The 72,089-nt window shown below is 36.1% G+C and overlaps 1 long non-coding RNA gene across 1 annotated transcript; it reads right to left on the reverse strand.

Moving 5' to 3' along the window:
- Positions 1–3,148: 3,148 nt before the first annotated feature.
- LOC116471027 (uncharacterized) lies at positions 3,149–44,878 on the reverse strand. Its single transcript, XR_004248726.2, has 3 exons — positions 44,799–44,878; positions 20,487–20,518; positions 3,149–3,166 (listed from the first exon to the last, which is right to left on the reverse strand). It is a non-coding gene; the product is annotated as an uncharacterized LOC116471027 (long non-coding RNA).
- Positions 44,879–72,089: the final 27,211 nt, after the last annotated feature.

The raw sequence follows: 72,089 nt of genomic DNA on the forward strand, positions 1-72,089 counted from the left end.
ACTGAGGTTATATCAGCTCCCAGTATATTCTTAACGCAGGGCAATGTAGAGATGGAAGTTGCTGACATGATAAAAGTGTGTTCATTGTGGTAAACAGTACTTTTAGGAGTCTGGAAAAGGAACATATAACAACTGATGTATACTTGCATCTATAACATAAGTCAATTAAAGATACATGATACAGTTGCATAAGTGGAGAAAATTAAACTTGACAGAATTAAGTTTGAAGTACAGGAAATCAAAGAACTGAACAATAAAACAAGAGGCCTGCAAAACTGTTGAAATAAATAAACTTAAGGACCTATTTTTTTTTAAGTGAGATGATGAAATTTTAATTCACAAGTCACAAATCAAGGAAATCATTAGACTCACTTAAATTCCAAAGTGGATATAAGGTAGGTTTCCCTTATAGTTATGTGTCTATATATATGCTGTAACCTAACTTTAGCTACATATCCTTAGAAAATATGCTTTTTGGGTTTTTATATTTAGGGTGTATTTTTTTCCTTAAAATAGAATAACTCTTCTCTTTTTTCTCTGAAAGCCCTCCCTGAATTTCCTTCTACTTAATTCATATTTTTTATTCTTCCATAGTAGCATATTCTGACATCTATTAGAATATTTCTCAGAGTATACCCAATGGTGTGGGTCTTTCTCCCTTATTTGGCTATAAACTCCTCAAGAGCCAGTCCATGTCCCATTTAAATTGACTTCCAATCTCTCCTCTACCACCTAGTGCAAGCTCTGGCATAAAACATTCCTCCAATAATTTATTTCCTTTAACTCCATAAGGAGGGACCATTGTGAACCTTTACCTTCCAGAGAGAAGGCCTATAAAAATGTATGTTATAATTAGCTGTCATGTATAAACACGAAGAGTGACAAATGAGTAGTTAGAGTCTGAAGTTCGTGGCACTATATCTTTTACTTCTTGTCCTTGGCCTCCACAAAAATCCCACGTGTTATGTAATATACAGTGGAACCATTTAAAAAACATCCATGGTATAATTTCCAACCACAATCTTCAACTTGAGGCAACGTGCCCAGGGCCTGATTTGAATTAACAGTGAGTCAACTCAGTACTTACAACTAAAGAACACATTTTAAGGTTCTTAGCAGAAAGAGTTCTTAGAAATTTTAATTCCTTACTAAGGGGAAAAGGGAAAAAATAATTTAAATAGTCTTAGAAGTTGAGATGAATAAAGTATTCATTATCCTTCTCATTCTCTAAACAAGGTATCAGTGAGTGCCATATCCTGTTTTGGAAAAGCTAAATTCCTCTAGTGACTTAGCATAAGGGAATGAAGACAGTTTAAATAACATGTCTTGTTTAAAAAACAGTGTTGTTAATTTGATACTTTTTAAAACTAGTATTCACTAATATGTCAGGTGGGACTTCTTGTAAGAAAGTTCAAGTAGATGCTGGTAAATAAGTTACAGGAATCCATGTAAAAATCACTATAGAAAGTTTCCAACCTTTCTCCTTGCAACTTCCAAAGGAGATTTAGATAATCTTCCAAAGGAGATTCAGATAATCTGATCAATCAATCAGTTATGGACATGCCCCAAGTTTTACCGGAAATAAATATTTTGCAAACATGTTCTATATTTTTCTTTTTTCTCAAAGCTCATATTATCTGAAGTGCTGTATACTAAATACAGATGATAACCTAAAACAATGCTTTTGATCACTGAACTATTTTTTGTTTGGCATTATACCCTGTGTATTCTCTAGAACATAATCAGACATATTAACAATGAAATACTTACTTATCTTTTTCTATATATCATCTGAGTTAAAATATATCAATTCTTAGAGCTTCGTTAATGAATTCGGGTCTTACAAATGGCTTCTAATTCCTGCAAAGCAGTTAATGAGAGAAATGACAACAATCCCTTGGACCAATAGTTAGACGAGATGAAAATATTTACAACTACAGTTTGTCTACTTAAGAAACTGCATATCTATCAGAAGAATCAAGTGCTGACTGACATTTTCTGTGTGCAAACTGACTCCAGAGAAGGGCTAAAACAATCACTCTCCTCCCAGCCTCCCAGGTATGTTAAAAGGACGAGTAAAAAAGGAGGAAGAGAAGAAAGGTACAAAACAATTAAGATGCTTTGCCACCTAAACCACAGCTTCTTTTGCGATTGAGACTTTTGTTTTTATTTTATTAGTATATCTTTTGGAGGGCAGCAGGAATACCTGATGCTTACTGGAATCATATGACTATCCAAACATGACATAAAACAGAAGAAAGAACTGTAGGCTGATTCATTAGAGCAATATCAAATGACTGCCCTAGTCATCTATTATTGGGCAACAAACTATCCCCAAATTCAGTGGCTTAAAACAATGGTAACCACTTATTTTATTTTTCTCATGAAATCTGCAAGTAAATATGTCTCAGTGGGGAAGGCTGGTCTCTGTTGCATTCAGCATTAATTGGCATTGCTTAACTGAAAACTGAAGAATCTACTTTCAAGATGATTCATTAACATGGTTGGCGAGTTTTTCCAAGTTGTGGCTGTGAACCTATCTTGGACTGAGTGATGAAGTTCTTGCTTCTTCTTATGTGAGCCTCTCTATGTGTCCTGGACTTCTTAACAACCTGGTGTCTGAGATCCTAAGAGAGAGTCAGCAGAAGCTCTATCACTTTCTATGTCCCGGACGCAGAAGTCTCAGTAGTCACTTCCATCCTACTTCATTAGTTGAGGCAATACAAAGGGTCTTTCAGTTTCAAGAAGCAAAAAGAGGGGCAATAGAATTTACCTTTTCATGAAGGAATAATAAAGTTCTGGAAGAACACGTGGGGTGGGAAATATTGTTAAAGCCAGTTCTGAAAAATGAAATCTTTCACAGAACCACTAGGAGTGATATAAGAAATTTGTTACAGGGATTAGAATTAAAGTAATTACGAGAGCCAGTGAAGAAGTCAATGTAAAGTCTGAGTCCCTAGTTTACTGGTGGGCCTGAAGTCTGGAAAGGAAGACGGAATATTGGAATTTTGGGAAGGAATTAGAACTCACCTCAGTTTCTCTCCAGAGTTTGCATCAGTCTCTCACTGCCTCCAGTCCTCCACATTTGACGATGCAGGTAAAATGCAGAAGAGGTGGCACACTTGGCCAGAGACCTGTATACAAATTGGCCCAGGACTTGGCAATACTGAAAAAGGAGGCATACTCAGTGCGAATTGCAGGAGTTAATGACCCCGCTGTTACCTTTCTGCAACAAACTGCGCCAGCGAATCCCTTACAACCTGCCCGAACTGCACTGACCTAAGTGTAAACATGGCGGCTGCTTCACTTCAGCATGTCTCTCACAACATTTTTCTTGTGGCAAGCAGAGCACTAACCCAAAACCATCCAGGGAAGACAAGTGTGATTACAGCTTAGGTATATAAACACTATATATATGGCTGATATTGTAGATTAAAATATGGCCAACTTTCATGAATGTGTTATGTGCATTTGAAAGTAGGCTGTATTATCTATTTTTAGGATTAGTTATATATTTTAGGATTAGTTATATGTTTTTAAGATTAATTATATTGTATAAATTATATATATAACATCATTATGTTTTTAGACCTTCTACAAGCTTACTAATGTTTGCTCAGCTTGCTTAATCTTGGATTAAGAAAGTTTATCCTGTCATTAGTGTGTTTCTCTTTCTGTTGCATAGTTTATGTTTCCTGTTTTAAGAAAATTAACGGTTTGTTATTGAGTGTTTAAGTATTAATAAATCAATGTTCATTGTGAGTGTAGCCTTTAGGACTATAACATGTCCTTTTTTGTTTCTTTTCTTTTTTTTTTTTTCTTTTTTGAGACGGAGTCTCGCTCTGTCCCCCAGGCTGGAGTGCAGTGGCGCGATCTCGGCTCACTGCAAGCTCCGCCTCCCGGGTTCACGCCGTTCTCCCGCCTCAGCCTCCTGAGTAGCTGGGACTACAGTCGCCCGCCACCACGCCCGGCTAATTTTTTAGTAGAGACGGGGTTTCACTGTGTTAGCCAGGATGGTCTCCATCTCCTGACCTCGTGATCCGCCTGCCTGGGCCTCCCAAATTGCTAGGATTACAGGCGTGAGCCACTGCGCCCGGCCTTTTGTTTCTTTTAATACTTTTGATACGGACAGGAGTCAGAGAAATACTGGGGAGAAGAGGGCAGTCCCCAATGAGGGTCATATTCTCAAGCTGGAAATACAGCCCAAAATGAGAACATGCATTCCTGTTTTCCAGCCAAAATGCTTCTTTTTTTTTTTTCCCAAAACCACCCTGGCCTGCCCTGCTCCCCATCCTGTACCCATAAAAACCCAAGGCCTCACTGGTGGGGTGGCAGAACAGCAGAGAAGGAGAGAAGAGAAGAAGCAGCCAGACATTGGAGAGAAGCAGCTTGATTTCAGAGGGATGGCTTAATGGTAGGACCTCGAAGAAGAGTTCAGCCAGGATGGCCAAACTGCAGGGGAAGACTACCTTCCCGGAATTCCATCCCATTTCCAGCTCCTCATTCAGCTGAGAGCGACTTCCACTGCTCGGTAAAATCCTCCATATTCACCACCCTTTGATTCATTTGCACGACCTGATTCTTCCTGGAAGCAGACAAGGACCCAGGTGTGGGTGCAAGAGGCTGTCACACTGACACTCCACTGAGTTGTTTAACTCTTTAGCCATCCACGGATGGCAAAGCTGAAAGAGCACACTGTAACAAATGCCCTCTGGGGCTCTGGGGTTCACAGGCCACCCTTAGATGCTACCACAGGACCGCATATAGTTCTGTTCCTGCCGGTTGCCCAGAAGCACTTGTACTGGCCTGTGCACTGGCTCACCTGTGTGCTCCCCTCCTGCAAGGGGTTGAGAGCTGCGAGCTGAATAAACCAGCCAGCTCCTTCTCAAGTCTCACAAAGGGCTCAAAGGAACTATCACATTTCACTTTTTACCTGATTTCTGTTTTAATCAGATATTAATATTGTGACCTCTTCTCCCTTTGCTTGAATTTCTCTTGTATATTTCTTTATCTTTTTAATTTTTAACCGTCTGTATGTATTTAAGTGAGCCTTGTACAAATAGCAGAAAGTTGAATTGTTAGTCAATCATCATTCCACAGATATTTTTATTTTATTGAGTTAATCCAATTTACATCATTATATCTGATCAGTTATGTCGTATTATTTTGTCTCTCTGCTTCAGAGGAATGAATATATTTTGTCTTTTAGGGAGTGTTTTATTTTTTCAAAATTTTAATTTTAGACTAAAAAATTAATATAATAATTTGACACTCTCTCATCCCTATTTTTTTATGGTTTCCTATTGTGAGCTAGTATGTATAAGTGAGCATATAACCTCTTCTTTCCAAAACACTCTGTCACCCCAGGATCTGAGTTGAAGTAAGGCTATTGCCTTTACTATCCCAGTTAATACTCATACACAGTCCTGCTTCTTCCCACACTTTTAACAACTTTAGCATATACACATTGGCAGAGCATAGAGCACTGCATTACTAAGTTATCCATTTAACTCCAGTAAATAGCTAAAAATATATTTAAAGCTTATTTCTTTCCGATGTCAATGTCTTCATTTTATGTTTGCCTTAAGTTTGTAGATTTTTCAGTAAGTGATTATGAGAATATCTTCGCACATTCAAGTCAGTTTATTGGAAGCCTATGTATTTAAAATTCATTTTGACTAGATATAAATTTTATGGCTCATATTTTTTCATTAAATATCTTACATATGTTATTTCAATTTCTTCTAGTATAAAGTGTTTCTGTGAAAAATATAAAGACGATCTGAACTTCTTTTCTTTATAAATGACTTGCTCTTTATGCCTGAATTCCCAAAAGATTTTTTCTTTTTTCTTTACAATTTTGTAGTTTGACAAGTTTGACAGTATAATGTCTTGCCTTTCTCAGTTGATTTTAGCAATGTCCTTTGAGTATGTAGCATGAAGTTATCTTTTATGTTAAGAAATTTTTCTTCATGTATGCTTATTTTTTGTTTTGTTTCATAGGAATTTTTTCTTTTTTGTTCTTCAGGAGGTCTTTCTCTCCATCCTGAAGAAAGAAAAGGAGTTATATATGTGTATATACCTCTTCTGTATGATATTTTATTCTAAATTTTTATCTTTTTTATTTGTAAAATTTTCACACTTTCAATCTTAGATTTTTTCTAATATCACTCATTTTTACCATGACGTTCCTTTCTATTTCATTTCCATTTCTGAAATGACTTTTTATTTTATTTTCTGAGTGTATCTTCTTTCATCAAATCTTCTTTATCTCAAATCATTTTATTTCTGAATTGATTTGTGTTGTTCTTTCATAGCATCGCTCATTTTAAAATTAGTTTTTGATAATTTGGGATACCAGGTGACTGTATTCATCTGTTCTGTGAGCAAGTCACTCTAATGCACTTTATTGCTCATTAGGATGTTACTCTGCTTCTTACGCTTTTTTTAATCATAAATTGAGGATAAAATTTGACTAAAACTTTTTTGTTGTTTTTTATTATGTGAAATTATTTTTTCTATGCTTTTAGGGTGTTTGAGTGGCCCAGGAAACTTTAGTTTTTTTGGAAGTAATGTGTTGTGTTTTTTTTTTTAAATCTCTGTAGATCACTCTTCTGTTGTTTTGGCAAATTGATCAAAAATGTTTATATAATTTCCTTAGTCTGATTTTCTACTTTTGTCTGAATCTTCTCTTTCCCTATTTCCTTTTGTTATGCATTTTAAATTCAACTCCCAGCAGTTTCTCCTTAGCATGGGGCTTTGTCTTGTTAATTTCACTAAGCCACAGGATTCCACTGCTCCATCCCTGTTAAACTTTGTCACATCACTGCCCTTTGCATTTCCTGTGAATTGCTGGGAATTAATTCACTTGTTCTTCTGCTCAGATCTGCCCCCAAATCTTTTCAGGGTGTATCTGTGGAACATTCCTCCAATCTATCAGAATTTCTGTTTCTTTCTTCAACTTCCTCCCATTGAGAGGCCAATAATTTATAGGTCATGTAAACGTTGGCATTTTTGCCAACTTGCTGGTATATGAAATCCACAGGGATGCCTTATTACCTATTTTTTCTGTGAATATTGTTCATGTCATTGGCTTAGACTTACTACTTGTTTTGCCTGCCTTTATACAGAGATTAGATAGATTCGATTATGTTCCTGTCACCATCATCTTTCAAAAATCCACACCTTTAAAATGGATGTTTCAACAGATGAATAGATAAAGAAAATGTGGTATATATACACACAAAAGGAATACTATTCAGCCATGAAAACAAAGGAAATTCTGTAATATGTGATAACATGGATGAATCTAAAGGACACACTGTTAAGTGAAATAAGATAGGCACAGAAAAACAAATACTGTATGTTCTCAATCAAATGTGGAGTCTAAGAAAGTTGATCTCATAGAAATAGAGAGTAGAATGGTGGTTACCAGAGACTAGGGTGATAGAAGCGTGGAGCATTAGGGAGACGTCGATCAAAGGATATATATTTATAATCAGATAGGATGCATAAGTGCAAGAGATCTATTGTACAGCATAGTGACTATAGCTTATGACAACATGTTCTATTCTTCAAAAAATGCTAAGAGAGTGGATAAGCACTTGCACCACAAAAATAATAACAATGTGAAGTAATGCATTTGCTAATTAGCTGAATTTAACCATTTCATGATATGTATATATATATATATCAAAATATCGTGTTGTACACAATAAATACATACTATTTTATATAAGAATCTAAAAATAAATACTTATTAAAAAATGCAAATCTGACCATGTTGCCTTAGATTTAAATTTTTTTCCTTTCCCTTTGGAACAATATTAATGATTATATGCTTCAAATTATTAATGTTAATGTAGTATACATAACTAGTTAAATCATGAAGCTACTAATCATAGTGAAGGTAACAGGAGTTCTTGAAAAAATAATCTTTGAAGTGACTACAGGACCTCGAGATAGATGTTCTGGCAGAAGAACATACTGTTTTGTTTCATGCTCTATTCCAAGTTCTTTTTTTTTCTTTTTTTAAATTTTATTATTATTATACTTTAACTTTTAGGGTACAGGTGCACAAAGTGTAGGTTTGTTACATATGTATACATGTGCCATGTTGGTGTGCTGCACCCATTAACACATCATTTAGCACTAGCTATATCTCCTAATGCTATCCTTCCCCCCTCCCCCCATCCCACAACAGTCCCCAGTGTGTGATGTTCCCCTTCCTCTGTCCATGTGTTCTCATTGTTCAATTCCCACCTATGAGTGACAACATGCTGTGATTGGTTTTTTGTCCTTGCGATAGTTTGCTGAGAATGATGGTTTCCAGCTTCATCCATGTCCCTACAAAGGACATAAACTCATCATTTTTGATGGCTGCATAGTATTCCATGTTGTATATGTGCCAATTTTCTTAATCCAGTCTGTCATTGTTGGACATTTGACTTGGTTCCAAGTCTTCGCTATTGTGAATAGTGCCGCAATAAACATACATGTGCATGTGTCTTTATAGCAGCAGGATTTATAATCCTTTGGGTATATACCCAGTAATGGGATGGCTGGGTCAAATGATATTTCTAGTTCTAGATCCCTGAGGAATTGCCACACTGACTTCCACAATGGTTGAACTAGTTTACAGTCCCACCAACAGTGTAAATGTGTTCCTATTTCTCCCCATCTTCTCCAGCACCTGTTTTTTCCTGACCTTTTTAATGATGGCCATTCTAACTGGTGTGAGATGGTATCTCATTGTGGTTTTGATTTGCATTTCTCTGATGGCCAGTGATGATGAGCATTTTTTCATGTGTTTTTTGGCTGCATAAATGTCTTCTTTTGAGAAATGTCTGTTCATATCCTTTGCCCACTTTTTGATGGGGTTGTTTGTTTTTTTCTTGTAAATTTGTTTGAGTTCATTGTAGATTCTGGATCTTAGCCTTTTGTCAGATGAGTAGGTTGCAAAAATTTTCTCCAATTCTGTAAGTTGCCTGCTCACTCTGATAGTAGTTTCTTTTGCTGTGCAGAAGCTCTTTAGTTTAATTAGATCCCATTTGTCAATTTTGGCTTTTGTTGCCATTGCTTTTGGTGTTTTAGACATGAAGTTCTTGCTCATGCCTATGTCCTGAATGGTATTGCCTAGGTTTTTGTCTAGGGTTTTTATGGTTTTAGGTCTAACATTTAAGTCTTTAATCCATTTTGAATTAATTTTTGTATAAGGTGTAAGGAAGGGATCCAGTTTCAGCTTTCTACATATGGCTAGCCAGTTTTCCCAGCACCATTTATTAAATAGGGAATCCTTTCCCCATTTCTTGTTTTTGTCAGGTTTGTCAAAGATCAGATGGTTGTAGATATGCGGCATTATTTCTGAGGGCTCCGTTCTGTTCCATTGGTCTATATCTCTGTTTTGGTACCAGTACCTTGCTGTTTTGGTTACTGTAGCCTTGTAGTATAGTTTGAAGTCAGGTAGCGTGATGCCTCCAGCTTTGTTCTTTTGACTTAGGATTGACTTGGTGATGCGGGCTCTTTTTTGTTTCCATATGAACTTTAAAGTAGTTTTTTCCAATTCTGTGAAGAAAGTCATTGGTAGCTTGAAGGGGATGGCATTGAATCTATAAATTACCTTGGACAGTAAGGCCATTTTCATGATATTGATTCTTCCAACCCATGAGCATGGAATGTTCTTCCATTTGTTTGTATCCTCTTTTATTTCATTGAGCAGTGGTTTGTAGTTCTCCTTGAAGAGGTCCTTCACATTCCTTGTAAGTTGGATTCCTAGGTATTTTATTCTCTTTGAAGCAATTGTGAATGGGAGTTCACTCATGATTTGGCTCTCTGTTTGTCTGTGATTGGTGTACAAGAATGCTTGTGATTTTTCCACATTGATTTTGTATCCTGAGACTTTGCTGAAGTTGCTTATCAGCTTAATGAGATTTTGGGCTGAGATGATGGGGTTTTCTAGATATACAATCATGTCATCTGCAAACAGGGACATTTGACTTCCTCCTTTCCTAATTGAATGCCCTTTATTTCCTTCTCCTGCCTGATTGCCTTGGCCAGAATTTCCAACACTATATTGAATAGGAGTGGTGAGAGAGGGCATCCCTATCTTGTGCCAGTTTTTGAAGGGAATGCTTCCAGTTTTTGTCCATTCAGTGTGATACTGGCTGTGGGTTTGTCATAGATAGCTCTTATTATTTTGAGATATGTCCCATCAATACCTAATTTATTGAGAGTCTTTGGCATGAAGAGTTGTTGAATTTTGTCAAAGGCCTTTTCTGCATCTATTGAGATAATCATGTGGTTTTTGTCTTTGGTTCTGTTTATATGCTGGATTACATTTATTGATTTTTGTATGTTGAATCAGCCTTGCATCCCAGGGATGAAGCCCACTTGATCATGGTGTATAAGCTTTTTGATGTGCTGCTGGATTCGGTTTGCCAGTATTTTATTGAGGATTTTTGCATCAATGTTCATCAAGGATATTGGTCTAAAATTCTCTTTTTTGGTTGTGTCTCTGCCATGCTTTGGTAGCAGGATGATGCTGGCCTCATAAAATGAGTTAGGGAGAATTCCCTCTTTTTCTATTGATTGGAATAGTTTCAGAAGGAATGGTACCAGCTCCTCCTTGTACCTCTGGTAGAATTTGGCTGTGAATCCATCTGGTCCTGGACTTTTTTTGGTTGGTAAGCTGTTAATTATTACCTCAATTTCAGAGCCTGTTATTGGTCTATTCAGAGATTCAACTTCTTCCTGGTTTAGTCTTGGGAGGGTGTATGTGTCGATGAATTTATCCATTTCTTCTAGATTTTCTAGTTTATTTGCATAGAGGTGTTTATAGTATTCTCTGATGGTAGTTTGTATTTCTGTGAGATCAGCGGTGATATCCCCTTTGTCATTTTTTATTGCATCTATTTGATTCTTCTCTCTTTTCTTCTTTATTAGTCTTGCTAGCCGTCTATCAATTTTGTTGATCTTTTCAAACAACCAGCTCCTGGATTCATTGATTTTTTGAAGGGTTTTTTTGTGTCTCTATTTCCTTCAGTTCTGCTCTGATCTTAGTTATTTCTTGCTTTCTGCTAGCTTTTGAATGTGTTTGCTCTTGCTTTTCTAGTTCTTTTAATTGTGATGTTAGGGTGTCAATTTTGGATCTTTCCTGCTTTCTCTTGTGGGCATTTAGTGCTATAAATTTCCCTCTACACACTGCTTTAAATGTGTCCCACAGATTCTGGTATATTGTGTCTTTGTTCTCGTTGGTTTCAAAGAACATCTTTATTTCTGCCTTCATTTTGTTATGTACCCAGTAGTCATTCAGGAGCAGGTTGTTCAGTTTCCATGTAGTTGAGTGGTTTTGAGTGAGTTTCGTAATCCTGAGTTCTAGTTTGAGAGACAGTTTGTTATAATTTCTGTTCTTTTACATTTGCTGAGGAGTGCTTTACTTCCAACTATGTGGTCAATTTGGGAATAGGTCTGGTGTGGTGCTGAGAAGAATGTATATTCTGTTGATTTGGGGTGGAGAGTTCTGTAGATGCCTATTAGGTCTGCTTGGTGCAGAGCTGAGTTCAATTCCTGGATATCCTTGTTAACTTTCTGTCTGGTTGATCTGTCTAATGTTGACAGTGGGGTGTTAAAATCCCCCATTATTATTGTGTGGGAGTCTAATTCTCTTTGTAGGTCCTAAGGACTTGCTTTATGAATCTAGGTGCTCCTGTATTGGGTTCATATATATTTAGTATAGTTAGGTCTTCTTGTTGAATTGATCCCTTTACCATTATGTAATGGCCTTCTTTGTCTCTTTTGATCTTTGTTGGTTCAAAGTCTGTTTTATCAGAGACTAGGATTGCAACTCCTGCCATTTTTTTGTTTACCATTTGCTTGGTAGATCTTCCTCCATCCTTTTATTTTGAGCCTATGTGTGTCTCTGCACATGAGATGGGTTTCCTGAATACAGCACACTGATGGGTCTTGACTCTTTATCCAATTTGCCATTCTGTGTCTTTTAATTGGAGCATTTATCCCATTTACATTTAAGGTTAATATTGTTATGTGTGAATTTGATCCTGTCATTATGATGTTAGCTGGTTATTTTGCTCCTTAGTTAATGCAGTTTCTTCCTAGCCTCGATGGTCTTTACAATTTGGCATGTTTTTGCAGTGGCTGGTACTGGTTTTTCCTTTCCATGTTTAGTGCTTCCTTCAGGAGCTCTTTTAGGGCAGGCCTGGTGGTGACAAAATCACTCAGCATTTGCTTGTCTGTAAAGTATTTTATTTCTCCTTCACTTATGAAGCTTAGTTTGGCTGGATATGAAATTCTGGGTTGAAAATTCTTTTCTTTAAGAATGTTGAATATTGGCCCTCACTCTCTTCTTGCTTGTAGAGTTTCTGCCGAGAGATCAGTAATTAGTCTGATGGGCTTCCCTTTGTGGGTAACCCGACCTTTCTCTCTGGCTGCTCTTAACATTTTTTCCTTCATTTCAACTTTGGTGAATCTGACAATTATGTGTCTTGGAGTTGCTCTTCTCGAGGAGTATCTTTGTGGCATTCTCTGTATTTCCTGAATTTGAATGTTGGCCTGCCTTGCTAGATTGGGGAAGTTCTCCTGGACAATATCCTGCATAGTGTTTTCCAACTTGGTTCCATTCTCCCTGTCACTTTCAGGTACACCTATCAGACGTAGATTTGGTCATTTCACATAGTCCCATAATTCTTGGAGGCTTTGTTCGTTTCTTTTTATTCTTTTTCCTCTAAACTTCTCTTCTCACTTCATTTCATTCATTTCATCTTCCATCGCTGATACCCTTTCTTCCAGTTGACCTCATCGGCTACTGAGGCTTGTGCATTCATCACGTAGTTCTCGTGACATGGTTTTCAGCTCCATCAGGTCCTTTAAGGTCTTCTCTGCATTGGTTATTCTAGTTAGCCATTTGTCTAATTTTTTTTCAAGGTTTTTAACTTCTTTTCCATTGGTTCGAACTTCCTCCTTTAGGTTGGAGTAGTTTGATCTTCTGAAGGCTTCTTCTCTCAACTTGTCAAAGTCATTCTCCGTCCAGCTTTGTTCCGTTGCTGGTGAGGAGCTGCGTTCCATTGGAGGAGGAGAGGCGCTCTGCTTTTTAGAGTTTCCAGTTTTTCTGCTGTTTTTTTCCCCATCTTTGTGGTTTTATCTACCTTTGTTCTTTGACGATGGTGATGTACAGATGGGTTTTTGGTGTGGATGTCCTTTCTGTTTGTTAGTTTTCCTTCTAACAGGCAGGACCCTCAGCTGCAGGTCTTTTGGAGTTTGCTGGAGGTCCGCTCCAGACCCTGTTTGCCTGGGTATCAGCAGCGGTGGCTGCAGAACAGCGGATATTGGTGAACCTCAAATGCTGCTGCCTGATCCTTCCTCTGGAAGTTTTGTCTTAGAGGAGTATCCGGCCATGTGAGGTGTCAGTCAGCCCCTACTGGGGGGTGCCTCCCAGTTAGGCTACTCGGGGGTCAGGGACCCACTTGAGGAGGCAGTCTGCCCGTTCTCAGATCTCAAACTATTTGCTGGGAGAACCACTACTGTCTTCAAAGCTGTCAGACAGGAACATTTAAGTCTGCAGAGGTTACTGCTGTCTTTTTGTTTGTCTGTGCCCTGCCGCCAGAGGTGGAGCCTACAGAGGCTGGCAGGCAGGTCTCCTTGAGCTGTGGTGGGCTCCACCCAGTTTGAGCTTCCTGGCCACTTTGTTTACCTACTCAAGCCTGGGCAATGGTGGGTGCCCCTCCCCCAGCCTCACTGCTGCCTCGCAGTTTGATCTCAGACTACTGTGCTAGCAATGAGTGAGGCTTCGTGGGCATAGGACCCTCCAGAGCCAGGTGTGAGATATAATCTCCTGGTGTGCCATTTGTTAAGACCATTGGAAGAGCGCAGTATTAGAGTGGGAGTGACCCGATTTTCCAGGTGCCGTCTGTCACCCCTTTTTTTGACTAGGAAAGGGAATTCCCTATCCCCTTGTGCTTTCCAGATGAGGTGATGCCTCACCCTGCTTCGGCTCTCACACAGTGCACTGTACCCACTGTCCGACACTCCCCAGTGAGATGAACCCGGTACGTCAGTTGGAAATGCAGAAATCACCTGTCTTCTGCGTCACTCACACTGGGGGCTGTATACAGGAGCTGTTCCTATTCAGCCATATTGGCTCCACCCCCCAAGTTCTTAAAAAAATGGTTGGAAAGTAGTACATATTCAATAAATCTGGCTGAATAAGTTGAAAACATAAATGATTTAATTAGCCACACAATATGAGTCTGAAACTTCATAAAAAGTTTAAAGAAAGTAATGTTTATTTGGGAAAAATTTGTATGCATATCCTTAAGGTAAATAAATGTTATTTGAAGACACTAGGGAAGATAGAATTTTTTCCCTGGAATATTTGTAAGTTTGTGCGAGTACAGACAAAGGCTGGTACAGAAATCTAAGAAACACTGTCAAGGAGCCTCTTCAGGTGTTAATGGTGGATCACCTGAGATCAGGAGTTCAAGACCAGCCTGACCAGGAGAAATCCCCCCGTCTCTACTAAAAATATGAAATTAGCCAGGTGTGGTGTTGCAAGCCTGTAATCCCAGCTACTTGGGAAGCTGAGGCAGGAGAATCGTTTGAACCCAGGGGGCAGAGGTTGCGGTGAGCCAAGATCGTGCCATTGCACTCCAGCCTGGGCAACAAGAGTGAAACTCCGTAACAAAAAAAAAGAAAAGAAAAAAGTTAATTTTCTGGGTAAAATTTTCAACCACTATCCTTTTGGTTGAAAGTTTCAAGTGTGATTGTAAATTTCTGTTTTCCTTTGGTTTTATGATATAAGAATCTTTTGTTCCAACAAAAACATTTCTAGAAGCTCGACATATAAATCAGATAACAGAGAAAGGGGTTCACGTGAAGAAGAATAGAGAGGAGCTTATTGTCATTGTCCCTGATGAGCCTCTGCTCCCCAGCTCTACCCACTTACACCCTGCACAGTTCCAATCCCAGAGACTAAATCTGGAAGAGTAGGACAATTAGCAAGCACTACTCTTAGTTATTGCAACTATATAGGCCTGCTTAATATAGGCTTTCCACCCCCTCACCTCAGAGGAAAAAAAAAGTAATCTCTTAATAATAGAATGCTGCCTTTTAAATTTAGTGACAATTATTTATTTTTACTTTTCACAAAATATTTAGATGTCAATGGGAGAAAAAAATATAGATTCTAATTAGAAGAAACTAAGAGTCATGATTTATGATAAGTAAAAATTAATTTTTTAATAATTTTAATCATACAATAATAGGAGGTTTGGAAATCAACTTAATTAAATTTTCAAATAAAATTGTATAGCAAGATCAGCTGAGAATATTCTGCAAGTTCTATGAAAGACATTAATACATAAAAAATTAAATAGATATAAAAACACTATTATTAATGAAATTTTACAGAGACTGGTAATAAGGAAATAACTGTTTAAAAGAATTTGTTTTGTAACTCATCTTCAAATATTCTCTTTTTTCTCATTTATAAAGTTTTTTTATAAGAAATATAAGATTATATGCACAAAAAGATAAATAAAGACAGAAAATCCTCTCCTCTGGTTAAAAATTGACATCTGCTGTACTCCGATTTTCTAAGAATTACGTTAAACACGAAAGTGCCATGTTATAAAAATGTGTATCTTTTATACTGAGCCATATAATTTTTAAAAGACAAAAGAATTTCAACATTTATAAAGTTCTGTTGGGAGCAATCTGGAAGAAAATCCAAAGTTCTTTGAGATAATACTACTTTTACCTCAATACTCAGAGTATGATTAGGATTTTTAGCTGATGTTTTTAACATCAGATGTGGTCCTGACATGTCTAAATTAGCCAGGCTTTAAGTTGATTAATGAGTCTATGCCATGCATTCTCAAAACTGCCCCAGTGGGAGCAACAACTGGTTCTTGGTGACAAGGTTCTAGGGGAACAAAAAAACCATAATTATTTTATATAGAGAGCATATATATATATGCATTACAAAAATAGATACAGTCTGTACTATTAAATTTCCTTAGTAGAAATTTTTTTAATGTTTAAAAAGACTGCTTAGGATGCAGCAATGAAAAGGATGAGAAATATTGGAATACAATAAAATCTCATCCTCTTACTAAGCATCCTTCACCAAATGAAATTAGTTCTTCAAAGATGCATACATAGAAAAGAAAACTAGGATAATATAACTATGCAATCAATAGCCTGGCATGATCTTGTGTTCATGCTAGTTTTTAAGATAGTTGCATCCTTTTTAATTTATGAATTAATGAGCAGCTGTAAAACATTTTGGCATGATCGTGAAGATTACATACTAAAAGAAAAGGCTGTGTACAAAGAATTAAAATATAAATACAAAATCACAATTGCATTTGTTAATAAATATATTTTCATGCAGATCTATTTATACTTATCACTAAACTACTATACAAACATCTATAACTTTCTTTTATACAGATAGTTTATTTGCAGATAACATAAAATAAAATAATTTACTGGCCCAATTATTTTGGAATTAAATGATTTAATTCAGCAAAGTATTTTAAAAGTTTTTTTTTTTTAGACTGTTGTTTTGACTAGGTCAAACTGTGCCTTTTTCAAATTAGCCATGTCATGAAGACACAGCCGTGATTTTGCCTGTAAACCTGTATAAGCAAAGAGAGGATTTAACAATCAATAATCTATCAGAAAATTACATTTGTATTGAATGTTTAAGCACCAGAGAAGGTGCATATTTGTGAAAGAGCAAGAAGACAATTTATAATTAAACAAGTTTCTAGTAGTGTTTTCAGTTTCAGAAAACAGAAAGATAAAATACCGTTGGGCAAACGGAAAGGTCTTAAGAGGTCAAAGAAAAGTGAAAATTAAAGGAAATTAAAAATTGAAGAAAAATTTAAAATAACACTTATACAGTACAGCTTAGAATGTTAAATATGAATCCCCAATTTATAAAATAGACTCACCTGGATTAAGTATAATGGTCAGCATCTAATAAGTGGCAGTACTGTTAGTTGCAGCATTTGAAACTAAACCCTTCTAATAACTAAGTTCTTTTGCCCCCATTATTGTCACACCTCTCTAGTATATGGTACTTAACTATATAAAATCTGCAATTATCAGTAAAATATAGAACATCTTGCTAAAAACCAATTTGTAACAGAGAAGAGGAAATTTTTCAGGAGGGAATAGCATGTGTAGAACAGACTAAACATAGTTTGGACGCTAGGGAACATAATACAGAGATCTTTCTACCTGATAAGGTTCATGTTAGGGAATAGTAAGAGTTAAGTTTGATACAAAGGCTTGCTATGTGCTCATTTTTGTTTGTTTGTTTTGTTTCTTTGTTTGTTTGTTATGTGAGACCAAGTTTCGCTCTGCTGTCCAGGCTGGAGTGCAATGGTGCAATCTCGGCTCACTGCAACCTTTGGCTCCTGGGTTCAAGCGATTCTTCTGTCTCAGTCTCCCAAGTAACTGGGATTACAGGTGCCTGCCACCATGCCCGGCTAATTTTTTTTGTATTTTTAGTAGAGATGGGGTTTCACCATGTTGCCCAGACGGGTCTCAAACTCCTGACCTCAGGTAATCCACCTGACTCAGCCTCCCAAAGTGCTGGGATTACAGGTATGAGCCACTTTGCCCAGACTGGTATGTGCTAATTTTTATAAATAATTTGCTTTTTTGATAAATACATCAGTAAAATATTATTTTGTTTTCAGCCCTCCAGCAAGGTTTTATACTAGTTTTGAGCTTCATAGTTTTAAAGTATTCCAGAAGTATCTAAAACTATAAACAATATTGGTATGTAATAAGCAACCTTCCAAATTTTCCTTTCTAAATGATGCAAAATAACTCAAAAATATATTTGGCGATATAAAAATAGTTATTTTCTTGCATGACAAAAAATATACCACAACCAAAATCAAAACACATTGACAAACAAGGAGAAAAATATTTGCAACATATACCGCAATAGCTGAATATCCCTAATTTTTAAAGTACTCCCAAAAACTGAGAGACAAAGTACCAAAGATCCAGTAGGAAAATAGGAAAAATTCATGAGCAAATAACTCACAGATGAGACATGCTTTACTCACCTCTCACTGTAAACCTTTCTAAAACTTTCTACAATCCATAAATTCACCAAAAATCCTTGTAGAGGCACTCTACCCAGCATAAGATGTAACTCTCAAGGATATTTAGTATTATACAGATTTGTGTCCTTCAACCCTAAATTGTACTTTAAAATTGAGCCATAGCAAAGAATACTTCCTGATTTGAAAACATTAATTTAAAAATTAAGCTTGGAAAATTGAATCAGCTGTCATTGAAGTACTTGAATAAAACATTTCTTCCTTGAATCACTTTGTGCTCTTTTTTATATAAGTACTACCTAATCATCCATTAAAAACCAAAAAAATTATCATTATTTACTTTTCCAAATCTAGCAACAACTTGATATTTCTTTAAATGTTCTCATCGTTTTAGACTCTCCTGAGTACTCTAGTCATATGCCTTTTTTAAAAAAAAATTTCTAGAAAAGGCCTGCATTGATCTAATTATCCCAATTGTTTCAGGCAAAAATGCCCATGAGCACAATATAGTCCTCTCAGCAGATCTGAACCAGGTGTGGGGATATTATCCAAGCTGTGGCAAGAAGTCATTTCAGATGAATTTGAACTTAGTACTCAGAAAATCAATTAGTCTCTCTTGGAGGCTCTGAACTGTAGTGTGGAACAATAGCAACAAAGCAGAGCCTCTCAAATCAAAGGACTAAGTTAGAATTCTTTCTTTATCACTTAATAGATATACAATGAAAGGCTAGTTATTAATCTATGTGCCTCAGTTTCCACATGTAAATTGGTTGTAATGGAAGTACTCACCTTATTGGGCTCCTGTGAGGATTATACAGGATAAAATATATATTGAGTACCTGACAGTGAATACTTAATAACTGATGGTGGTGGTTGTTACAATTTTTGTTTTATTGTTACTTAGGAATGCTACAGATCAAAAATTAGAGGACACTGACCTGCATTTAGAGAAAATGAGTCAAGAAATAGACTAATGGCACTGGAGTCCTTGACTTCAATTGTCTTTAATATCTAGTGAATTCCCATGAGCCACTTCGCTCATCTCTTTGTATTTATTTATATATATATTTTTGAGACAGGGTCTTGCTCTGTTGCTCAGGCTGGAATGCAATGGCCCTATCATGGCTCACTGCAGCCTCAACCTCCTGGGCTCGAGCAATCCCTCTAACTCAGCCTCCAGAGTAGCTGGGACTACAGAAGTGCACCACCAAACCCAGCTGTTTTTTTTTTTTTTTTTTTTTTTTTTTTTTTTCAGTAGAGATAGGGGTCTCATTATGTTGTCCAGGCTAGTCTTGTACTCCTGGGCTCAAGCAATCCTCCTGCCCTGGCTTCCCAAAGTGCTGGGATTGTAGGTATGAGCCACTGCATCTGGCCTATCTCATAATAAAATCTCTTAGTGCTTACTTTTATTTGAGATATAACTACATTCACACAGAAAAGCCATACCTAGTATCAGAATCCTCCATATGCCCAGATTGTTTATCTACTTTATTAATTCATCTAAGACTTATTAGAAGACTTTATCATATTTAAATATGATTAAACTAAAACTATTCGGAAGAGTTGGTCACAGCATTCTTTTCTGTCCCTTTTAATAGTAAACAGACATTGTATATGTAGATACCAGAGTCACTTATTATTCTATGCATCCAACTTCAAATTTCATTAACCCCGTCTCAATGAAGCAGCTAATGAACAAACACATGTGATGGTGTGAAATTATTTGGCAACCTACATAATTTTAATAAAAACATCATTTTAAACCTTTACCATCTGTCTTTTGCTCTAATTATAGCTGCAAGAGGAGTAAAATTTTGGACAGTGTCACAGAATAAGGCATAAGCGATTAAATGTTTTGCATTTTTAATCAATGGTTATAATCCAATATAATTTATTCATTTTTTAAGAAGTAGAAAGCAAGAGCCTATGAGTGGGAAATGTCTTGAATTTCTCACCAAATAGAAAATAAGCATTATAAACCATTCAAATAATAGAATACTAGTTTATAAACATTATAAACCATTCAAATAATAGAATACTAGTAAGTGATTAATAATGATGCAACATACATAAATATTTTTTAAAATTAATCAAAATAAGTTTAAAGTAAAAAATTCTTGTGACTAAATGACTCATGTATTAATGTATGCATGTATATGCATATGTACATATATTATAAAGTATGTGTGTGCATATATACATACTTAAATACAGTTTTATGTGTGTGTATATTTATGTAAACACATACACTCCCAACCCTCAAAAACTATGTGAGATAAATGTTTGTTGTTTTAAGCTACTAAGTTATTAGCAGACTTGTTGAGCAAAATGGACAAGTAATACAAACGTATAACACAAATATAACTTCACAGAATCCCACAGGCATACCTCAGAGATGTCGCAGGTACAGTTCAGGACCACTGCAATAAAGTGAAAATGACAATAAAGAGTCACATGAATATTTTGGTTTTCCAGTGCCTATAAAAGCTATATTTATGCTATGTTATAAACTGTTAAGTGTGCAATAGCATTATGTCTTAAAAAGGAATGTTAATAGTTTAATTATAAAATGCTTTATTGCTAAAAAAAATACTAATGATCAGAAACACAAACTGAGCACATACTCTTGGAAGAAATGGCACCAACGGACTTACTCGACACAGGGTCACCACAAATCTTCAATTTGTACAAACCACAATATCTTCAAACCACAATAAAATGAAGCACAAGAAAACAAAAAAAATATTTCCCCACAGTTGATCCTGAGAGAAGGATTTGAGTATGTGTGATGGATTTAATAGTGTATTACTTGTCTATTTTTGCATAACAAGTTTCCTGATAGCTTATAGCTTAAAACAACAAATATTTATCTCACATAGTTTCTGAGGGTTGGGAGTATGGAAATGGCTTGATAGTTCTTCAAAGTCTCTTCTAAAGCTATATTCAAGTTGTCAGCCACCTCATCTGAAGGTTTAACTGGGACAGATGTTCTGATTCTGAAAGGGCTCACTTACATGGCTGTTGGCTGGAGGTCTTAGTTTGTTGCTGGCTATTAGCAGCACATACATAATTTCTGCCACATTCTCTTTATTAGAGCTCTGTGAGTAATTCCAGTTCATACTCAAGAGGAGGGAAATTAGGCTCCACCTCTTGAAAGGAGTATTAAAAACTTTGTAGATTTATTTTAAAACCACCACATTAATTTAATCTCAGGAGGGACTAGTAGAGGAATAGGGATATAAGACGGAATGCAAAGAGTTCAAAACAGGGTATACTAGTGTGCAGGCTAATAATTGTTGTGGGCAACTGGCCTTAGTTTCCCATGGAATCCTCTGGGAGAAGGTTTGGAATATGCTTTTGTTAGTTCGAGTACTCTGTGAAGCAGAATAAACATGCAATACATTTATTAGAGGAAATGTCTATTAAGGATAAATGGAAGGAAGAAAGAGTGGTCAGAGAGATCATTTAGAATGCAGTCCAGGTCTACCACCTGCGGAAGGAGGATTTGACAGGGAGAGTCTCAAACATCAGTACAATTCTAAGAGTTTTAGGCCGATACACATTAGAGGAATCCCAGACCTAGCAAGAATGGGCTGGCATTAGTAATTCACCCTGCTCAGTTTTCCACTTAGAGTAGCTCTGAGGAAGTATGCCTGCTGAGCAAATGTAGTGGGGATCCAGAAAGCTGGCAGCTAGTACTGTCTGTCAACTATGCTCCTTGCAGAGCAAGATCTGGTCATAGTTTCACAGATTGTACATTTCACCCACTGCATTGCACAACTCTGATTCTCAATGCAAGTTTAAGGAGTGGCATCACCATGTTTCCTATGACCCTCCCTTATTTCAGGGAAACTTAGACTGGTAACACCAGCTACACGATCCACCGCTGTAGTTGGTTTTGAGGTCATAAATTATACTCATCATTTCTCTTCTCCTCTCTCCTTTCTAGAAAATCCCCCAACCTTCAGCTATTACTTTGACAGATCTTGGTGCCTAATCATGTGTTGTGATCCAAACCTTCATTCCTGAGGGCCTAAGCCCTTGGAAATCATGGGCTTCTCAGGCTATAATTGTTGTAAATGTCCACTCAGTTACAATGGGGATGAGAGTACTCAAGAGGTCCACATGGGTAACCCATGTTCTATATATTTGTCTACCTTTACCATCGATACAGGTGCAGTCCTTCCACCTCCTGCTTATAACCATCAATTACTCTAGCCAAGATGATGACTCCTTTCTTCACCTGGAGTCCAAAGTATCCTGGTAGCAGCTATAGCTTTTATTTTAATGTTAACCTTGCTATGCCAATTGCAACCATTTTGACCATTAGGTCATTTGTTGACCAGTCCCAAAATTTCATTTTACCTTTGTTTTCTCCTGCTACTCCTGGCACTACTTGTGTTAGTTTGGATTTTTTGAAAAGCAGGCAAAATAGGATTAGATATACAAGAGATTTATTCGGGAAACACATGTGAAGAGTAAAGAGGAGAAAGAGGTTAGAAGGAAGACTCTTCAGATCATGGTACAGGTCTGATCTCTGTGAAAAGAGGGGAAGAAAAGATGATTGGTTAAGAAGACACTCCATAAGCTTTGTCAGGCTAATGGAGAATGCTGCAGCCTTAGTTTCTCTTTAGAAGTGTCCCACATTGAATAGGAATAAACCACCACAATGTCTTAAAGTCATTCCATCTGAGTTTCAAGGAAGCTAAGATTTTTATCTTTTAATTCTCATCATTGGGCCAAAAACTGTTTCCTGGGGCATTGACTCGGCAACACTTCAACTGAAAGAATGTTCTCAAGAACAGCATCATTGATGCTTTCAAGAAGGTATCATAGGCATGCGCCAGTGACGGTCTAGGGGATATTTGTGCAGCACCAACAGAAATTCCTACAAATGTGTTCATATTCACATATATATTTTGAAAAATAAAATCTGAAAACTGTAAATAGAAAGTTAACATTGATGATATTTGAGTGATTATATTTGAAGCTTCTGTTCAGCTTTTGATTTTTTTTGGATTCTGTGATAATTTAATCTTTTATGGCATAATTTAATTAATGAAATTAATTTTATGTATGATTAAAATGCTATATAGCAAAATGAAAATGCTTATATCATTCATGGGAGCCAGAAGAATACAAACGGCATGGATTACATATATGTAATATATGTTTAAGCAAACACACAGGGAAAAAATGTAAAAGTGATAGTTATACTGTATGATTATGGTTACTTTTTCCTTTTTGTTATCACAAACAGAAAATGTATTGACACAGGCAAACAAAGAAAGAATCTCTTACAAGTTCCCACTATTACTTTACCTTTTACCTCAATTAAATTGAAAGTTGGAACTGGATTTGTCCAACAAAAGGTTTAAGAATTGAATTTGCTTTGAATTGTAATACCCAAATATCAACCTCATATTCACATTTGGAAAAAATCGTAACAAAGTATTTGGTGAAAAATAGTAATGTGATGTTACTATAAACATTTTGTATAAACTGCAACTGAATTAGCATTTCAATAATTACAGAAGAAAAACACCAATGCAGAATGCCACAGAGATGGCCCTGCTGCCAAACATCATAAAGCCATCATACATCTCTGCAGGAAGGTCATGTAGTTAAGGTCCTTTCTTCTCTCCTGCAAGGTTGTTCTTTTCTATTGGCAAGAAGGGGCTGTTGATGGGATTCTGCTTCAGGAGGCAAAAGTAAAAAAATAAAATGAAAATCATCTCAAATTTAGATAGATGTCAATTCATATCAAAGGACAAAGACTTGGCTGCCAACCAAAACTAAATACCTAAAGAAGAATGTCGAACACATTTGACATTTTCTTCACACTTTAATTTGTTTTGGATTCTGTTTAAATTGACTAGATTTTGAATACCCTTCTTTGAGTTCTAGTTATTTTGCATTTGGTCCTAACTGTAGCCCACCTTCAATTTGACTCTATCATCCTACCACCACTATCCCTGAAATCAGCACTACTTTTTTTTTTCTTTCTTTTTACAGAGGAAAAAATACGAGGTCCACATTACAACCTGTGTTTTATGGTTTTCATTTTTAGAAATTCAATGTGTTTGGTTACACACAGACATAAACATGGGAACAATAGACACTGAGGACCCCAAAAGGGTATAAGAGGGAAGGAGACAAGGGCTGAAAATTTCCTATTGGGCACTATGCTCACTATATGGGTGACAGGATCAATAGGAACCCAAAACTTAGCATCACACAATGCACCTATGTAACAAACTTGCACATGTACCTCCTGAACCTTAAATACATTCAATTTGCTTGTTGTTTTACATAATTTTTTCAAATTTCTCGTTTTGATATTGCAACCTTATATTTGGAGAATTTTCCCTTTTGTTTTTATGCTATTTGCTTTATTTTTTGGACATTGTTTCCTTTTACTAACATACTTAGTCTGATATGTGATGTTTTTTAAGTAATTTCTTTTGTATTTTGGTCATAGCTGATTTAATACTCCTCCACTGAGTTCTGAGGATCCCTGGGACTTTCCAAAACTATTCCTGAGATCCCTGAACACTCAATTAGAAAACCTTTAAAAATTACTTGAAGCGTTTTGGATCATCTGGCTGCCTAAGACTAAATATTACTATATTTGAGTGGCTATGTTTGTATATTCCATGTTATTGGATTGGCAATAGCAGTACTTTATCACAGGCTAATAAGGAGTTGGGAGGGAAACTGGACACAATAACACAATTCAAACCTACAAAACAGTAAATAGTGTCACTGATACACACATAAAAATCTTGGTACAGCTTGAAATGGAAAATTTTATGACAGTTCGCCTGGAAGAGCCTGTGCCTAAGAAGCTGGTATCCACATCATGAAAGACAATTTTGTTTCAGCAAAACAGCATTATTTGTCAAAGAAAAATTAATGTTGTTAATTTGAATTTTATTGTTTTTATAGTTTATATTTAATTTGTTTGGCTTTATAATTTTGTGAGAGCTATTAGCATAAGGGACTTATATCTGGTTTAATTTTTCCACCATTTTAAATACTATTGCAATTAACATATATTATTATAAGATTGTCGGTTTATGATTTTTTCCTTTAAAAATGACATATATATTTTTCAAGTATAAGAAGCTCTAGACTAAGATATAGCTTATAGTGAAAATTTCTGAAAACCAAAAGTGATAATAAAATAATAAATTCAATAGGGCAGTGGTCCCCAAACTTTTTGATACCAGGGACCGGTTTTGTGGAAGACAATTTTTCCATGGACTTAGGTAGGGAAAATGGTTTCAGAATGACTCGACTATTGCATTTATTGTGCACTTTATTCTTATTAACATTGCGTTGTAATATATAATGAAATAATTATACAACACTCCATAATGTAGAATCAGTGGGAGCCCTGAGCTTGTTTTTTTGCGACTAGATGGTCCCACCTGGGGGTGGTGGGGGACGGTGACAGATCATCAGCCATTCGATTCTCTTAAAGAGCGTGGAACCTACATCCCTCACATGCACAGTTCACAACCAGGCTCCTACTCCTATGAGAATCTAATGCTGCTGCTGATCTGGCAGGAGGTGGAGCTCAGATGGTAATTTGAGTGATGGGGAGTGGCTGTAAATACAGATGAAGCTTCACTCGCCCAGGGCTCACCTCCTGCTCTGGGACCTGGTTCCTAGCAGGCCAGGAACCATACCGGTCCCTGGCCTAGGGGTTGGGGACCCCTGCAATTGTCCACACATGCAGAATTCAGATGTTTCCTTCTACTTCTAGAAAATCTGTGGAAATAGATTTCTTGACCCCCGTACTCTTCTCTGAACTATTTCAGAGATTTTGAAAGGCATGAGTTAGCTAGCTAGTTAATCTCATAATATTGCCAATTATTTTCTTCCAATTAATGACTAGGCATTTACTTTGATCTGTACCTCATTATTTCTAACATGTTTGGAGAGTATTTCTCGACTGCCATTTTCACATTTCACTCATATCTTTTTCATGTGCCTCTGTTCACGTGCCTGTGTTCAGTTGCATCTGTTTCTTTCTATTAATATTGGTCAGAGATGATGACAATCATGCCTTAAAAATAATCATGTTCATTGTATTTATCTTCTATTGTGGCTTTTAAGGTTATCAGTTTATTTCATGACTCTTACAAAATATTTTGGAAGATAATCTACATCCATTTTTCTCTTGAAAATCAAGAAGACATGATAATTGTTCTAAAAAAGTTCTGATACATTAAAGAATTATGTAGCTTTAAAAAATATTATGAAGTAAATGATACGTAAACTCATTGGAGAAAAATGATATAAACAAATGGTAGCATATTTATATTATTTTATAGGAGGATGAGAACGAATTAGAGGGAACAGATTAATGCAAAATACTGTGATCATTGTAAACCCATTAAGTTCAGTCGGGGAACTGAATACTATTATTTCTTTTCTCAAAATATTTTTATGTTGATGGATCCAATCCATTGTACTTTTCTTCATTAAACACAGGGCATGCATCTCTCCTTAAAATCTTCAGCATTGGCCAGGCGCGGTGGCTCACGCTTGTAATCTCAGCACTTTGGGAGGCCAAGGCGGGAGGATCACGAGGTCAGGAGATCGAGACTATCCTGGCTAACACGGTGAAACCCCGTCTCTACTAAAAATACAAAAAATTAGCCGGGCGCAGTGGCTGGCGCCTGTAGTCCCAGCTACTCGGAGAGGCTGAGGCAGGAGAATGGCGTGGACCCAGGAGGCGGAGCTTGCAGTGAGCCGAGATCGCGCCACTGCACTCCAGCCTGGGTGACAGAGTGAGACTCCGTCTCAAAAAAAAAAAAAAAAACAAACTTCAGCATTGTTTGTCTTGTCAATTATATGGTTCAACAATATAAAATTAAAATAGAATCATCACCTAAACCATTGGTATTGACAAATAATGCTTTTATTCTCATAATCAGTGGATCCAAGGGAAAAAAAAATCAAAGATGAAAAGTCAGTAACAAGAATCTTATCCATTAGAAAGCGTGATTAAGAAAATGAAGTGTGGCCGGGCGCGGTGGCTCACGCTTGTAATCCCAGCACTCTGAGGCAGGAGAATGGCGTGAACCCGGGAGGCGGAGCTTGCAGTGAGCCGAGATGGTGCCACTGCACTCCAGCCTGGGCAACAGAGCGAGACTCCGTCTATGAAGTGTATTCTCCAAATTAAAAATCTGTCTCAGTGAGATTCTCAATACATAGACCCATATTGAGTTTGAATTATTATAATCTAGTAGAATTTACAGAAAGTTTGCAATTATTATTCATGGTTCTTTTTGTTTTTGTTTTGTTTTGTTCTAAGGATAGCGTCTTGCTGAGTCGCCCAGGCTGGAGTGCAGTGGCCTGATCTCGGCTCACTGCAACCTCCGCCTCCCTGCAACCTCCGCCTCCTGGGTTCAAGTGATTCTCCTGCCTCAGCCTAAAGAGTAGCTGGAATTATAGGCATCACCACCAGCCCGGCTGATTTTTATACTTTTAGTAGAGGCGGGGTTTCGCCGTGCTGGCCAGACTGGTCTCAAACTCCTGACCTCAGGTGATCCACCCGCCCTCGCCTCCTGAAGTGCCTGCAATTATTAATATTAATTCATGTTTATGTTAAAAGCTTCCATTACTAAACATCTAAAACCAGAAAACAGAAGAAGCAATGACCAAGATTCCAAGTCCATGGTATGCAATATCGCTAGAATGGTTAGCTATTAATTCAATTTGTTAGATTGTGAAGATAGAATCTTCCGTAAGTCAGGATTTAGTATGCAGGCCAGTCTAATGAAAATGCATAACCTTGCCAAAAGGGGGATCTGATGAGAACCATGAACAGTAGGCGTGGCCATCTTTTTTTTTTTTTTTTTTTTTTGAGACAGAGTCTTGCTCTGTCGCCCCAGGCTGGAGTGCAGTGGCGCGATTTCAGCTCACTGTAAGCTCCGCCTCCCGGGTTCACGCCATTCTCCTGCCTCAGCCTCCCGAGTAGCTGGGACTACAGGCGCCAGCCACCGCACCCAGCTAATTTTTTTTTTTTTTGTATTTTTAGTAGAGACAGGGTTTCACCATGGTCTCGATCTCCTGACCTCGTGAGTGATCCGCCCGCCTCGGCCTCCCAAAGTGCTGGGATTACAGGCGTGAGTCACCGCACCTGGCCCACGCGTGGCCATCTTAAGTCACCACTGGCCGTAGAAACCCAGAGCACACGCACTATTACTTACGTATTCAAAATACCTTCATGTAAAATAGACATCACCTGCTCATCACCTTTATGACGAACAAAAACGATTTTCATTTTTTTCACAAAATACACTTTAAACCTAAGAAATTCTAATACATGATGATGAGTAGCACATAAACAAGAAAAATGCCAGATTTCTGTCTTAATTTTTTCTACAATGTGGAAACTATCTGTTCCATTCAGTAAATAAGTTGACACCAGTAGGTTATATATCTTGAAGGTTTCGTTTTTGTATTTTTCTTTTGGTTGGTGAAAGTCACATTATTTCTTTACATATTTACCATCAGAAATGGTAGAAAGTCAAAGCATAAGGATATTTCAATATCATACTTTCTTTAAGGAAATAAAAAAGCAATGGTCAGATTTTGTGACACTACACTATTTCAGAAAACTCAGACACTTGCCATTACTTATGTGCTACTTCTGAAAATGTTCTTGTCTATTTATTAATACTATGAAGGTTACCATGACATCTTTAGCAAAAAGTCACATTTTTCTGTCCCTGGAAAACTGATCTACTTTTTAAAAGAAATACTGGTGCCACCAATATAAATATTCTGCATGTATCCATTTTTTTATTTCACAATTTTTTTAAAGACAGCTACTTGCTGAATTTATGCCTCAAATTGCTCAAATGCCATTTTTTCCCCTCTACATTACCACCATGTTTTAAATCGCATTTGTTCTAAAAAAAAAAAAAAAAACCATGGAAAAAATGACTTTTAATACAAAGAGTTGGAATGGATGTTAAATGAGACAGATGGAGTAAATGAGATTGCTTTTCCATTTCTTTCCCACTATTTCAGGCAGAAGTAAAGCCACATCCTACTATTTTGAAAAGCTATAAAATATCATCTCTCCAGTAACGAATACTTGATCAACTGGCGATATTTTCAAAACTCCTCTTACATCTAATGGAACTACAGGTCTATCCTGTTCCTAGTGTTGACCGTATAACTAATACACTTCAGCTAACAATCCAATTCGTTTGTGAAAAAGAAATAGACTGATTGTGAAGAAAATCGCTACAGCAAAAACATACTCAGAAGCTGTCTGACAGAGTTACAAAAGCCTGTCATGCATAAGGTCCACAAGAAGCCTAAATGCTTTGGGTTACTGCTTAAAATGTGTAATCACTATAGGAAGCATGATTTACAAAAATCAGTGCAAACTACATGGTGGGTGTGTGGTTATTTTTTAATATATATCCCCTATTTAGCCAACAACAAAAGTGAGTGGGGTTTGGTGGCTCTATGACTATTTTATAATAGAAGAATCAGCCTTTTAAACCTAACTCATTGTAGATATTAAACATATATAGTCAAATCATCAGGGGCACAAGTAGTCAATGATTAATTTTTTTTTCCTCAAGGTCTTCTTCCCTTTAAGAGAACATAAATAGGAAACACTGCCTATCTCATTTTGAAAAGACTGACAAAAAAATTTAGAGAGCAAAGGAAGAAAGGGGAGAGGAAGGGAGGGAATGGAAGAGGAAACAAATATTTAAAGGCCTTTTTTTCCTGACCCTATAAGCCCTAAATATATTGTATAAAAATAAAATATAATTATATTTTAGGAACCAAGTAAAATAAATATAGACTCCTTTGCCCAAGTGAACTTTACCCAATTCAAACAGTCAATATTCAGTCATCAAAATGAATGCTAAAAGCAGTAATGTTCAGGAAATTAATAAAGAGCATTCTCTCAATTCTCCTATATGTGGGAAAACCAATGCCAGGGATATCTATTTATTTTTCTTTCCTACCACTGAAAAGCAAAGTCTTATTACTGAAGATAACCTTTTAAAATGATAATATAAAAATAAAATAGGATTATATTCTATCTTCACACCAAGTGCTATATGATATTCTTTTGTTTTTATCTGGAGAGAAGAATTATTTCAAATATTTACTCTAGTTGAAGAGTTTAATAGAAAATAAATGAGAATTTTTAACCCAAAGTGTTTTTTTTTCTAGTTTTTACCGTGTTATTCATATCAAAAGCCTTTTAGCTCTGAAAGTAGGCCTAAATCTATAACAGTACTAAATGCAATTTATCTACTTTATACATTCTATAATTTGTCCTCTGATCCTATTATTGTACCATTTGTTTAGCCAAATGGTCACACAGCTTTCAAGTTGACAATATAACTTCACTCTATGAATCTTAATCTTATTCTTGCTTCTTTTGAGACTACCTACGAAAGGATTTTACTTTACCTGTAGCATTTATTATCCATTTAAGAGCTTTTTTTTTATCTTACCCATTTGTAAAAATGATAGAAATTGAATCATTAAAAAGAGTAGAATATTTTTCCTTAACTTAGAGAGCAATAAGATGTGTCGTTTTTTTCTATGTGCCTTTAGAATATGATAAATATTTTACAGTTTTCATATTCATACCTGAGCAAGGTGTTATACTGGTTCACTTTTATTGATAAGAAAACTAAAGCTCAGTGATGATATAATTATTCTTGTTTTGCTCATTTCTTGAGATATGGAACTGGGCTTTAAAGCTTGCTTGTTTAAGGGTATAAGCTCATAACACTATGCTTATTTCATCCTTAGAGTTATGGATCCTATCTATGTAATCATGTGTGGAATGTAGGGATCGAGTCTTTTTTCTATTTGTACACTTTCAATAGTATTCTATATAAGGTGTGCAACAACATTCAAATGAGTAAATAATTCAATGAATAATTGTAATAATGGTACTTTTCAGTTAGCAGCAGCATGGTTGCTACTCTCAAATGTCTTCAAAAAGTTGCACTTTTAGATTTTTATCAGGCATGTTTTTACGAGGCATGTATCTCTTAGAGTGTATCTCACTTGCATAGAAAACTTATTTAAATACAAGCTTCACAAATAAACATGTAAACCTGAAACAGCAGCAAATAACTCATAGCAATACTTGATATGTTGCATCTCTTAACTTACAAAATAATAACAGGTTTTTATTTTATACTTCATTGTATAAATTTGTACTATAAGATAGATGATCTTAAAAATATTAAAAGCCACCTTTTTATAAACTAGGTGTTTATGCATAGTCATAAGGGGTTAATTGAGCATAGAAAGAACACACTTGAGACTCCAAATTGAATAATTTTATTTGTAAACAGGTACTTAGTGCACAAGAAGCCATTACACATGCAATTATCTGACTTCAATTAATTGTGTGCATCTCTAAGGAGCGACTTAAGAATGTTTGTTTCAATTTCACTGGCTTTAAGGCCTGATATCTATAAACATTTATTTTACTTACGCTATAGCTTTCAACTTTGGAAAAGACATTGCTAACAGCAATTATTATGCTCCTGTGAGGGAACATTGGAACTGCCGTAATCATACCCCAGGTTTAAGCCCTTTTCCATTCAGCCCCCTCACTCCTCACACACAAACACACAGGGCCAGAAACAAAATAAAGTTCAGGCTTCTCTAAAAGATGGAAAACGATGTGTTAAGAAATATGTGTTTGTAAATAAGAAACTGCTCTCAGTTCAATAGCTCTTTATACTGTGTGCATTCCCCATCCACCTGTAGAATTTCAGAAGCCTCATTTAGGTTGCCTGATCACCTATGCTATTATTCCTGTAATGACCCAGAGATCAACTGTGCCAAAGTTAAAGCAAAGAGAAGACACGCTATGGCCCTTAGAAGATGGCTTCAAAGCTATCATTCTACAGGTACCTTTTTCCTATCTCTTCAGTCATGAAGGAACATTTCTCACATAGTTACTGGAAGACCCCTTTACTGGGCTTTCTTTTCACTTAGAAATTTAGTTCTACAAACATATGATTGATCTTCTTCCTCCTTATTATTCTCCTTGTTTTCTTCTATCTCTATTTCCTCCTCATCCTTTTTCTTTTCTTCCTCATAACCTCAAAAAGGTAGAAACTATAAGTCCAAAACAGGTAGGAGAAAAAGACTATGAACTCCTAAGCAGAGACCCGATGTTCTCTATCTTTCTACCCCCCAGCCTTCAAAGGAGTGATTGGGATGGTCACAATAATCAACAAGTCATTGCTAGATGAGCATTTTTTTTCACTGAAATATCAAAATAATAATGCCATTCTGGAAATCCTTCTGGAAACTGCCAGTTTGAATGTGCTGAATTTCAATCAGCTCTTTTATTTTCCTATACTTTTATCTATTATATACAACACAATAGGTGAAATTCACTTTTGACATTGGATTACAATAAAATATTCATTGTCTATCTCTACCACATATTGAGGACAGGAATTGCTATAAGACTATGAAACGATATGCAAAAAAGTCTATAGAACCCTCAGAGATAGTTTGTTGGGAGAATCTCACTTTGGATTCTAGAAACAACATGAGACAAGGAGTTGAGCACAAGCTGTCTATTTGGAAAGATCAAAGAATGAGTAGGGAAGTGTCGAGGGAAAATAAGAAAAGGAAAACTGCCACTACAGATGTCCTATTAAGCCAGCTGACACAGGGAGTGACTGTGAGAAAATTCTGGGAAACAGAGCACCACAGATAGCTCAGAATTATTCCACCTCAGCGGTGAGGAACTGAAGTATTTATCAACTCCAAGTAGTTATTTGTTAAATGGTGCTAATTCCTCTGCACAGTTGGCATCATCCTAGTGGGTTTCTACAGTTTTGGGGGAAAGAGTCTTCAGAGACAAAGACACAGTTACTACAGGTGAAAATGGGAAGTCAGCCAGAGCATTTACCTGAGAAAGTTCAAACGAGCTTCAGAGAGTGAGTGAAGGCATGCTGAGGGGCAATGAAAACATTTGCTGCAAGGAATAGCAGGAACTACCGTGGGCCAAGTGAAGTTTGAGATTCTATTAGACATCTGATAGGAGATGTCAGTAACATGTCTTGATTTCATGGATGAGTGCTAACAAAGAAGTGAAAGCATTGCCAGCATGACACAGAGTGAGGCAATTTTAACCCAATGGGTAGACAAAAGACAGAATTAAGAAAAGTAAATAGCCTGCTTGTGAGGTACCTGAATTTAAATCATAATGTATCATGCTTAACACTATTTATCAAAGTATTTATTCCACATTTACAAAAAAGTAATGTTGAAATATTACTTTGTGCAGTAATCTCAAAAGGCCAAAATCTGTCATCTTTATTTAGGATTCAATATTACAGCCATTAGTTCCCTTTCAATTGTCAAACTTTAAAAATTGCAGCCTATATTCTCAAAAGGATTTTGTTAAGGGTTTACTTATTATTTTATAGGAAGCCAATTGCTTAAAAATAGATTAACTGCAATTAATCAAGTCAAGTTATATATAAATCTGTATCACTAGTACTCACAAAAGAAGACTGAAGCATTATGTGGATGATTCTAATTAAATGTGAATCTTTCTGCATGAGCTCAGAAGCCTTCATCTCCATATAGTTTGTAGTGTACACAGAGTTATTTCATAAACATCATCGAAGGAAGCATATTGCTTTTAAAGATCAGTATTGTTGTAATACTGCTTTTAAAGGTAAAAATTATCCCTAGTTAATAACCTAATTTGTATTATTAAAATAATGACTTTAAATGTTAAAATTATTTCTAATGTTGTATGGAAAACAAAAACTTTCCTAGAATTAGATACAGATTTCTAGAACTAGACATTCACAGATACTTAAAACTCAACATGCTTAAATAGAAACCCTATCTACCTGATAGAAAACTTGTTTTTCCTTGTAGATTATTTATATCATGCCTATTACCCTTCATTCAATCTCCCAAGCAAGAATATAAGGAGTCATGCTTCCTTTCTTTTTTTTCCCCTCACTCAATAAATGGCAGAATCATTTATCCAATTACTAGCATCAAAAATCTAGGAGTTCTCTCAATTTTCTCTCATCCAGTTCATCAGTATGCCCTGTTAACTTGACCTCCAAAGCATATCCCTGTCTAAAGCCAGAAAGACTGTTTTTTTTCCAATGTCCCTGCTATAATCCTTGCTAAATAACCATTGTCCTGGATAGAGTATTGTAATATCCTCATAATTTGTCTCACTACTCCCATCTCTCCTCCTACAGTCTATTTTCTATACAACATCAGAGTGGTATTTTTTGTTGTTATTTTGGAGTTTTTTACCCTTATTTGTAAGCAGGGACAGAGTGGCATTTTAAAAAATGGAAATCCCTTCATCTTAGACTTCTCTATTACAACTTTCTAATGGCTATTCATCACACTAGAATAAAATCCCAACATCCTAGCCCAGTTTACAACATTTCATGTAATCTGGCCCCTGACTACCTTTCTGACATTCTTACATCATGCTATACCACTGGACTCCCTCCTGCTGTGCTCAAATACACTGGTCTTTTATTACTTTTTTTAGCCCATTTAATACATTTCCAATTTTTGGTAAAGTGTCTTAAGGAATGAGGAGGACTTAACCACGTACTGTGTAGGAATGTACCAACACAAAAGCATTCAATCAATGTAGTCTCTATTAGGAAAGCTAAGGTGTGTGCTAGAAACCACAAGCAGTTTAATGTTGCTGCAGTATAAATAAGGAATGAGAGACAAGTCTGCAAAGGTAGCAGGAGTACAATAACATCCCTTTAGCCTTTCCTAAGGATTTTAGACTTTTTATTTTGGTAGGATACGTGATCAAGACTCCTTGTATAATCTGATAAAAGATTGTCTATATTTTCCAAGGATGATACAAATCACTAAGAAGCATTTTAACAACATCCTGCATACAATTTCAGGTGGCATCCTAACCCACTAAACACTGTTCTTAGGGTTAAAATTTTTGCTAGACAAGAAAACAAATAACCTGATTTAAAAATGAGCAAAGAACTTGAATAAACATTTCTCAAAAGAAACTACACAAATGGCCATCAGACACATTAAAAAATGTTTAGCATCACTAATAATCAGGAAAATGCAAATTAAAGCCAAAATGAAACATTACCTCACATCTACCAGAATGGCTATTATCAGAAAGATGAAAGATATGTGTTGGTCAGAATGTGGAGAAAAGGGAACTCTTGCACACTGTTGGAAGGAATGTAAATTAATACTGCCGTTATGGAAAACAGTATGGTGATTGCTTAAAAAACTAAAAATAGTGTTACCATACGATCTAGCAATCTTACTTCTAGGAACATATCCAGAGGATTCGAAATCAGTATGCTGAAGAGCTATCTGCACTCTTATGTTTTATTGAAGCCCTATTCACAATACCCAAGTTTTGGATTCAATATAATTGTCAATCACCAAAGAATAGATGAAGAAAAGATTTTAAATATACACACAATGGAATATTATTCAGCCTTAAAAAGAATAAAATTTTGCCATTTGTGACAACATGAATGAACTTGGAGGATATTATGCTAAGTGAAATAAGCCAGACACAGAAACACAAATACCACATGGACTTGATTATATGTGGAATCTAAAAATATCAAGCACATAGAAGCAGAGACCAGAATGGTGGTTACCAGAGCCTGGGGATAGGGAAAAACTGAGAGGTAATAGTTAAAGGGTACAATGTTTCAGATGAGAGGAATAAATAATAAATATTTGAGGTGATGGGTATATATATTTGCTTGATTCAGTCATTCCACATTGTATACATATATCATAGCATCATTCTGAACCCAATAAATGTATACAATTAAAAATTATCAATATCCAATTATACACATTTTAAATAACAAAAATAATTCTTAAATTTTTGCAATAGTTCTTTTTCAGTTATTGAATAATGTTAATTAGTGTGCTATTTTAAATATATCATGGCGAACTTTGGCAATAAAATAGATGTGAGAAATACAACACTGAAGCCACCGGGAAGAACGGTTAGAAAATTATTCAGTAAGTCCAGAAATGGTGGATTTCATAAATATGTTATTTATCTGATAATTTCCAAAGGAAATAGTAATTGATTGTATATGGGTAGCAATAAGAAGAGTAGTAATTTTTTTTTTTTTTTTTGAGACAGAGTCTCGCTCTGTCACCCAGGCTGGAGTGCAGTGGCGTGATCTCGGCTCACTGCAACCTCTGCCTCTGGGGTTCAAGCAATTCTCTGCCTCAACCTCCTGAGTAGCTGGGATTACAGGCGCCCACCACCATGCCCAGCTACTTTTTGTATTTTTAGTAGAGACGGGGCTTCACCATCTTGGCCGGACTGGTCTTGAACTCCTGACCTTGTGATCCACCTGCCTCGGCCTCCCAAAGTGCTGGGATTACAGGCATGAGCCACTGCTATTGTGCCCAGCCAAAGAATAGTAAATTTTTATAATAAGGTTTTGGCCCTAGGTTCATCATAAACCCTGTGCCATTTTGAACCCTGTCACTTTTAAGTACTATTAATGACTTAAATTTTTTACCACCTGGAGCATCTCCACAAATGACAAGGAAAGTGTCATAGCTTTGATTTTGTTTTTACAAATATATTTTAGAAAGTTGGAAAATTTGAAAATATAGAATCTGCAAATAATGAGGATCAATTAAATCTTTTTTAAAGATTTTTGGAAAATCATATTAGACATTTAAATTATAGCTTCAAACACATATGTAATTTAGATTTTTGAAAAAGATGTTCTTGGAAATATTCATTAATTTAAATTGAATCTTAGATTTATAATACTTATATATTAATGTAAAAATATGAATGTAAAATAGTTTAAGCAAATTAACAGAATGATTTTTAGGATAATGTATTGCTATGGTTTTCATGTATCTTACAGAAAGCTTCTGTTGGAAAATTAATCCCCAATGTAACAGTATTAGGAAGAGGAATCTTATAAGAGGTGTTTAGGTCAGGAGGCCACACCATCATGAATGGAGTAATGCTAATTCCAAAAACGGTTTGAAGATATGAGTTTTCTCTTTCCCTTTCTCTTTGACCTTCTGTTATAGGATGACAAAGCAAGAAGGCTCTCACCAGATGCCAGACCCTTGATCTTGGACTCTCCAGCCTCCAGAACTGCAAGCCAGTAAGTTTCTGTTCATTACGAATTGCCCATTCTTAGGTGTCCTACTATAGCAGCACAAAATGGACTAAGACACATAAAATTCCCAGTACTTTAGCAAATAGGCTCCAAGTAAATGAGATTATTGTGGTCCTTACAGTAGTAAAGCCATCAAGCATATAGTAATGCTAAATGCATAAAGAAACAGCTTAGAGAAGAGTACCGTGTTTTAAAACATGCCGCATATCTACAACTATCTGATCTTTGACAAACCTGACAAAAACAAGCAATGAGATAAGGATTCCCTGCTTAATAAATGGTGCTGGGAAAACTGGCTAGCCATATGTAAAAAGCTAAAACTGGATCCCTTTCTTACACCTTATACAAAAATTAATTCAAGATGGATTAAAGACTTACATGTTAGACCTAAAACCATAAAAACCCTAGAAGAAAACCTAGGCAATACCATTTAGGACATAGGCATGGGCAAGGAATTCATGTCTAAAACACCCAAAGCAATGGCAACAAAAGCCAAAATTGACAAATGGGATCTAATTAAACTAAAGAGCTTCTGCACAGCAAAAGAAACTACCATCAGAGTGAACAGGCAACCTACAAAATGGGAGAACATTTTCACAACCTACTCATCTGACAAAGGGCTAATATCCAGAATCTACAATGAATTCAAACAAATTTACAAGAAAAAAACAACCCCATCAAAAAGTGGGCGAAGGACATGAACAGACACTTCTCAAAAGAAGACATTTATGCAGCCAAAAAACACATGAAAACATGCTCACCATCACTGGCCATCAGAGAAATGCAAATCAAAACCACAATGAGATACCATCTCACACCAGTTAGAATGGCAATCATTAAAAAGTCAGGAAACAACAGGTGCTGGAGAGGATGTGGAGAAATAGGAACACTTTTACACTGTTGGTGGGACTGTAAACTAGTTCAACCATTGTGGAAGCCAGTGTAGTGATTCCTCAGGGATCTAGAACTAGAAATATCATTTGACCCAGCCATCCCATTACTGAGTATATACCCAAAGGACTATAAATCATGCTGCTGTAAAGACACAGGCACACGTATGTTTATTGCGGCACTATTCACAATAGCAAAGAGTTGGAACCAACCCAAATGTCCAACAACGATAGACTGGATTAAGAAAATGTGGCACATATACACCATGGAATACTATGCAGCCATAAAAATTGATGAGTTCATGTCCTTTGTAGGGACATGGATGAAACTGGAAACCATCATTCTCAGTAAACTATCGCAAGGACAAAAAACCAAACACCACATGTTCTCACTCATAGGTGGGAATTGAACAATGAGAACACATGGACACAGGAAGGGGAACATCACACTCTGGGGACTGTTGTGGGATGGGGGGAGGTGGGAGGGACAGCATTAGGAGATATATCTAATGCTAAATGATGAGTTAATGGGTGCAGCACACCAACACGGCACATGGATACATATGTAACAAACCTGCACATTGTGCACATGTACCCTAAAACTTAAGGTATAATAATAATAAAAAAAAATGATAATACTGATAGTAGAGAAACAAGTCTTAACCAGAGGTATGTTGGCAGGAACAGAATAAGATATTTTAAAGGCATTTGAGCAAGATCAGAATATTCATTCTCAATTTTTATCTAAAATGAAGCAAGTGACACTACATTTGCAAAACTTCTATCCTTGTTAATCTTTTGTCCTTATTCAATAAAATAATCCTTATTCTTTTATCCTTATAAAAAAGAAAAAAATAAAACATAGAAATAAAAATTAACCTCTGAGAAAATTTATACTCAACATCTTTGCTAAATGACATGCTTAAGTTTTGCTTTGCTTGAAACAATCTGAATTCATTTCTAAAACTTTCGCGTTTTACTTAACTTGAAAAGTTAGAAATTAAAGTGTAATGTTTACTTTTACCTGGAACTCTGTACTTCTATTTCTCTGAGTAGAAGAGAAGCTGAGGAAGACCTTGCAAAACCACCAAAACACTTTGGAGATATGCCATTGGATAACAACCATATATTGGTACTGACTTCTGTCCGGGATTTAGTAAATAATGATACCATCATAACTCATTTTATTACGATATCTCTTCTTCATCTATTACAAATTGCTTACGAAGAAATATGTCATTTGATTTTTGCAATAATTTATGAATTAGGCTAGTATTAGTATCCTCAAATAAACTGTTTAAATTTTTGACTTGACCGAGATAAAATTTGTGCAGATTGAGATTTTTATCACTTGTAGATCACGAGATTTGCAATGTGACTGGTATGCAGGTGAAAGGCTTATTGTCATAGGAACTATATTTGCACCTTTTGCAATGAGACAAGAGCTATGATTAGCTCTCACTAATGCTCTCTAGGATCACCACATAAAGGTTCCATGAAGTGGGAAGAATCACAGTATAAGCTAGAGAGAAAGATATATAAAACAGCCTATGACTAAGAAATTAGAAGTGAATATAGAGGCATAATGTTCTCTAGAAACAAAGAAAATTTTTTAAAAAAGTCAGAGTGAGTGTGTGAGTGGAAGAAACAAACTCAGTTTCACTCACTATCCCTCACAACATGCTTCTGACACCAGCTGTATAGGATTTCTCCCCAGCAGCAAACAAGCAATCAATTCTGCAGAGGAATTTGCAGCTGGGCATCCTTCAATTCAATCCTGACACAGATCACAGTGGATAAAGGCTCTGTCCCAGAAGGGTGTCCCCCACTTCCAGTGCCAATCACAAGCCCCGGGTTCTTTTAACTGTGCTTCTGACAACAAGCTATAAAGTGGGGTCCCCATAACTTCCTCTTCAGATTCAAATAACTTGCTACAGCAGCTAACAGAATTCAAGGAAACACATTTACTGGTTTATTATAAAGGATATTACAATGGATACAGATGAAGGAATGCGTAGGGTGAGGTATGAGGGAAGGGGTGCAGAGTTTTCATGTTCTCCCCATTCAAGCCACCTTCCAGGGACCTCCATGTGTTTAGTTATCCAGAAACACATCTAAACTCTATCATTCGGCTTTTATGAAGGCTTCATTATGTAGGCATGATCGATTAAATTATAGGCCATTGGTGATCAATTTAACCTTCAGCCTTTCTCCCCTCCTGGGAGGTTGGGAGTTGGGCCTAAAAGCCCTAAACCTCTAATCCTACCTTGGTCTTTCTGGTGATCAATCCCCAGCTCCATCCCAAGGCTACCTAGGGGCTGCCAGCCATCAGTCGACTCATTTACAAAACACACTTAGTACTTTGAAGATTTCAAAGATTTTAGGAGTTATGTGCCAGGAAACAGGAACAAAGACCAAATATATATTTCATAATATCACTGTGTGGGTTATAAACTTGTACATGGTAATAAGCAATACAATTTAATAAAACCATAAATAAAAGCAGCCTGACCTGTAGATGCAATTTTCTCTGCCTTGGAATTCTAGAACATTACCTATTCTGATGAAATACAGTTCACTTTATTTTAATTGAATGAAACTTCCTAGTTGGAAACATTTCTCTAACAGTTATTCTTTTGAAGCCCCAGTATCATTTTGAGTTAACTTAAAGATGTGTCCTAGAAAGAAGAAACAATAAGACAAGGACAATAAAGAATTAGGAATGTGTAGTAATAAGGAAACAGGCCAAAAAAAACCCTTACTGTTCAAATGTATTAACAATTATTGGGCTTTTGCAACTAGAAAAATATATATATATAAAAATATATATATATATATATATATATATATTACAATTTAGAAAGGAATGTAATTATAACAAATTCTACCTATTTTATTACCTTGAGGGATGAACAGAGCTTCAACATAAAAAGATGCTTGTGTCCTTATATTTCCTCTATAAATCTATCCAGAGGTCTCGAGGTAACAGAAAAGTTGACAGATCTGGTCTTATTTCTAGCCTTCAATCAAGAACTAAAGGCAACTTCACTAAATTTAAAGTGACACCTAAAGAAGGTTAAACAGACCTTAAATATCAGTGTGCACATTAGTAAGTAATTATCAATTGTAGAGGAAGACTTCTACAGGAGCACTAAAGAAAACAACTGGATAAGACAAATAGCTCAGGCTCAGTGGAAACCCATTACACTGAACACTAGCTTCATTTAACTATCAAGTATTATTTGGCTACCATTAGTATATATAAACAAAGATAACTCTGTAACTTATACCATATTAAAGCCCTGTTCTCATATTTTTCATAAATAGCTGTGTAAAATTAAAGCCACTTTTTGGAAGATTTTTACATTTCAGTTTGTTAAAAAGAAGATTTAAGATTTGTACGTAGATGCTGGTAGCAGTTTTGCCATTTACTAGTTGTGTAGCATATAGACATTTATTTAAATTCTGTGGCTTTCTGGTTTCTGCCTCTGTACAATGAGGTTGGATTAGAACCATATGGTGTATTCAGTTCTTTCTATTAAAAATACAAAAATAAGTGCACAATTAGATCTTCATTGAGGAAGTAGAAGTGCTCATCGTTGTATTAAATTACACATTAATACTATTCAACTGATAAAATTCTTTTTCAAAACATGTGGTAGTCTATTTTGCAAAACATGTGGTAGTCTATTTTGCAAAACATGTGGTAGCCTATTTTGCATTGCTTATAAAGGAATGTCCGGGACTGAGTAATTTTAAGGAAAAGATATTTATTTGGCTCATAGTCTTGTAGGCTATACAAGAAGCATGGTGCCAGTATCTGCTCTGCCTCTGGTAAGGCCCAAGAGAGAAGCAGGGAGGTCCCAGACTCTTTTTAACAACTAGATCTTGCCTGAACTCATTACCACAAGGAGGACACGAAGCTATTCATGAGGGATCCACTCCCATGAACCCAACACTTCCCACCAGGTCCCACCTCCAACATTAGGGAATCACATTTCAACATAAGATTTGGAGGGGACAAAAATCCAAACTACATCACATGTTAATTGGTGATTTAAAAAAAGCTAATGGATTATTTATTGGCTTATGTACTGGTATTTAAAATATAATATTCTCCAATTACTTTATTTGTCCACTAATAGCATACTTCATTTATCCACGTGCTTAACCAATTTCTGTGCTCTAGGTAATTGTCCTATGCTTGGGCATATGGTGGTGTTCTCTGCTACCTGGAGCCCAGAATCTGGTGGGAGAAGCAAAGAGTAAGTAAAAACAGAAACATGTAGTTACACATAGTAAATAATTAGAAGAAAAGAACAAGGTGTTTTGAGAGGTAATAATAAAAAATCTACTTTAGATTTGAAGATGAGGGAAGAAAATGAGAAAACACTTACAGGCAGCCTAACTGCAGGTATGAATTATTTCCCAAGATGAGAAAATGGTTGTTGTGTTTGAGGAAGTGAAATAATATAACAGTTTAAGAATGATGGAGAAACAGACAGGATGAGTGACAGACAAAGGTTGCATAATACTGAGTATTATAAGCTTCCTTAAGGAATAAGTATACTACTTAAGGGCAACTGACAACCATTAAAAGGTTTATAAGCCTGGAAGTAATGGAAAAGGATGTACATTTTACAAAGATGACTGTGAACATTGGTAAAGGTTAGATAATGGAGTGGGCAATAGCAAAGGTTGTAGACTATTCTAGAGGTTTAGGAAAGAGACTTTGTGTTGGTGGTATGGAACAAGATAGAAGATAATATTACCAATACTTAGGAGGTGATTATGCATTTCTAGTTAAATCGATCTCCCCAGTTGTGGGGTTTTGTTTAGTTTTAGATTGGTTTGTTTTTACCAGAATTATTAAGTTTATGGGTCCATGCATGAAAAAAGTGGACAGCAGAACATATTTGTAAGAGTGTGATTATTATGGATCAAGAAATATCATCAGGGCAAGAAAGGCAATAAAGACAGATGGGAATTGACAAAGGGGCAGAGGGCATTATTTAGCCTGTGAACTGAAAGGATGCAATAATGTAACTATTTAGACATGGTGCATCACCACTTAATGCGCAAGTCACCAAATGGTAAGAGGAATGAAGAGAAACTTAAAAATTGAGGCATGAATCCATCACTGGATAAACGAATGTGGCATGGCACTTATATCACAATTACATCATTTCTGAGCTCAGCTGTGTGTCTTATTGATACTTGAACAATTAATAGAAATGTCTCTTACTCAAGAGGTAAGCTTAAGACTTATTCTTTTAATAACATTGGAATGTGATTTATATGAATTTTACTACAACATCATGTTACTAAAAAGCTGTCAAAATCAGTGTTAATGCAGAATTATCCCAGAATTTTAATAACATCTCTCCAACAACCTTTTAAATTGAACAAGTGGTTAGCAATGTAACTGGCTTGCCATTTAAAAAAAAAAAATTTGCCTGATTATTTAAAGGAACTAACTTATGAAGTTTGAAAATATGATGAGATGACATAATGTATGTGAGAAAAACCTGTCATTCAGATAATTAAGTTCCAAAGGGCATAAAGCTTTATTCAATAATCAAAATATGCTGAAGTCTGTAAATTTAAATGCACAAAAGTTAGTGCATTCAAAATTAATTCTTCTGCCCATGAGCCACCAACTCTTAAATATAAACAATATGTAACAATTATCTTTACCACATTTTTTACTCTACACACATGCTGACCTTTCAAATTTAAATATGCATTTATGTACTATGATTTAAAAGAAGTATATAACAGTATATTAGTTGTCAGGTGGTTATTTAAAATTCATCATCGAAAATGTAAAAGAAAAGATTATGCTGAATGTGAGACTATACTTAAATTAGAATTATTTTAAATTCAAGATAAAAACGATGTTTGACTGTCTCCTATATACTAGATTTCATGCAAATATTAGTGAGTAAAAATATGTATTTGTCTTCAAGAAACAAATCTATTCAAGACTTTTTTAACCTAACTTTTAAAATTTCTTTTACTGATTTAGCATTTTAAAATTTTCAACAATATAATCTTGTGATGTTTTTTATCACTGGTTGTACTTAGCTCTTTGCCAAAGCTATGCTATTATCATCAAAATTATTTGAAATATAAATATTTGATTGAAATATTTTAACTCTATTTTAACAGTAGTGACTATTTTAACAGTAGTGACTATTTTAAATGGCACGGTTTTACTCTCACAGCAAGGATACAAAGTATTATATTTAATTGTTCTATTTTGAAGTATATTTAAAATTTTTCAGATGTTCTGTTTAAAAGTATGTTTAAAGTTTTTCAGATGTTCTATTTAAAAGTATATTTAAAATTTTTATGAGCATTTGATAACATTTCAGTAGACAGAAACCCTTATTCAAGTCTCACTCCTTAACTATCTTTCTATTTTCAGCTATGACAGATACTGCTCCTCTTTCATTATCTAGTCCTTCCTTTTTCATAGGAATAGAATACCTTAATTGTTATCTTGAAGACCACAGTCCTCCAAACCCCTTGGAGCTCAACATGCCTACGTACTATGGTCTGGACAATGAGTTATAAGGAAAGCAAAGTATTAAGCACCGACTTACAGAATCCATTCTCAAAAAACAGCAAGCATACACCAATATTCTTGCTTGTTCTGCCCTTCTACCCTGTTGCTTGAAACAGAGATGCTGTCATTTGTGAACTGAGGTTAAGGTCATACCATGGAACAATAGGGTGCCTGAGTCCCTGACACTGTGGTGCAATCTGTAAGCCCTAAAACTGCATATTTGACTTTTAACTGAGGGAAAGAAGAATGGCTTTGTTTATGCTCCTCTTACACTGGTTTTTTTTTCCTTTTATAAAATTTCATTAAAATTTTAACATGGTATTTGGAAAATATGAAAGCAATTAAAAATCATATATCTCAAAATAATTTTTAAAATGCTTTTTAAGATATTTAACTGTTCTAATCCTAAACGAAAGAAAGTAATCCTAAATCAATACTGTTTTCCCTCCCATTTAGAAAAACCCATGAAACTCTATTGAATTTTCTTACAAGCATACTTAAAGGATCAACAATCAGTCTAAAATTTTAATTCTTTCCTATTAAAATTCCTGTAGATAGATGTTCTGTTAGTTTACAGCCCAACTTTGTTGGAAATAATCTGAAGAAAAAAAAAATCAAAACATAGAAAAGGCTCAGTCTCTATTTAGAATTTTCTGGATTCAAAAGTCTTTCAAAGTATATCACTTACTTTCATCATTTAATGATGGCTCTTAATGATATCATATATTTTTTTAAATGGTGCTTCTGTTATTTTCTGCAAAATGTCATTCTGCATAAACTTTACTGTAAAATAGACTCATCACTATTTCTCCTTCTCTCCATTACATTGTTTATCCTGTTTTTATAAATTTCTTTATCTTAAAAAAATCCATTTGAAAAACTGTAACTTGTGATATCCTATTTTCTAAAACCACTATTTTAAATCTAGTCATTCAGTCTTGTTATTTATCTGGAATTTTGTTTCCCCATTTCCTTAAATGATGTAAACTTTGGGGATTGGTTGATGATTCTTCTACTGTCATTCAGTATTACAAAAAGAAAACTGATGCTGGCACACATATTCCAAATAAAGCTTTTAATAGTACCTGTGTGATAGCTCCCTCTCACCATTTTTAATCTTTTATATTCTAAAGATTTAGAACCAATCCTTAAATAGTAAGAAAGTAGAAAATAATCGAATACAGAATCAATCATATTCAGGACACCGTGAATGCAAATACTTCATAATCCAGTTTTACAGTTTAATGGACATTGTTTAGCATGGCACCTCTCAGATCTGATATATCTTGTTGTGCTTAAAATTTGCCTTACACTTTCATTTAAAGTTACCTTATTCTCTACTTACCACATGTATAAAATATTCTATTTTTCTCTTAATGTTTTACTGATAATTTTCACTATCAGTAGTGGATCTTTTTATAACTTACCGTATGTCCCCCAAAATATACCAATAATACAATGATTAGATTAGGAAACCTGACATCTTTTTAAAAGACACACTTTCTTTTTTTTCTTTTTAATTTGATTATATTATATTTTGCCATGGACAGTTTAGCCTAATATAAACCAATTTAAAGCAAAAATGCCTTCCCTGCTGTCATCATCTCACTCACCCACATTAGCACTGTTGTTCTGATTAAAGATGGTATATATTCTTTCACAATATTGTCGAGTAACTCTGCAAAATAAACCACAAAGCCGCATTTTTATTTTTAAACAGAGTGAACCAGGGAAAGTTCACTTCTTTTAAAGTTTAGTTATTTTGTCTATTCATTGAGGTTTTCTTGCCTGGTGGCTTTCTTCCTGTAGCATCTAGCATCCACCTCTCTTGATTAAGAACTTTCCAAACAATAGCAGGATGCTCTGAGATAAATGCCAAATCACCGTGGATTTATTCATGTTGTAACAGACTATCTCAAGCCAAAACTACTTTGGATTTTAAGGGCTTGCTATAAAATGTTGGCCAAATGAACCCTGGACAGGTGGATTGCTGAGTTTTTCAAGCCTGTTTTAAAGGGTTTGATCTCAGTCCTTATCTGCATTGGGCTAGAATACACTAGGTTCCTTTGAAATTCACAGGATTTTAATTAGGCTTTAGGCCCCTACATTTTAAAAAATAAAGTGCTAAATAAAGTGCTAAATATAATGGTGTCTTGATTATTAGATTAGAAACATTATAAAGCAGGTGAAAATTAAATTTAATATCAAGGCATTAAATGTATGCATTTCTCACTGGAGAGCATAGAAGCAAGCGCCTTCACTGCAAGAAGACTGTTTCATGTGCCTTTAAATTTGAAAATTCCTATAAATTGAATGAGAATGTCAGGAGAATGCATCTGTTTAGCAACTTGCAGTTTGGGGAATACTCTTTAAGAATGCTACATTAGCATCAAAATGGCAATGTGCAGATTGGAAGGATATTATAATGGTTTACAAAGTCTCACCCTCCTTCACTTAACAATACGAAGACCATGCCAGAGCAATCTGGGTTGGAAGTTGTTGGATGTCTACGTTCGGATATTACTCCTGCTGATTGTGAAGCAAAAATAAATAAAGAAAAAGAGGAGAAAAAGAGCTTCTCTGTATACGCCCTCCAGCTGAAGGCAACAGCAAACTTGACAAGTCAAAGAGATACCATTGAATTATGAGTGTTCAAAGCCCACTTTATAAGTAACTGGGATTAGCGCTCTCTTTTAGGAATGCTGCCTTGAGTTTAGGCTCTATTTGCGGAAGAGAAATGAAAAATAACAGAAGCTGCTCAGTAAATGATAAAGAAATAGAAAATAAGAAAAAAGCCTAGAGCTCAAGTCGGGGAAGTTGGCGTAAACCTAAAGTATAAGTTCCTTTTCATAAGCAGTGAAATGTGTAAAAGCCATTTCTCAATGTCTCTACGTATAAAACGTACCAATGTTATGCCAAGCTATACATTTATAATCAAAGGTAAATGCCATGATAACATGATGGTCTTGAGGCATATTGCACTTTGCATAGGAGCAAAACATCATTAATTTACAACACTGTTTAATAAATTAAATTTGCCTGAAAGATTGGGCATCTACAAATGCATTTGTTCTTTCCCCACATCGGTCCATTTTTTCCACAGGGAGCAAAGATTTGCTAATTGTGTCATGAATGTAATGGAATCTCGAGGGCACCTTCATAAGAATATGACTTGCTTTCCGTCAACCTTTTGACCCTGTTCTCAGTACACTTGGTTTTAATCATACTGTGCTTCCATCCAGAAGACTCTGGGTCATTCCCAACAGAATAGGTAAAAGCACTCTTACTACTTGAAGGGTAGGCTACACTGGAACATTTTAAATAATCATAACTCGTATTTTAATGGGGATTTACAGTTAACAACGTGCTATCGTTAGCATTATCTCATTTGATTATAGGCTGGTTCGTCACTGTGTGTCTTGCATTTAATAGGAACTCAGGAAGTATTTGTGGATTGATTAACTATATAATCTTCTTGCTAATGCAAGCAGTGACATGTTCAGTAATGCTGGTTACATCATTACCTCAGCTGTCTGGTCCATCATGATAATTTCCACAGGGAAACTGCTTCTGTGAACAAACACTACTACAGTCTTATGGAAAAAGTGGGAAGGTTTATCCAGACAATTAGATAAGGGTGTGACTTTGTATGTTGTGCAAAGACAAAAGCTGCTGCTTTGTTTACCTGGTGTACCAAATTCTATACCACAGCCACTCGGAAGCCATGGTTTGTCCCATTAATATCCCAGTCACAGTGATTTGTTCTTACAACATTTTTCACCATGCTAAGCAATACTTAAGTGTGCTTTGGCATCAGATTGCTTTTGGGTTTTGTTCCATAATGTTTTCATTAAATGTGTATGCTAAAAGAGGAATGAGTCAGGGAATAGAAATTACCATTGGAAAATTGTAGCCAGGCAAGCCTCATAAATAATGCTTTGTTTTTGCTGCTGATGTTAATCCAGGCTTGCCTTTCAATGGCTATCTTTGTTATTCTGAATGCTGTAGTTGCTAGCACTAGAGCTAGCACTCACTCTCCCTTTTTGTAAGAAAACACAGATAGAAAGATTGTTGATGAAACCATTACTGATGATCAAAAATTTGTTTTGTCACAGAAAAAAAAAATCTCAGGATATAAATAAATGCAAAATAGAGCAAAGTATAAGTTTATTTACTTTTTCATAACAAAATAAAACAAAACAAAAATAAATAGAAGAAAAGGGAAAATAGAATGGTAAACCAAGTGAAATGTTTGTCTCACAAAATGCGGTAAATAAGAGGTATTTGTTTTTAAATGGCTATATATATATATATATATGTAGCTATTTATATACATATATATGTATATTTTGAGATAGCGTTTCGCTCTATCACCCAGGCTGGAGGGCAATGGCACGATCTTGGCTCACTGCAACCTCCACCTCCCAGGCTCAAGCCATCATCTCACCTCAGCCTCCTGAGTAGCTAAGACTGCAGGTGCACCACCATGCCTGCCTAATTTTTGTATTTTTTGTAGAGAAGGGGTTTCATCATGTTGCCCAGTCTTGTCTCAAACTTTTGGGCTCAAGAGAGCTGCCCGCCTTGGCCTCCCAAATTGCTGGGATTACAGGCATGAGACACCACATCCAGTGCTGAAATACATTATTGAGAACCAAAGTCCTTTAAAAAGTCCTTTGAACCATTTTAAGATGCATATATATATACATATTTTTATTTTTAGAGAGAGGGTCTTGTACTGTTGCTCAGACTGGATTGCAGTGGCATGATCATGCCTCAGTATAGTCTTGAAATCCTGGGCTCAAGCGATCCTCCTGCATCAGCCTCCTAAGTAGCTGGGACTATAGGCACATGCCACTGTGCTCAGCTAGAGACACATACTTTCATACAAAACAATCTCACAAGAAATACAGGTGGATACATTAAATGACATATGCTTAGTCTTCAGGTGCTTGCACTATGACACTTAACCATGAGCTTGGGAAAGGCTCATTAGTCCCTCATAGTAGACATTATTAAGGTGACCTCTCATTGAGTCACCCTTGTGTGATCCCTTAACCTAGAGAGCAGGAGAAACCTGTGACTGGCTTCACGACAATAGAATGTGGCAAAAAAAAAAAATTAAAAAGATGCATATTTGTTACATAAGAAGGTTAATTTTATGTGTCAACTTGACTGGGCTAAGAAATGCTTAGATAGCTAATAAAATGTAATTTCTGCATGTGTCTGTGAGGATGTTTCTGGAAAAGATTAACATTTGAATCAGTAGACTGAGTAAAAAAGACTCTCAGCAATGTAGGAAGGCATCATAAAATCTGGTGAGGACATTAATAGAATAAAAATGGTAGAGGAAGCATAAATTCTTTCTTCCTTCTTGAGCTGTGACATCTATCTTCTCCTGCCATTTGCCATGGAAGCTTCTTATTCTTGGGCCTTTGGACTCTGAGATTTACACCAGTAATCCTGGTGTCCCTCCCTTCCTACACTACTGGCTTTCCTGGTTCTCTCACTTGAAGAGGGCATACTATGTGATTTCTTGGCCTTCAAAATCATGTGAGTCAATTTCCATAATAAATTTCCCATAGTCTCTCTCTCTCTCTCTCTCTCTCAGTGTGTGTGTGTGTGTGTGTGTGTGTATTTTTATATATCTCCTATTTGTTCTGTTTCTGTAGAGAATCTGGACTAATACACAGTTTTAAAAGACTACAGGGAGAGATTCCCTAGATGGTTTTAAAGAAGCAAGCACATGTGTTGGGAACTGCCTATCGAGAAGACTTCATGGCAGGGAACTCCACATAGCTTCTAGGACCTGAGGAGGCCTATAGCCTATAGTCAGCAAGAAGCTAGAACCCTAAGTCATTCAGCCATAAGAAATAAGCTTTGCCAATAACCTAAATGAGTTTGAAAACAGATTCTTCCCTAGTCATGCCTCCACATAAGAACACAACCCGGTTGAAATATTAATTGCAGCAGCCTCTGTGACTCTGAGCACAGTACTCAGCTAACCTATGCCAGAATTCAGACCACAGAAACTGTGAGATAAAACAGGGTCCTTTTAAGCCCCTAATTGTGTGGCAATTTTCTAAGTGGCAATAGAAAATTAATATCCTCCGTGTGATTATTAGAGTAGGTAGTCAGGCAGACATGTGCAGGGCAGGAGAGGCCCCTCCCCACCATCAGGAACTTTAGGTGACCATCAGGTGATGGTCAGGTGGTTGTTAACTGTGTCTCTAAATAATAATTGGTGGCAGTCGGCACCAAGGAAAGGCAACAGATAAAAACACCTGAAACTGGTGATCAGCGCTTCCTGATAAGATCTCAGAAGCTGAGCAAGTGGGCTCAAGCGTGGGCCCTCAGAGGCAAAATTGTGGAGTTTAAGTGGTATATGACTTTCTAGAGACATTTGACTGGTAAGGGAAGAATGCCTCAAGTGAGCATGCATACACCTCCAGTAAACACACTACACATGTGGCCCCTTCCAAGCGCTGGCAGGCCACTGCACATGTGAACAGCCCACCCCAAGGGAAGAATCAGGGGAGGATTAAACGCAGACCCTGGAAGAATGCCAACATATAAAACCCCAAGTCAAGAATCAAACCTCGTATTTGATCTCTCAAGTCATCTGATTGGCCCTCTTTCAAGTGTACTTTACTTCCTTTTATTTCCCACTCTAAAGCTTTTTAATAAACTTTCCCTCCTGCTCTAAAACTTGCCTCAGTGTCTCACTCAGTCTTAGGCCACTCAGTCAAATTCTTTCTTCTGAGGAGTCAAGAATTGAGGTTACTGCAGACCCATGTGGATTTGCCACTGCTATTAATAACATGATCAAATTGAACAGAATGACAACATTTGTAGCACCTATGTAGCACTGCTACCACAGAGCAGTAGACGTTAGAGAATGGCCTTTCCAGAACTGATTGACTTTCTGCAGAGTAAAATAAATGGTAGTACCATTTTAAGATTAAAGAAGATAAATTTTAAAAAGTAGAATTACTTATGATTTTCAGCAAAATGAGGGTGAAGTATTTGGAGTTATAAATATATATTATAAATATATTAAATGATAATTATATAAGGCTATTTGAAAACTTAAATCAATATAGAAATTATTAAATTTATACTATTGGAAAGGAGAAAATAATATGAATTACTGGATGTTTAAAAATCTTTATTGAGTAAAATTTAAAGTAGTAGAATCTTAAGACTGGTTACAGATGCATAATAACTAAAGAACAATTGAATTATCTTCAGTATGCATTGTCTATGAAAGGGTTGGAAAAAGTCACTAAGCAAGTGTTCCAAGTTTTCATAAAGTATAGATAATAAGAAGTTTGCAATGAATTTTCACGAAGCAGAATTTGGTTGGACACAAGGGAAAGCCCCACTGGAAACAATATTTGCTAAAAATTATAGAGCTACTGAAAAAGATGAAGAACTGCTGTTTGTTGGATGAAAGAATGAACTAGTTGCCATCTATACTAGGCAATACATAAATCTATTTCTGCAGCTCTTTCAGTGACTGGGGCACCCCATGGCTTCTCCACTGGAAGTGCTGCCCATAGACTCTGGAGCAGAGGTGGAAGCTGGTTGTGAGTACAGGTTCTGGTGCTGTAGGTTGGGGCCAACTCTGTGGAATTGCCAAGGGCTGAAGTTAAACAGGTTCTCCTAAGGCTGGAGACCAGCTGAAGCTGGGAACATGGGGAAAGCAGGCCAAAATGGAGTGCTTATCTCGACCACCCTGGAAGTGGGAGAGTTCTAATTGGTGGTCCCTATCTAGTATGGTGTGATACTGTTGGGCAGGGGCTATGATGCCAATGCTTGGAGGGCATTGGGCTTCCTGAGCCTCATGTCCATTGGAACACAATAAAAATATCTTACTGCTATGGCCCCTCACAAGAAAAATCATCTTAGTTTTACTTTCAAAACATTTTGATGACAAATTCCAAAGCATATATAGAGAAAATTCTTTGCTTCAAAGACCTGAAAATGCAGACTGACTTATTAAGGACAATCTTTCTGTTTCGGGACTTCTGCATTACTCTCTCTGTTGAGAACACTCATGGCTTTGAATGACCTTGCTGAACTTCTCTTGCACAGCCCCCTTATTCACTTTCCAGTCTTCTCAGATTCTGTCTCATAGTTTCTTAGGCTTGTTATCTACGATAAATTACCTACCCCATTTCTCTTTTCTCAAGTACCTCACAGAAATGAGGTCAGGATAAAACATGGTCATAAATACATAATACAGATACTCAACCTTTTCATCCTCTTCCCCCTATAAATATACAGTTTTGGATTATGACTGTATTCACCTCAGAAGCCCAAATGTTTACCTCTAAAACTCTTTGCTATGAGGACCTCAGCTTTCTTTCAGGATTCTGGAGGAATAAAAGTTTTACTGTACCACAGTAAATTCAATAAAAAAAATGAACTCTTACATATGTTCAACACTGATACCTTTTAAATTTTTCAAGAATTACCTGTAAGCCTAAAGAAACTGCAGTTGACCTTTGTACCTCAAATACATAATTAAAAGTTTGGAAGGTCAAGGGTGTTTTTTATTTTTCCACTTTGTATATTTTGTCACATGAACAATTATAGGGTCCTAAAAGTGGTTAAAAATAACAGAGCAGGTTAAAGTGTTTGGTGTTTCTCGGATTGCTGACTTTCATAAAGTCAAAATTTGAAAGGCTCTCTACATTCTCTCTTTAAGTTATTCACTGATTCACTGTCTTCCCCACCACCTGTAATTCTCTTTTTTTTTTTTTTGAGACGGAGTCTTGCTCTGTCACCCAGGCTGGAGTGCAGTGGTGCAATCTCGGCTCACTGCAAGCTCTGCCTCCCGGGTTCACGCCATTCTCCTGCCTCAGCCTCTCCGAGTAGCTGGGACTACAGGCGCCCGCCACCACGCCCGGCTAATTTTTTTGTATTTTTAGTAGAGATGGGGTTTCACCGTGGTCTCGATCTCCTGACCTCGTGATCTGCCTGCCTCGGCCTCCCAAAGTGCTGGGATTACAAGTGTGAGCCACCATGCCCGGCCTCCACCTGTAATTCTCTTAACGAATGTTTATAAAAGTGTATCATTTAGCAATATTTGTTTATTACAGCTTAAGTTTTCATCTTTCCCACTTTCCTAGTAGTGAGATGGTTAGACAATAAAATTTTTTCTCCAAAATGTCAAATTATAAGTAGACTCTCATCCACCAACTGGGTTACAATGAATACAGGAAATCAAGGCTTTATGTCAATGGAAAGTTTTATAGTATCCCTTCAAATAATGAAGATTAGCAAAGCACTTTTCCAAGATGTAATTACGATTAGATAAGATCAGTAAAAATTAGTGTTCTCATCTGACTGAAGTTTACTGACAACAAGCATCCCAAAAGCCTAATAAAATGTTTCAAATTCAGTTGACATAGTGATTCTGTAACATTATCATTACCCCACTCCATGAGGTTTTGATTGGCTTCTCATGACTTTTATAGGCTGCCAACACAATTTCTGTGATACAGAAGAGAGAAGAGAGACACAATTTAGAAACATCTCCCTGGTCCAGCCAGCCCTGTAGCAGAAGCACAGAGAAAAACAGACTGAGAATAAATTGCTCTCTGCATCAGGCATGACCATGATTTGGATAATGAAGCACTCCAGAAGTACTTAAAGACTGGACTGAGAAGAGCTAAAATGCCAAGGTTAAAATTCTGATTGGTGATGCCGCTTCCCCCAAATCAAGGCTTTCTTCATTGTCAGAATCTTCAATCTATGAATTCATTTATTTTTAATTGCGCCTATCTGGTTTTTCTGGCATTGGCGTGGCCATTTTCTCTTGTAATAAAAATACGTTAAAAGTTGAAGACAAATCTGAAGCTCCTCAAAGTTTTCTTTCAACACATCTTTTAATCAAAAGATTGAAAAAGTTTTCAGTTCATTTTCTGATATGCATGGTATATTTTTTGAAATTTTCATTAGTTTATTTTTAGTTGTATCTGCATATTTTTACTATTCTAATTAAAAATAAAAATTATATATATGTATTATGTGCAACATGTTTTGAAATATGTATACTGTACATTGTGGAATGACTAAATAAATGTACATTACATAAATACTTTTTGTCCTTTCATGTATCTACCTTTTTTCCCAATTAAAGTAGGTTGAGAGGGAGAGAGGAAATGAAGGTTGGTCATGGGGGAGACAGAGAGAGAGACCTTGTAAGATTAGGGAAGTGACAAAGAAATAGAAGATTATGTCTCTTTTTTAGTTTTGTATCTTATCTGGAGTGAATATTTAGCCCCAAATTTAGTTTTGGAAGGATGTGGTAGTGAATAATGGTTTCATCATCAAACCCAAGGAACTAGAAAAAAAAAAGATGAAATAAGAATAAAAGGAAATAGGAGGCAGAATTGGCAAAGTGGAAGGGACAGAAAAGCAAAAAGAAAGCAAGTCAGCAAAGTAATAATAACATCCAACATTTATTGAGGGTTATCTATGTTCTGATCATTCAACGTTCAAACAATCTTGCAAATTCTGAGCCTCAGTTTTGCAGATAAAGATACTGAGTCCCAGAGAGTCAAATAACTACTTAACTACTCTACGGTAAAACCAGGATCTGCCAATATGGCTGTGTGATCCCAGTGTGCCAGAATGCCATCATTATATTATCTATTCTTATTCTATTACAGTTTCTGATTTTCTCAAGAATCTTTCTTTGGCTGTCATAATAAATACAACTCATAATAAATAAAATTTCGTCAGGGGTAAAGAATCACATAGTTTCCAGGAACATCTGCCAAGGAACATTAATGCATGGCTGACTTTTCATATAACCTTAGCTATAAATTTATATAAACTAACAGCCTGGTTTCAAATTCTTAGACTTTTAGTTTTATAAACATTAATACTCTTTCACACCTGAATGTATTCCAGTCATTTTAGGGAAAAAAATTAAGTTATAATCAGTTGACAGACCTTAAAATTATATTATCTAAAATTTAAAGTTTCTTATAGTTAATATTAAGAATTTAAATGCTATGGGCCTTTCTAGGTATTCTGAAGATGTATTTGTTAATTCTTTAAGTGAACCACAAGGCAAAATTAAAGCATGCAACTGGAAATAAGTATTTCAGAAATCCATAATACATTCAGCTTTTGAGATTTAAACTGCTATCTTTATGTGTATTAAGCAATAAATAAAAGATTGGGGGAGATTTTAGATTTATGACATATCAATTAGGTGATAAGCAAATCTCTAAAGATTTCATGGAGTTTTGATAAGCATTCAAAGTTTCTGGGACTTATTAGAATTCTATTTCAAACCAAATACATTTTTAGTAAAAAAAAAAAAAATTTCAGACAGAATATCCTATGAGATGAAGCTCTTACATATAAATTGGCATAAGTGTTACTCATAGTTGGGATGACAAATGCTTTTCTTGTATTGGTAATCATTCATTTACTCATTAACTATTAAGTACCTTTAATGCAACTAGCCTAAGGCTCAGTCAACGAAGACAGATATATGAATGAGATATGGCCACTTCCTTTCCAATAACACATAGTCTCATAATGGATAGGCCATGTTAAAAGTAATTATACTTCTGAGAAGTAAGTGCCAATGGAGGATATGGACAGGATCAGACTTGGAGGATGGTAGCTTCTGCCAGAGGTAAGGGCATTGCCAGGAAATTTTCTTGAGAAGAAATGACATATTAGCAGAATTTTCAGTATATTAAATCAATGAAATAAATTTTATACAAATTTAAAACTCAGCAACGCTTCACTATTTGCTAATGTACTCTTGAAAGTCCTACCTCTTATTTCTCCCAAATACCGCAGCTTAGCATTCTGAAAAACACTCTAAAAGCTGTTATGTTTGAGAGCTAAAGACAGAAACCACATGATTATCTCAATAGATGCAGAAAAAGCCTTCGATAAAATTCAACATCCCTTCATGTTAACAACTCTCAGTAAACTAGGTATCGAAGGAACATACCTCAAAATATTAGCCATATATGACAAACCCACAGCCAGTATCATACTGAATGGGCAAAATCTAGATGCATTCTTCTTGAAAACCAGCACAAGACAAGGATGCTCTCTCTCATCACTCCTATTCAACATAGCATTGGAAGTTCTGGGCATTCTGGCCAGGGCAATCAGAAAGAGAAAGAAATAAAGGGTATTCAAACAGGCAGAGAGAAAGTCTAACTATCTTTGTTTGCAGATGACATAATTTTATATCTAGAAAACCCCATTGTCTCAGCCCAAAAGCTTTTTAAACTGGTAACTTCAGCAAAGTCCCAGGATACAAAACCAATGTGCAAAGATCACTAGCATTCCTATACACCAACAACAGGCAAGCAGAGAGCCAAATCATGAATGAACTCCCTTTCATAACTGCTGCAAAAGAATAAAATACCTAGGAATACAGCTAACAAGGAAAGTGAAGGACCTCTTCGAGAAGAACTGTAAACCACTGCTCAAGGAGATCAGAGAGGACACAAACAAACGGAAAAACATTTCACGTTAATAGGAATAATCAATATCATGAAAATGGCCATACTTCCAAAATTAATTTATACATTGAATGCTATTCCCATTAAACTACTATTGACATTCTCCAAAGTAATAAAAAAGCTACTTTAAAATTCATATGAAACAAAAAAAAGAGCCCAAATAGCCAAGACCATCCTAAGCAAAAAGAACAAAGCTGGAGGCATCATGCTACTTGACTTCAAATTATACTACAAGGCTACGGCAACCAAAAAAGCATGGTACTGGTACAAAAACAGACACATCGACAATGGAACAGAATAGAGAACTCAGAAATAAGACCACACACCTGCAGCCATCTAATCTTTGACAAGCGTGATAAAAACAAGCAATGGGGAAAGGATTCCCTGTTCAATAAATGGTGCTGGCAGAACTGGCTAGCCATATACAGAAAATTGAAACTGGACCCATTCCTTACATCTTATACAAAAATTAACTCAAGATGGATTAAAGACATAAATATAAAGCCAAAAACTGTAAAACCCTGGAAGACAACCTAGGCTACACCAATCAGTACATAAACATGGGCAAAAATTTTATGACAAAGACACCCAAAGCAAAAATTGACAAATGGAATCTAATTAAGCTAAAGAGCCTCAGCACAGCAAACGAAACTATCATCAGTTTGAACACACAATCTACAGAATGAGAGAAAAATTTTGCAATCTCTGTCCATCTGACAAAGGTCTAATATGCAAGGTCTACAAGAAATGTAAACAAATTTACAAGAAAAAAAAAACACTAAAAATTGGGCAAAGGACATGAACAGACACTTCTCAAACGAAGACATTTATGTGGCCAACAGGCATATAAAAAAAGCTCAATATCACTGATCATTAGAAAAATGCAAATCAAAACCACAAAGAGATACTGTCTCATGCCAGTCAGAATGAAAATTATATAAAGTCAAGAAACAAAAGATGCTGGCAAGGTTGCAGTGCAAAAGGAACACTTTTCCACTTTTGGTGGGAGTGTAAATTAGTTCAACCATTGTGGAAGACAATGAGGCAATTCCTCAACTATCTAGAGGCAGAAATACCATTTGACCCAGCAATCCCATCAGTGGATATATACCCAAAAGAATATAAGTTATTCTATTATAAAGATACATGCACACATATGTTCATTGCAGCTCTGTTCACAATGGCAAAGACATGAAATCAACCCAAATGCCCATCGATGATAGACTGGATAAAGAAAATGTGGTACATATACACCATGAAACACTATGCAGCCATTAAAAAGAATGAGATCATGTCCTTTGCAGGGACATGGATGGAGCTGGAAGCTGTTATCCTCGGCAAACTACTGCAGGAACAGAAAAAGCAAACACCACATGTTCTCACTTATAAGTGGGAGCTGAATGATGAGAACACATAGAAACATGAGGGGAACAACACACACTGGGACCTCTCAGGGGTTGGGATAGGGGAGGGAGAGCCTCAGAAGAATAACTGAGGGATGCTGGGCTTAATACCTAAGTGATGGGTTGATCTGTGCAGCAAACCACCATGACACACATTTACCAACGTAAAAAACCTGCACATCCTGCACATGTACTCCTGAACTTAAAGTAAAAGTTGAAGAAAAAAAAGGAGCTGTAATGTTTGTTTTGATGAAATAAGCTCATCCTTGTATAACTTTCCAAGGAAAAGTCATTGTTTTCTTCAAATGTGAAGGATTCCTTTTGTTAATAATCAAAGACATTAAATTATGGAAATATTCATTCACTGTAAATAAAACTTCTGAGACAAGATGTATACTACACCAACAAGAGAGCACCCTAGGAATTTCTGACCCTGAAATTTGCCTAGTGAGGAGCCTATAAGCAGGTTTTCACTTTCAGAGGAAAGAAGTCTTGTTTTAAATCCTTGAGGAATTGCCACACTGTCTTCCACAATGGTTGAACTAATTTACATTTCCACCAACAGTGTAAAACTATTCCTATTTCTCCACAGCCTCGCCAGGATCTATTGTTTCTTGACTTTTTAATAATTGCCATTCTGACTGGCATGAGATGGTATCTCATTGTGGTTTTGATTTGCATTTCCCTAATGATCAGTGATATTGAGCTTTTTTTCAAATGTTTGTTGGCCGCATAAATGTCTTCTTTTGAGAAGCGTCTGTTCATAACATCTGCACACTTTTTGATATGGTTTTTTTTTCTTGTAAATTTGTTTAAGTTTTTTGTAGACTCTGTATATTAGACCCTTGTCAGATGGGTAGATAGCAAAAATTTTCTCCCATTCTGTAGGACACCTGTTCACTCTGATGATAGTTTCTTTTGCTGTGCAGAAACTCTTTAGTTTAATTAGATTCCATTTGTCAATTTTGGATTGTGTTGCAGTTGCTTTTGGCATTTTCATCGTGAAGTCTTTGCTCATGCCTATGTCCTGAATGTATTGCCTAGGTTTTCTTCTAGCGTTTTTATACAAATCCGCACGTTCTGAACATGTACCCCGGAAATTAAAGTAAAATAAACAACAACAACAAAAATAGTTTATAGGTTATGTCCTCACGCTATTCAGACTTATTTAGCTTTCCAAATACCCCTTTCCTTTAAAAACTCATCTCTACTTCCTCAGCCTCAAGGCTTCCCTAGCCCACACGTTGTTTTCATCTCTTGAAGCTTGTTTCATCTCAACAGACTAATAGAATTTCCTCTGTATGTGCTCTCCTAACTGTATGCAATTTCTGTTTTCAATAAATTCAGCTAAACTGTCCCAGCTTATTGGCTGTAGGCATATTCAAAACAGCATTTAGCATAGCCACAAATGCAACTCAGATTTTATTCTACAGAATTATGCCTGTTAGTTTTATTTTTATTTCTCTAGAAAGGATGCTATAACAAATTTACATTAATTTGAAGGATTTCTTAAAGCTGTAGAGAATGAGTTTTAAAAAAACTTAACCTTTTCAGCATATTGAAACGAAGAATAAACTGATTAACAGAGTCATGGAATTTGAGAATATGATAAGGCCAATATAATTCCTTCCAACCCCTTTATTTCACAAATGGAGAAACTGAGACTCAAAGAGTCCCATTACCTAAATGTTTACTCAGCGTAATTTAATACTTTAAACTTGGTAACTCTGTTTATGGTATGAATTTCACACTTTATTCAAATATGTTTAGTTTTTATAATTCAAATTTTTATAATAGTGTTGGGAGTATTTTTTATGGCAATTTTTTTGAAGTTTTTTAGTTATTGGCAAAATGCAAAAACAAACAAAAAAGCACCTTCTCCAAAAGCCTGATTTTAAAGAGCCAATATAACTTTTTTCCTTAAACTAAATGTTGCTGAGTATTTTCAATCTATTTTACAGATGGATAGCTCATCAACAGCAACTCAATGGAGAAAAGAAATAAATAAGTAAGACGTTTAAAATCTGTAGATATGTTAGACTTGATAATAAACATATCTCCTCTTTTATTCTTAATGTAAAAGTAAAAAAGGAGTAAAACAAAGAGTAAAGACTGTTTTCTTTTACCTCTTCCAAAAAGATTTGAAATAATTTACTAAGCGACATGGAGAAAGGCCATATAAGAGAGGAAATAAGCATTCCAAGAAAATTAAAGAAGAAAAACAATACAAGGAAGTCAGGAATGAAGCACATTAATTAATTTATGTCTTAACACAACTTACTGCTGCAGTAAACAGCAAGAACTCTGACCTTTCATTTTTCTACTTTTTGTAACATTTACCCTATCTTCAGGTAAAAATCACATTAGGTTACAGTGCAATCAAACAATATTCTTTGAATTGAGCCTCCTGCTATTTTTATTTTTAATCAAGACTGAGGAAAAAAACGCTAATTCCCTTTAGCTGCATGTTCTGCAGGTTTGCTACTTTTTTAATGTGAAGAAATAAAAAATTTTTCCCACTAAGTAGTAATAGTAATCCAGAGTAAATATTTACATTCTTCTCAGAGGCAGTCAGCCAAGAGAACTACGAACAACAGTTTATCAGAAATATTAGCTAAATAAAAGAGTATTATCAATTTATTTAAAAAATGTAATTCACACTGCCTGTCTCAGCAAGACAAATCTAACATGAATACTTTCCATTTTTTAAATTACTAAAATTATATGTGTATATATAAAATGTCAAATATATATAGCATTCTATATATATTTAGTTAAATATGTATATATTTACAAACAGATGACAACCAAAAGAAAAATTGAACAAATGGTTATGTAATTTTCACTCTCTGGAAAATGATGAATACCAAAATTTAGCTACCACATATTACATTTTATCTTGGACTTTTCATATGTTGTGAACATTTAAAGTCTATTCTCTAATTGATCTTTGTATTTAGCTGTTAACATTAAACATTTCTAAAAATGGGTAATAAGCCAACATTTATTTTGGATTTTGTGAAAATTTTTTTCCAATATCAAAGATAGATGCTTTTTATTTCAAATTTTATATTATTTCACATCAAATTAACATCAAACAGTTCGATATCACTTAGTCCTTATGATAGGATATGCAGATGGGATGATCTAATTTACTTTTCAACAGGAAAAGAATAAGCTTATGTTAGAAAGTGTGATTAAAATGTAACGCTTGTTAGTGAGGCTGTGCAGAATAGATGAGAACTTGGAAAGTAGGTGCTAGGTGATAACCTATTATGCACATGCTGTCTAATTTGCCATGCTCAATCATTTTCAAACTGTGATCACCCCAAGTAAAAATGGAACAGCTGTCATTAGTATCTAGCAGTGTGGGAAAAAAAGAGAGACAGGGAGAATACATTTGACCTCAGGATTGTGGAAAAGGATAAACTCTAAGCTCATCTTTCTGTAAGTTAGTTTTTTGTTGTTTTGTTTGTTTGTTTTGTTTTGTTTGTTTTTTGACAGTCTTGCTCTGTTGCCTAGGCTGGAGTGCAGTGGCACAATCTTGGCTCACCGCAACTTCTGCCTCCCAGATTCAAGCGATTCTCGTGCCTCAGCCCCCAAGTAGCTGAGATTACAGACGTGCACCACCATGCCTGGCTAATTTTTGTAATTTTAGTAGAGACAAGGTTTTACCATATTGGCCAGGCTGGTCTTGCACTCCTGGCCTCTAGTTATCTGCCTGCCTTGACCTCCCAAAATGGTAAGTTAGATTTTTAAGACTCATATGTATCAATGACTGTAAAAATTTCAATCTTACGGCTGGGCACGGTGGCTCACGCCTCTAATCCCAGCACTTTGGGAGGCTGAGGAGGGCAGATCACGAGGTCAGGAGATCGAGACCATCCTGGCTACCGTGGTGAAACTCCATCTCTACTAAAAATACAAAAAAAAAAAAAAATTTAGCCGGGAGTGATGGTGGGCACCTAGTCACAGCTACTCGGGAGGCTGAGGCAGGAGAATGGCATGAACCTGGGAGGCCGAGCTTGCAGTGAACTGAGATCGTGCCATTGCACTCCAGCCTCAGCGACAGAGTGAGACTCCGTCTCAAAAAAAAATAAATAAAACTTTTTAATCTTACCTGTCACCAGGGATAGGTAAAAAAAAATTCTTTAATTAATTAAAATGTAGGGGTAAACATAATTTTATCCAGAGAAACTAAGATACATAATGTTGAATGGATCTCTAATATTACCAAATAACTTTTTTAATGCTGTGAAATTGAAAAATAATACCATACATTTAATCTGTAATCAAGAAGACATGCTTCGGTAGAGAAATTGATACTTTTACTTAAAATAAATCAGCATTTATGTTATAATAAAAATACCAATTATTTTGGAAGGATTGCAGTGATAAAATATAATGTTATTAATTCAACACGTATTTACTGACTTCTGTATTAGTTTTCTATTGCTATTTAACAAATTACCGCAATCACAGTGGCTTAAAATAATGCCCATTTATTAGCTCACAGTTCTCTAGATCAGAAGTACAGGCAAAGTCTACCTGGATTCTCAGCTCAGGGTTTCAGAGGCTGAAATCAAAGTGTCAGTCTGGCTGACTTCTCTGGCTCTAGGGAAATATTTGGAAGATTCTTATCAAAATTGGTAGAATTCAGTTCCTTGCTGTTGTAGGATTAAGGTCTTCATTTCCCGGCTGGCTGTCACCCAAGGGTCTCTCTCAGCTCCTAGAAGCCACTCTCATTCCTTGTCACATGGCCCCAACCATCTCCAAGCCAACAACAGACAGAGCCCCTCATGTCAAATCCCTCGTTTTAAATGTCTCTGACTTCCTGTGTCTCTGACTTCTCATGTAATTAGATCAGGCCAACCTAGATCATCTTAACTAATTGCAAGTGATTTGTGACCTTAATTTATATCTGCAAATTCCTTTCACATCAGTACCTAGATTATTCTTTGATTGAATAACTGGGATAAGATGTGTGTACATCAGGGGTTGGAAATTATAGGGGATATTATAGAATCCTACTAGTGCAAGCACCTACTATGCATTACTCTTTGTTCTATGAACTGAGGGCCTAACGGTAAAGACAAAGACATAGCTCTCCCTCTGGGAAACTTAGAAACATTTAGTGAAAGAAGAAAGTTTAAAAATTCAAGAGTTAATTATATTATACATTACATTATAAATTATTAATAAATATAATGCTATTTCATAAATGATATTTTATATTGGGATGTGGTAAGTGTAACACAGAAAAATATAGCAGGAAACAGGGAGGAGTTCTAAGGAGGGGGGCTAAAATTTTAAGTGAGATTGTTAAGGAAACCCTATCTGAGAAGGAGATACTTGAGTTAAACAACAAGTCAGGTGATTGAGCAAGCTATGCCAGATAATAGAAGAACATTCCAGAAAGAGAGAATGTAAATACAAAGTCTCTGAAGCAGAAGCATGTTTAGAATGCTCGTAGTGTTCTAAGAATAGCAGGTAACACAGTAGGGCTGGCACAGAGTGAGTAAGGGCAAGAAGATAAGGAAGTGCATTCAGAGAAGATACATGGTGTATTAGTACATTTTCACACTGCCATAAAGACAGTATCTGAGACTGGATAATTTATGAAGAAAGGAGATTTAATTGACTCACAGTTCCACATGGCTGGGAAGGCCTCAGGAAACTTACAATCATGGCAGAAGGCAAAGGGGAAGCCAGGAATGTCTTACTTGGCATTAAGCAAGAGAGAAGAACACAGAGGGGAACTGCCAAACACTTTTTAAAATCATCAGATCTTGTGAGAACTCACTCACTATTATGAGAACACCATGGAGGAAACTGTCTCCATAATCCAATCACCTTCCACCAGGCCCCTTCTTTGACCCATGGGGATTGCAATTCGAGATTTAGGTGGGGACACAGAGCCAAACTGTATCAAAGGGATATGGAGGAGGTGGGGCAGCAGATTGAGTAAGACCTCATAACACCTTGAAAGGACTTTGGCTTTTCTTCTAAGTAAAAAGAAAAGCTGTCATAGGGTGTGAATGAAGGTGTCACAAGATCTGATTAAGGATCATTCTGCTTGGTCAAAGATAGACTTCAGGGGTAAATAAGGGAGGCTGGTTTGGAGGCTACTGTAATAATTAAGGTGAAGGACAATGGTCAGTCAGAACACAATGGTAACTATGAATGTGATGAGAAGTAGTTACATTATAGATATATTTATAATGAAAACCCAATAAGGCTTTGACTTGAAGGAATATGGGGTGTAAGAGGAAAATGGAAATTAAGAATGATTTCAAAGGTTTTGACCTAAGCAACTGGAAGGATGAAGTGACCAATTAGTGAAAGGAAGCATAATATATATGGAGCAGATGCGAGATGGAGAGAAAGCAGGACTTCAATTTTGGATATATTTATGAGATATTTAAGAGGACAGGTAGACAGTTGCGTATATGAGTAAGGTATCTATGAGTTGTAGATGTAATCGTCTTGCCTGGTCTGTATCTCTGGTCAGTAAATTAACGGTATTTAAAACCATGAGACTAGATAACCAAGGAAATGAGTTTATAAAGTAAAAGATAAAAGATTGAGAACTGGACATTGCGATACCAATAATCAGAGTTTGGGAATATGAGCAAAACATAGCAAACGATTCTGAGAAGTAGTGCTCAGTAAGGCAGGAATAAAATCATGAGACTGTGATATCATATGTGCAAGTAAAATGTATTTCAAATGAGAGAACGTGTTATGCTCTGCCAAATGCTGTTGATAGGCTGTCTTAGCCCATTTGTGCTACTATAAATAAAACAAAAATATCAGACTGGATAATTTATAAATAACAGAAATTTATTTTCTCATAGTTCTGGAGGCTAAGACCAAGGTCAAGGGACCAGCAATCAGTGTCTGATGGGAGCCTTCTTGCTGTGTCCTCACCTGCAGAAGAATGAATGGTAAAAAAGGGCCTAAGCTGTCGGGCGCCGTGGCTCACATCTGTAATCCCAGCACTTTGGGAGGCCAAGGTGGGCAGATCATCTGAGATCAGGAGTTCGAGACCAGCTTGGCCAACACGGTGAAACCCCATCTCTACAAAAAAAATTAGCTGGGCATGGTGGCAGGCACCTGTAATCCCAGCTACTCGGTAGGCAGAGGCAGGAGAATCGCTTGGACCCGGGAGACTGGTTGCAGTGGACCCAGATCACACCACTGCACTCTAGCCTAGGCGACAAGAGTGAGACTCTGTCTCAAAAAAATAATAATAATAATAAAAATAAAAATTAAAAAATGCCTAAGCTAGTTCCCTCCAGCTTTTTATAGGGCAGTAATCCATGAGGAGCCCTCATGACTTAATCACTTCTTAAAAGGTTCCACCTCTTAATACCCCATGCTGGGGATTAAGTTGCAACATGAGTTTTGGAGGGGACACATTTAAGTCATAGCACAGGTCAAGTAAGATAAGAACTGAAATTGACCATTGGATTTCAATGTAGAGAACGTTTCCCTTAGCAACAATTTCATTTTGATTGGGGTAAATTTAAGTGAGCAAAGAAGAAAAGAAATTGAAGGCAGAGGAATTTGGAGGCAACTTTTTAAAGAAATTTTACTGTAAAGGAGTTAGAAAGAGTATTAGAGGGCATATAAAGCAGTGAGGTCAAAATAAGTTGCTTTTATTTTATTGTTTTCTAAATTTCCTCAGCGGCCGCCTCCTCCAAAATAAGTTGTTTTTAAACGAGAAAAATAACAGCATGTTTGTCTGCTAAAGGGAATGATCTTCCACCGTGTGAAGAGGGAAAAAAAGCTGAAATAATATCCTTGATTGGGCTGGAGGGAACAGGATCTTAAGCACAAGTGAAGGAGTTGACCTTGGTGTGGCATGGAGAGTCCATCCATCGTAACAGGAGTGAAGGCAGAAAACATCCTAGTACAGATGCTGGTAATTGGGTAGATGTACTAGGTGCTTGTGGGTGTTTGATTCCGATTGCTTCTATTTTCTCACTTAAGTCAGATTATCAATTAATGTGCTGAAGATAAGAAAAGCCTACTGGACTAGAAAGAACACCTCTGAAATAATTAGAAGGACTGGATTCTCACTTGGCTGCCCTTGAAAAACCCTGCAGTTACTTTGAACAGTCAGTTATAGCCTCTATGCCTCCATTCTGCTATCTGCAAAAGGTGAGGATTGAAATAATTGCCTTCACATCTCTTCCAGTGTTGAAATATTAATATTTTAAATAACACCATTTTTACTGGCATATTTGGTTTTCATTTTTAACTACAAGAAGTTAACCTAGTACTGTACATTTATATTAAGTTAAAGAACAAACAATAAGGAAATGTGCCAGACTCTATCATTCCAGTTGAAACAATCTCTCTAATTAGGAAGCTGAGTATTTTTATTGAAAATTGGCAGGGCAAGATTTATTTATTTATTTATTTATTTATTCATTTAAAATTATTATTATTATTTTATGAGATGGAGTCTCGCCCTGTCGCGAGGCTGCAGTACAGTGGAGCAATCTCAGCTCACTGCACCCTCTGCTTCCTGGGTTCAAGCGATTCTCCTGCCTCAGCCTCCCGAGTAGCTGGGACTATAGGCACATACCACCACACCTGGCTAATTTTTGCATTCTTAATAGAAACAGGGTTTCACCATGTTGGCCAGGCTGGTCTCGAACTCCTGACCTCAGATGACTCACCTGCCTGGGCCTCCAAAAGTGCTAGGATTACAGGCATGAGCCACTGCACCTGGCCAAGATTTACTTTTAATACAAGGGCTATACAGGTCAATTCCCCTCACAGCAAATGCCATAGAGTCTTAGATTACCTACAGATGACTTGCTTATCTAAAACTTCAAAAAAAATAGACAGAAAAGACCTTAGAGATGATAATCCAAGGCCATCACTTCTCAATAGAGAAAACCGAGGCCTAGCAAAAATGAAGTAACTTATTCCAAGGGTTTAACTATACAGCCACTTAGAGAGATTAGACGCCAGGTCTCCTGGCTGCCAAACGTTTGTACATTATGCCAGGTAATAGACCTTATTTGTCAAAATAATTATTCATCTTTCTTCCTGGGTTCGGACTACACTCGCTTACTGTTTAGAGCCAGAATGAAATTTTTGGTAAATGCCTTTCAATTTTTGCCAATAAAAAGTGCATCAGTTATTTCACCCATTCAAAAAATCAACAAGTATTTATTGAACATTCACTATTTTCTATGAATAGTCAGCTCCTATTTTAAAATTGGAGATACAGAAAAAAAAAGAAAAAAAGAAACTCAACAGATGATATCAGTACTCTCCCGGCGTGTAATTCTAAATAAATAAATTTGTTCTCATCCCAGGGATAGGGATAGATAATCTCACAAAACTTTCTTTCATTTTTTTTTCATACATTCCCAGACATGGAGCACTAGTATCAGTTCTGGCAACAACGAGAAGCATAAAATGTGGTCCCTTCTCACAAACAGCTGATAGCACATTGAAGCATAAAGAAATAGAGAATGATAGCTGCACTTGACATTGATAAATGCTGGGACAGGAGTGTGCACAAAGGAGAGACCTGAATTAAGACTAAAAAGTCAAACTCATGTTCCTGGTATAGCAGATGTCTATGTCCAACAGGATTAAAAATGCATGAAGAAATTAACATGTTAAGGGCAGGGAATTAAACAGCTTTTCAAGTCAAGTGTAAAAGCCAAGAAGTAAAAGAGTAAAGATCATAATGTAGGAAATGCAAGACATTCTGCAAAAGAAGCAACCATACGAAGAGAAAGATGAGATTGGTATGAGATAAGGTTAGAGATGGACCTGTAAAGATAGCAGAAAGTAATTCTGTCTATTGGATTTTCACTGTGTGCCAGGAATTGTGCTTAGCACTTTTTCTTCATAATAATCCTATAATTCAACTTAATCAATTATATTAGCCCCATTTAACAAGTTAGAAAAATGAAATTCAGAAAGTAAGCAACAACCTATAATATAGTGTGCATAAGAAGTGGAGTCAAATGACGTTCTTCCTCAATTCAAAAGCAGAGTTTTTAATTGTGGACTGAAAACATTTAAAATCATATTTTAAAAATTTTCTGTTTTTGGTTTTGCTTATTTGCTTCTACTTGCTTATACTTTTTAACTGATGGCAAAAGAGAGTCTTTAAATGGTTTTTAGGGAGGGTTTGAGATGATACAAGTAAATTTTATCTATTTGGATTTTTAAATATTCTGGCTATAAAACATATTTAGAAAAAAAGTGCATATATGGGAGAAGGCAATATTAGAAGCAGAGACACACATTTTAAGGCCCTTTTAGAAGGCTCTAAAGATAATGAATGTCTAAGTTAAAGTAATATAACAAGGTATGAACAGAATTAGATACATTCAAGAAATGCTAAAAATGCTGAATTAACAGTACTTTGCAATTGGGTGTGAAGAGTGATAGTCTAGGATAGGTGTCCCAGCATGAACATTGGGAATACAAGATTGCAAGTGTGGTGAGCTGAACTGTGTGCCCCCAAAAGATATGTTCAAGCCCTAATCTCTGAAATCTATGAATGTATCCTTATTCAGAAATAGGGTCTTTGCAGATATAAGCAAGTAGAGAAGATGTCATACGGCATTAGGGTGGACCCTACATCCAGTAGCTGGTACCTTTGAAGAATAAGGGGGTACTTACAAAGACACACACAACCCCATCAAAAAGTGGGCAAAGGACACGAACAGACACTTCTCAAAAGAAGACATTTATGCAGCCAAAAAACACATGAAGAAATGCTCATCATCACTGGCCATCAGAGAAATGCAAATCAAAACCACAGTGAGATACCATCTCACACCAGTTAGAATGGCCATCATTAAAAAATCAGGAAACAACAGGTGCTGGAGAGGATGTGGAGAAATAGGAACACTTTTACACTGTTGGTGGGACTGTAAACTAGTTCAACCATGGTGGAAGTCAGTGTGGCGATTCCTCAGGGATCTAGAACTAGAAATACCATTTGACCCAGCCATCCCATTACTGGGTATATACCCAAAGGACTATAAATCATGCTGCTATAAAGACACATGCACACGTATGTTTATTGCGGCACTATTCACAATAGCAAAGACTTGGAACCAACTCAAATGTCCAACAACGATAGACTGGATTAAGAAAATGTGGCACATATACACCATGGAATACTATGCAGCCATAAAAAATGATGAGTTCATGTCCTTTGTAGGGACATGGATGAAACTGGAAAACATCATTCTCAGTAAACTATCACAAGGACAAAAAACCAAACACAGCATGTTCTCACTCATAGGTGGGAATTGAACAATGAGAACTCATGGACACAGGAAGGGGAACATCATACTCCGGGGACTGTTGTGGGGTTGGGGGAGGGGGGAGGGACAGCATTAGGAGATATACCTAGTGCTAAATGACGAGTTAATGGGTGCAGGAAATCAACATGGCACATGGATACATATGTAACAAACCTGCACATTGTGCACATGTACCCTAAAACCTAAAGTATAATAAAAAAAAAACTATGAGAAAAAAAAAAAAGAAAGAAAAACACATACCTAGTGGATCATTCATATCTTACACTATATGTGTTTATTTTAGTCTTATAATGAATATAAACATATGAATGCCATTATGAAGAGGAAATATAGTGAAACTTACAGAAAAGTTTTAGTTTTGGGACTTAACTTGGACTACATGTTTTTGTGTTTGTTCATTTTTCCCACAGATATAATAACAATAATAATAGGTATAATTTACTAAGTGCTCACTGTGTGCCATTCCCTATGTTAATCCTTTTTTCTGTGCTTTATCCAATAAAATTGTCACAACTGAAAAAAAAAAAAAAAAAGACACACACAGAAGAAAGTGTGAAGATGGGGACAGAGATTGGGATGATGCAGCTACCAGCCAAAAAACAGCAAGGATTGCTGGCAACCACTAGAAACTAGGAGAGAGGCCTGAGATAGATTCACCCTCAGAGCCTCCAGAATGAACCAACCCTGACAATACCTTGATTTCAACCTCCAGAACTATTACAGAATAATTATCTTTTGGTTTCAGCCACCAGCTTGTGGTAATTTATTATAATTGACAGAGGAAACCAATACCATTAACAATGTGATACGTGGGGGAAGAAGGTACTATTGATTCAGATTGTTTTCATAACTACAATTCAGTTTGGCTAATTTTGAGGTAATTGTAGAGAAATTTAGAAGGAATTGGAAACATGAAAGTTGAAGATTAAAAAAGAGATCTGAGCTGAATATATTAAAAAAATTCTTCTTAAAACTTTCTTCTATTGACTAAATGATTGACCCTTTTATTTCATTGTTCTCAGATTAAATATTTCATTGGAGGTCCTTACCTGATCATCCAATCTAAAGTTGCTCTTAGATTACACCTATATATTACATATTTTTACTCACTTTATAGTTTTATCACCCTATATTTTTCTCCTTTCCTTTTTACATTTTTTTCTTTCTCATTAGAAGAGTCTAGGTCATGGGAATGTTAGAATGAAATTTTGTTTGGCCTGGGAAGCCATTACTTCACCATGTTCTTTAGGAGTTCCTAGAGGACACAGCCTTCACTGAGGGAATGAGAAACACACTAGTGATGGTGGTACCAGCATCTAGATGCTCAGTAGAATCTGTCCTTTGGAGGATGGCAGTGATGCAGGGCTGCTGCCATCAAATATCAGAGGCTAATGGTAAAGCAGAGTGGGAGAGACTAGATGGAAATGCATAACTATAAACCAGAAGATCAGTGTAACTCCAATGTAATTCCATCAATGGGAGATAAGATTAATGTGACAATTAGGGCATGTCAACCTGCAAGTGTGTATAGCAATGGGTCAAGTTGTGCTGAGGGGTAAGATAGATGGAGAGTCATGTAGTGTGTTACTGCATTTACACAGTCAGAAGAAATCATGACCAAGCAGAAGGCTGATGCCAGCTGTTGCAATGAAACTATTGCATCCCTTCACCCAGTTGCCACATCTAAACCAGTTCTCAGTCCATATGGGATCCCTTCACCAACATGTGTGTGTGCACACACACACACACATTGAGGATGTGGATGGACAAGAATAAAATAAGAAGAACTCAGAAAAGGGATAAATGTAATGTAGATTATTTAAAAATTAAAACAAGAAGGAAAAGATTAATGAAAGAAGAGGGACACCAACTACATACTAATGTTTACATAGGAATTTGGCAGAAGTGAAGAACTGAAGACTATGTGTTAAGCTTTGAAGGAACATTTTAGCATAGCGTTTCTACAAAAAAATCAAGGAGCCACATTCCTTGAACAGGTTTTATGGTGTAGACTATTTTTAAAGAAACTGACTAAGCTCACATATTTGAAATTAGTCAATATTGTTAAATTTTTTAAATTGAAAAGTGTAACCTG

This window comes from Hylobates moloch, unplaced genomic scaffold (genome assembly GCF_009828535.3).
Source record: "Hylobates moloch isolate HMO894 unplaced genomic scaffold, HMol_V3 SCAFFOLD_6, whole genome shotgun sequence".
NCBI classification, from domain to species: domain Eukaryota; kingdom Metazoa; phylum Chordata; class Mammalia; order Primates; family Hylobatidae; genus Hylobates; species Hylobates moloch.